The following is a 60948-nucleotide window of genomic DNA, read 5'->3' on the forward strand; positions in this document are numbered from 1 at the left end:
CTCTCGACTTGATGACTGCCTGCCAAAGAAAACAACTGACTGACAGACTACAACCCAGTGCGCTATGAGCTTGTAGATCTGCTATTTTTTATACAATCTTGAAAATGTGGCGTAAATCTTTGAATAATATATTCTTTCAGAGCGGACGTTTTAAACTCAAATCTTTGCTGCTGGGGGTCCCTGGAACATCATATTTTCAGATGGGGGTCTGTGGACAAAAACATATAATTTCTGGGGTCCTTGACATGAAATATTGAGCACCACTGATATACTGTATAGAAACATGAGTTTTTTTCAGAAAATTGTCATGATTTAGAAGACATTTTTTAGACATCAGGCCTAAATGGGTCAAGAAAAACTAAAGATGAGAGAATATATTACTACTCCAGTTTTAGCCTCTTTACATCGGCTCCCGGTTGTTTTTTCAAGGATCGATTTTACAATTATTTTACGTAGTGTGACCTGCTCCATGCGCCTAAAATGGCACAAATACAATGAAGCAGCTTTTTGCTTCTGCGGGCCGACAGCTTGGAATAAACTCCCGCTACGACTTAGCTTAGACATGTTCAAAGCACAGCTCAAGAGAAGACCTATTTCTACACTCTTGCTTTTAGTTTTAAATCTGCGTTGTTGTTGTTTTCCCTGCTGTTATTTTTTAACAGTTTTACTGTAATGTTCCATGATATTATAATGTTGCTTTATGTTTTGTTTTTTTTAACTGCAGCAGACTTGACTTTTGACCCCTACAAGGAACCCCAAAATGCAACATTACAGTCAAACACACACAGTTAAACACACACACACACACACACACACACACACACAGTCACACACACACAGCTTACCCGTCTATCCGAGGTCACCAGTCTGAATTCCTGGGACATTTTTCCAAACAGCGACCTGTGAGTCCTCCTGAACGGATGGATGGTTCCCTGGATGGATGCAACGACAACATTCAGAATTAGATCACATCCAAACATTCATAAAACAAACCAAGGCAATAGCACAGAACAGTGGTGTTCAACCAAGTCACCTTTATCCCATTCTGACCCGAGATCAGATTCATACGAGGTTTCCACTGGACACACACTGGTCCGATTGACCCATTCTGACCTGAGATCAGATTCTAAAAATGTCAGTCGCTCTTCGATTTTTCAAAAAATAGCAGACCTACAAGCTCGTAGCACGCCACTCGGTTGCGCGCTATGAGCTTGTAGATCTGCTATTTTTCAATAGCTAAAGCATAACATGATGCCAACACCAAAATGGGTTCCCGTTCAGAATGGGTTATTTATATAGGACATTTAAAAACAACAGAAGTTGACCCAAAGTGCTTTCCATATAAAGATTACATCATAAAAATACAAAATTAAAATAAACGTTTAGCAATACTTCATATAAGAAAAATACAATATTATATTACAACATTAAAAGAGCATGAAACAACAAAAAAGCCTGCCGATTACAAAAAGGTTTAAAACATTTACAGGACTTCAGGAGCTGAAGGCTCCAATGGAGAAAAGGTGAGTTTTTAGGGAGGATTTGAAACGGTCGATGGTTGGGGCTGGATTTGATGTGTAGTGGGGAGACTATTCCAGAGTTTGGGGGCAATTACTGAGAAGGCCCGGTCTCCTTAAGGGGACAGCAAGGGGCAATTGGGAGGTTGACCTAAGAACCCTGGTGGCTGGAGGTGCAGAAACCAGTGATCCTCGAGGGGCTTCCAGGTGGGCCCTATAGCTAAAAGATAGAGAGATGGTAACTAAAGGGACCCTTATTTAGATCTTTAACTCTTGAGCGTAAAATAAACCCAAATGGTCCCCGTACAGCCCGGGTCTATATTTGGTTTAATTTTTTACACTCTCAAGAGTTAAATTATTGTTTAATATGCGCATTACTTAATTCACAAGAAGTCTACACAATTTAGACAATGTAGAAGATTTGTTCTTTTTTTAACCCATTCTGACCGGGCACCCATTTTGGTGTTGGCATCATGTTATGCTTTAGCTATTGAAAAATAGCAGATCTACAAGCTCATATCGCGCCACCGAGTGGCGCGATACGAGCTTGTAGGTCTGCTATTTTTGAAAAATTCGAAGAACGACTGACATTTTTAGAATCTGATCTCAGGTCAGAATGGGCTAATCAGACCAGCGTGTGTCCAGTGGAAACCTCGTATCAATCTGATCTCAGGTCAGAATGGGTTAATCAAATGTTTGCCTGTTGTAATCTGCCCTAACGGTATAGCATATTATACAAAATCTTATCCAATGATAAACAAGTGTTGGGTCTGAGAGGCTGCATCTCATCAAATGGTGCTCCGTGGTTTAAATGCTGAATAAATAATAGACCTCCACATGAAAACACTCATATTATTTCTTTGTCCAAAGACCAAACCTTGAGTTGCTCCGCCATCTAGTGGTGTATTTCTGTATAACACTCACCTTTCAGACTCTCCCTACATCACAGTATGGAACGCAACGCTTTACTTTTTTAAAGAGGTGCAACCACTTCATTAAGTAGCTTTGTGTGTGTGTGTGCCTGCCTGGCTGGCTGGCTGGCTGGCTACCCGTCTATATTACAGACACCCCAGAGCCGAAGGAGGCGTCTACCTTTCTATGTCTATGGAGAGATAGACACCCCAGAGCCGAAGGAGTGCTCACACTCGTAAATAGACTTAACTTGTCTAACTTGAAAAATAATACAGCCCTCAGCTGTGTCTGTGCTCCGTCATGCCAACGAGGCTGAACTGCCTCCAGGCTACATACTGTACATTCATAGTTACAGTATACAGCAGCAGTTCACCTAAAGTCAGCTCAAAGGGCTGTGAAAGTTTGTTTTTGCGACACTTTTGGTCGAACCAGAATAATTTGCAATCACACAAATGTTGCCAATTATATTTTGAGTGACGTTGCCGATTATATGTTGGGGTTGTGTAAGATCGATGCAACTAAAATGGTCCGAATTGCAAGCCTCTACACTGTCTCCCTCTCAGCTGTCCTACAGTCTGTCTCTCCTACACTGTCTCCCTCTCAGCGTTCCTACTGTCTGTCTCTCCTACACTGTCTCCCTCTCAGCTTGCCTACAGTCTGTCTCTCCTACACTGTCTCCCTCTCAGCTTGCCTACAGTCTGTCTCTCCTACACTGTCTCCCTCTCAGCGTTCCTACTGTCTGTCTCTCCTACACTGTCTCCCTCTCAGCGTTCCTACTGTCTGTCTCTCCTACACTGTCTCCCTCTCAGCGTTCCTACAGTCTGTCTCTCCTACACCGCCTCCCTCTCAGCATTCCTACAGTGTCTCTCCTCCACTGTCTCCCTCTCAGCTGTCCTGCTGGCTGTCTCTCCTACACTGTCTCCCTCTCAGCGTTCCTACAGTGTCTCTCCTACACTGTCTCCCTCTCAGCTGTCCTGCAGTCTGTCTCTCCTACACCGTCTCCCTCTCAGCTGTCCTGCTGGCTGTCTCTCCTCCACTGTCTCCCTCTCAGCGTTCCTACAGTCTGTCTCTCCTACACTGTCTCCCTCTCAGCGTTCCTACAGTCTGTCTCTCCTACACCGTCTCCCTCTCAGCTGTCCTGCAGTCTGTCTCTCCTACACTGTCTCCCTCTCAGCGTTCCTACAGTCTGTCTCTCCTACACTGTCTCCCTCTCAGCGTTCCTACAGTCTGTCTCTCCTACACTGTCTCCCTCTCAGCGTTCCTACAGTCTGTCTCTCCTACACTGTCTCCCTCTCAGCGTTCCTACAGTCTGTCTCTCCTACACTGTCTCCCTCTCAGCGTTCCTACAGTCTGTCTCTCCTACACAACAAGCTGCTAAGTTATGTGAAACCCTTTACTTTGATCTCCCCCCTTCTTTAATTTCTTGTATTTCTTGGGATGGGAACTATGCACAAAAGCAAATTTCTTACTTACAACTCTTTATTACTTGTAAAACTGTGATGTGTCAATAAAGTTGTTTCTGATTGCCGACCTTATGACGAATATCAGCGATCTTGTTATATGTCGCATGTCCTGTCGCTGCGTTTAGATTCGACAGAGTGACAGACACGCAGAGACAGACAGACAGCACCAATACTTTAGTTTAGCTATACGGACCAGAACTGGAACGGAACCGGACCGGCATGAAATCCAAGTCTGTTTTCCGTCAGTCAGCTACTGAATATTCACAAACACTAGATTGTGAAATTCGCTACACTAGATCTGCCTCTTGGATCCATTGAGAATGTTTTCATACCTTGTCATGTGTGTGAGTTTGCGGTGGAACTAAACATGCTACACAGATGATTTATTATTAATGAACATTATTTAACGTCTTGTAAACCTCTATAATTGCAGGTGGAAAAGGCTGGCGGCACACTTATACCAGAACATAATGATGTGTTTAATTAAACTTACCAGAACATACGTGTCCTGTTCTTGTTTCTTCCTGTGCATGGGAACCTCTGTGGAAGAAAACACAAGAGACAACTATTAGTATCACTCATCATCATTCAACAACTACAACATCAGCACAACATTAACTAAACGGTGCATTTATATCGTGCTTTTATCCAAAGCGCTTTACATAGATTCACCCATTCACACACACACACACACATCATTAATACACCTTTACATAGATTGTGCATTACAATCACACACACACACACACCTTTATATAGACTGTGCATTACAATCACACACACACACACCTTTATATAGACTGTGCATTACAATCACACACACACCTTTACATAGATTGTGCATTACAATCACAGACACACACACACACACACCTTTATATAGACTGTGCATTACAATCACTCACACACACACACACACACATACACACACACCTTTATATAGACTGTGCATTACAATCACACACACACACACACACACACACACACCTTTATATAGACTGTGCATTTCACACACACACACACACACACACACACACACACACACACACACACACACACAGCACACGCCGGAGGAAACCATGCAAGGCACCAACCAGCACATCGGGAGCAATTAGGGGTTCAGAGTCTTGCTCAAGGACACTTCGACGCTAACTCTGGGGGAGCACCACAGGGTTCGAACTGGGAACCTTGCGGTTCCCATCCGGCCACTCTACCTCTGAGACACCGCCTCCCCATCAACAACTGACTCATACTTCTACAATGTGCAGGAAAGTAGTTACGTGCATCATTGCTGTCGGGCAGAAAACTGTGTTTTGGTGTCGTTTTTCATAAATGACTACTAGTACTTGCATCACACGAAATACTCCAAAGTAGCAGATCTACATACCAAGTCTATACATACCAGAAGAACACTCTATACTGCATTACTAACATCTCAGAGGCAAATATTGTACTTCTTATTCGTCTGCTACAACTGCCTGGCAGTGCTATTACTTGTGTTATTAATCATTTGCCAATTTAGATTATTGTCCATATACAGGACTTTTACTTGTAACAGGTTATTTCTACACTGTATGTTGATACCTTTACTATTAACAGTAATATGTTTTATTGAATAAAGTGAGAAATGACAGCACTTTCTTCCAACCACTGAATGACAATGACATCCATAGACGTTAACCATAGATATTAAAAAATAAATATGTTTCTGTTTATATGTCTAACCACTAACAACTAGCATGCTAAACATACTAACATTGAAACCTCCCTGTGGTCCCTGGGGCTAGCCTCCGTTAGCAGCATGCTAACACCCTAACGTTGAAAAGCCGGGTCCCTGGGGCTAGCCGCTAAAGCCTCCGTTAGCAGCATGCTAACACCCTAACATTGAAAAGCCGGGTCCCTGGGGCTAGCCGCTATAGCCTCCGTTAGCAGCATGCTAACACCAATAACATTGAAAAGCCGGGGTCCCTGGGGCTAGCCGCTATAGCCTGCGTTAGCAGCATGCTAACACATTAACATTGAAAAGCCGGGGTCCCTGGGGCTAGCCGTTATAGCCTCCGTTAGCAGCATGCTAACACATTAACATTGAAAAGCCGGGGTCCCTGGGGCTAGCCGCTATAGCCTCCGTTAGCAGCATGCTAACACCCATAACATTGAAAAGCCGGGGTCCCTGGGGCTAGCCGTTAGCAGCATGCTAACATAAACAAACAGACCCGAGTCGTGGTGGTGGTGGTGCTGCAGGTTGAGCACGTCCACAGACACCATGTCGGGCGTGTTTCCGTGGTGGTGGTGGTGGTGGTCCCCTTGGTGGTGGTGATGGTGGTGGTCCCCCAGCGGGCCCAGCTTCCTCTCCGTGACGCCGGACGGCACCACGTCGGGCTTGGGGCCCAGCTTCCTGGGGTAGTAGTCCCCAGCATCGCCGTGGTGCTGGTGCTGTGAGGACGTGGACATCAGTGACAGTCCGTCCATCGCCATCTCTCTCTCTCTCTCTCTCTCTCTCTCCACTTCCCTCTTCCTCTTCTCTGCTAGGTGGGAAAAAAATAACAAGCAAGCTACTTCCTCTCAGTGTTGCCAGGTTGTTTGGAGAGAAACAGGCAACCACGTCTATGAAAACAAGCCCACATTTTGATTGATTGAGTACTATTTATTAACTTTTTGCAGAATTACAGTACAGTTCAAGTACAACTCAACACAAAAACTGTCAACTGTGAGTGGACGACACCATAAAGTATTACACTTGTACAGCTTTTGTCCCCACACGTCTCATGTTTGCCATTTGAAAATGAAAGGAGAAATTGTCCTTTAAATATGACGTAGATTTGTGGCAACACAAACATTAAATGCCATTGACAATGAAGGGAAATATGTAGTCATATGTAGACGATCAAATTGACTAACCATGTAGGATGATGTATGATGATTGATAGCGCCCCTCACTTCTCACTTCACACGTTTGATTTTTTGTTACCGGTATATTTTGACAAAATCATCCTTTATACGATGATTTCCTGTTCTTTTATATAGAAGTGTATATATTTGTGGCGTTTTGCTTTAGTTTGAAATGTACCCAAGTCCCATTCTGCATAGTGCATACTGTTAATAAAAGTTGCAACCAAATTCAATCGATTGCTTTGGCAATGTATAATCGACAATCGTATGTTTTTGCATGCCAATAAATCTCCTTTGAATTTTATATTATTTTATATCGCCTATAACACGCAGACATGGCAACACTGGCTCTGAGACGTCAACATAAAACCACGTGCCAAAGAAGCCACGCCCCCTGGGTGGTGTCATAATAATGAAGGGTTTTTCCATTCATAATAAATCCCCTTTTTCAATGTTTAATAATGCAGTGGTTCTCAATGTGTGTTCTGGCCGGGCGGGGCCCCCCCAGGTCTTTGATTGATTGAAATATTTATTAACAGTTTGCAGAATTACAGTACATTTCAAGCACAAACTCAATACAAAGACTGTTAACTGTGAGTGGACGACCCAATTCATCATGTTCAATTCATCAAAACATTTAGAGACGTACAAATAGACACTTCTAGTTAAAGAACAGAACAGGAATTCATCATAAAGGAAGCAAAAAGGTAAAAGAAACATATACACCAAAATATTTAGGTGATGTATAAAACAAACGGATCCCTGGACTTCAGAGTTCAAAGTCTGGAAAAAAAGAAGACTATAGTAGAGAGAGTATAGCCTACAGTAACAGCACAGCTCAGCATGTGGACACGACGTCCAGATAGTGGAGCAATTCTGCTCTCGGTGGCAGCTGTCCGTGTGGTCAGCTGTCTGCGTTGGCTTTGCTGTTAGCAGCAGCAGAAAAAGGTAAGAAACACATTATAGACCTATGCATAGTTACACAGACACACACACACACACACACACACACGCACAAGTGAGCTTGTAGATCTGCTATTTAATTGCACCAAAGGGTATAGTTAACTTAAAACCAGCTTGTGAGAGAATGCACAAACTGCACCTTAGATTGAGCAAGAAAATGTCATTCCCACACCCCCACACTTCACAGTATAGCTGCTACTGCCACGACTTTAAGCACTATTTTCACCAACAGCTAATGACAACATGCCCAAAATTGGGATGCTTGATCAAAATGTGGGGGACTCGATTTAGTAGAAGTTTTGTCTTAAACCAAAGCCTTGTCTGTGGGTGCATTAAGCATTAGTATATGTTGCTGTGTGTAGTGTTACTGCTGTGTTTATTGTGTGTTTCTGTGTAGAATGGCCTGATGTGGAAACTAAAAAATAGGCTGGAACGATAAAGTCTAATCACATTCAATAATAAACTAATAAATAGGATGGGACGATAAAGTCTAATCTAATATAACATTCAATAAGAGATTAACGCGCAACTGTGTTTTCGTAAGAGGTATATTTATTAGCCGAGGCACGCATGAAGGGGGGGGCGGGGGCACACAGCTGTGATATTGTCAAGTGGAAAAACTGCATGTCTGTCCAAAAACCTTCATTTGTTTTGTACTTTTGTAGTTATCGTACAGTAGTAATAGCTATCATTTAGTCACAGGCTCTTTCTAATTCTTTTCTTTTATTTATATTTATAAAACACACAGGCACACTGACTGAATCACTTTCAATGTCCTATTTTGGGCATGTCATTATTGTTATTTGTGTTATTATTTACATTTACTTTGCCTGGTATAGCGTAATATAGATTAACTTGTAGATCTGATACTTTTGTTTGACTCTGTGGTATGATCAAGTAGGACGTTCATTTACCAAAAAGCACAAGTTCAAATATGGAGATAAGAGGATTCTGCGTGACAGCAATTCTCTCTCTCTCTCTCTCTCTCTCTCTCCCTCCCTCTCTCCCTCCCTCTCTCTCTGAGGGCGTGCAGGGTGCATCAGGTTTCAACTGGATCTTTGGCGTTGTGGGGAAGATGGCAGCTGCAGGCAGCTACAGGTGCTGATGCAATTCTTCCGACCAGAGCTCCTGAAAGTAAACCGTGTGTGTGTGTGTGTGTGTGTGTGTGTGTGTGCGTGTGCGTGCGCGCACGCACGTGCGACAGAATGCACAAACTGCACGTCAGACTGAGCCAGAAAACGGCTTTCCCCCTCACACCCTCACACATGCTGCATGCTGCCACCCTTACGGACATAGGATAGGCGCTACTGTACACGACTTTAAGCACAATATTTAATGTCACATCACGTTCAACAGCTAATGACATCATCACATGCCCAAAATAGGGATGCTTAATATGCCTTTATCAAATGTGGGGGACTCGATTTAGAAGTTGTGTGTTAAACCAAAGCCTTTGTTGCCATTAATGTTTGTTTGTGTGCTATGAAGTGTGGATGCATTAATGGAGATTATTGTCTATACCGGGCTGTATATGTTGCTGTGTAGTGTTTACTGCTGTGTTTATTGTGTGTTTCTGTGTAGTGTTACTGCTGTGTTTATTGTGTGTTTCTGTGTAGTGTTACTGCTGTGTTTATTGTGTGTTTCTGTGTAGAATATTGACAAAAGTCCAAGGGCCTTATGCTAAAAATGTCAATATTGTTTTGAAATGTTTACAAATTTATTTTTAGACTTCACGACTAGTCAAAAAATTAAGGAAACCCACAGTAAAAAGCCACATTTCCATCTATAAGGCGAAACCTCAATGAACAAAAAACATTGTGATTAATGCTGAAGTTACAAAATGAGTCTTCATTCACAACAATGTGAAGAGAACAGATTATCACTGATAAATATGAATAAATAAGAAAAGTGTTCAATACTCAATTCTCTTGGAACAAACTATTACAATACCTACAGTAGTGAGTATAGGGTGGAAGTAGATCATGGTGGGCCTTTATTAACAATTCTTATGTCTTTCTTTTGTAGCAGGATAAGGAAGGAAGGAGCAGTGCTACTCAACCCGCGGCCCGTGGGCCACATGCAGCCCCTGATTAATGTGATCAGCTGCCGGTTGTGGTGAGTTTAAAATGTGTCTTGACTGGTTTTCAGGTAAATTAAATGACACACACAAATTAAACGCACACGCACACACACGTGGAACAGTGGAAGAATATTAGTGGTATCAAATCTAGGTCATAGTGCCCAGTGGAAAGTCAGCTATACACGCTGACGGGACACTAAATAAAGTCAAGGACTACCTGAGAGTTCCAACGTGTGCTTTGATAAGATCCGACAGACAACACTGAACAGAGTGGCTGAGAATATGTTTAATGTGATCAGCTGTCGTTGCTATATAAAATAATACAGTTTTTTGTTTTTTATGGTGTGGCTTAAAGTGAGTTTAAAATGTGTCTTGAGGTTTTCAGGTAAATTAAATGATCACTTAACAATAATAGATCATTTCTTCAACAGACATAAAGCACAATGTTTTGTGTTCATGTACATCTTCTCTGTCTGAAGGTGTTTGTGTCGACAACAGTATTTATTCTGTCCACTGATTTTCTTTTTGAAATTAGTAAATATTGTTGAAAGATCTAATACATAAAAATCCCTAAATATAGATATTTGTATTTATTATTTAATAAATGTACAAATAGCAAAAGGTATACGAGTTGGTATGAGTATACTATATATCTATTTATGTATTTATAGATATGTCTATTTATTTAAACAAGTATCTACCTATACAGAGGTGAAGTGTAGTGTAGTTTGGCGGAGCCTGGTGGTGATAATATCACATTGCTACGCTGCCCAGGTATTGATATTGATTGCTAAATCAAAGTTGACATTTTTAAGGGACCAAGAAGACACGCAGTGACTTTGGTCACTTCTTGTATTTGTGTTTTTTTTTCTTCTCCTTCTTCTTCTTCTTCCGCCAAAAATAGCTGTTCTGACTGAACCGTGCAGTCGGTTTTTACGAAACTCGGTAATCTGGTAGAGGGCCATGCCAAACAGTGACCATGTGAAGCCCATGACCATTGGCCAAATGGTGGCGCTATAGCACTGAAAATGCAAACTTTTAACGTGCATATCTCATGAACCGTTTGACCGTTGGCAATGACACTTTGATACACATATTTGTCTCCTCATGGCGAACAACTTTCGTGTTCTGACTTTTGACCTTTGACCTTTAGATTACCCACCATTTTGAATTATATGAAAACCATTTAAAATCTATCTCCTCCCAGAATCTTTGATCAAAATGTACAAAAACGTCTACACTTGAACTTTGGACTTAAACGAACAAAAAATCGTAACAGATTTCTTTTAAGTGAAAAAATGAAGTTTTTATGAGCCAACGAAAATGCTGTTTTGTGAAACCTCTCATGCAACTAATACGTCTTCCAAATACGGTTGGCAGCTAATACCTATACTGCAAGTCTGCATGATGTTATTGTATAGAATGAGTCAACTGACAGTGTCTGCTTAGCTCAGTCGGTAGAGCTCTTACCTTTGGACCACAGGGTCACTGGTTCAAATCGGGGTAGCGGCTACTCAGCCTGTGATTCTTATTTGTGCATATCTATCTCTCTCTCTCTCTCTCTCTCTCTCTCTCTCTCTCTCTCTCTCTCTCTCTCTCTCTATCACTAGGACATGACATCACACTTATAGAGATAATAGTAACTGTAATAGAGTAATAAGTCTAATAGTGTAATAAGTGTATTTAGTGTAATAGTGTAATAGTAGTGTAATAGTGTAATATTGTAATAAGTATATTAGTGTAATAGTAGTGTAATAGTAGTGTAATAGTAGTGTAATAAGTGTAATAGTAGTGTAATAGTGTAATAAGTCTAATAGTTTAATAACCCCCTCTCTCTCTCTCTCGCCACCCCTCTCTCCACCCCCCGCTCTCTCTCTCTCTCAACCCCCCCCCCCTCTCTCTCTCTCTCTCTGTCTCTGTCTCTCTCTCTCCACCCCCCTCTCTCTGTCTCTCTCTCTCTCTCTCTCTCTCTCCACCCCCCTCTCTCTCTCTCTATCTCTCCACCCCTCTCTCTCTCTCTCTCTCTCTCCACCCCCCCTCTCTCTCTATCTCTCCACCCCTCTCTCTCTCTCTCTCTCTCTCCACCCCCTCTCTCTCTCTCCCTCTCCTTGGTCCCGCCTTATCGCTGCTCGCAGCTATATTGTTTATTGTTTTTGTGATATTTTATTTTGTATTCAAATGAGGGTAGGCAAAAATAATCTTTTAGCTTATTTTCTAAATGACCTTTTTCTTATGTACTGTAATGCATTGTTTTTGTAGGTTGACTATTTCTGACAATGAGAGTTTAGTGTTTAGAGAAAAAAGAAGCATATCAACTTACAATTTACAATTTAGGCATTTAGCAGACGCTCTTAATCCAGAGCGACTTACATTAAGCAAGAACAAAAAAGCATTTTATCAAGAAACATGTGTAAACTAAGAAAGTAACAGTGGAATATCTATATAATGAAGCTATACATATAAGCTATACATCTATACTACTATTTTACGTCCTGCATTGTGCAATTGATATTATACTGGATTTTTAGTATACTATTTAGTTTACTTCTTGTGATCATTTCATTGCTATTATATGGCTGTTCCTCTTGTTGGTGTGATGTCTAGGAACTGAAAATCCAATAATTCTACTCTTTATGCTCATAATATAATGGAATGTAACAATACACTCTCTCAGTAAACATAAAATGGAAAAATAAATGACTTTAAAAAGATGCACCTTTTACATTGTCTAACATTCAAGTGGACAGAATAAATACTGTTGTCGACACAAACACCTTCAGACAGAGAAGATGTACATGAACACAAAACATTGTGCTTTATGTCTGTCGAAGAAATGATCTATTATTGTTAAGTGATCATTTAATTTACCTGAAAACCTCAAGACACATTTTAAACTCACTTTAAGCCACACCATAAAAAACAACTGTATTATTATTATTTTTTTTATGTATTCTTTTATCCCACGATTTTGTAACCCATTTTTCACCCCTGTGTCAATCATCTAATGTGATCCTGGGCTCTACACACCCTCCACCAACCTAGTCCCCATATATGGGGGACAAGGGGAGAGCAACGGACTTGAACTCATGCTTCCTTCATGCCTGAGTGTCCAAGTTGCTCCTTTACACCTGACAGGGGGGGGGTTTCCATGGTTGTATTATTTAATTTTACGACAGCTGATCACATTAAACATATTCTCAGCCACTCTGTTCAGTGTTGTCTGTCGGATCTTATCAAAGCACACGTTGGAACTCTCAGGTAGTCCTTGACTTTATTTAGTGTCCAGTCAGCGTGTATAGCTGACTTTCCACTGGGCACTATGACCTAGATTTGATACCACTAATATTCTTCCACTGTTCCACGTGTGTGTGTGTGTGTGTGTGTGTGTGTGTGTGTGTGTGTGTGAGAGACAGCTATAGTTCCATTTGGTTCCATTTTGTAAATTCTCAGAGTTCAAATAAGGGTCCACCTTGTTCAATTCATCAAAACATTTAGAGACGTGCAAATATACACTTCTATTTAGCCAACAAACAGAACAGGAATTCATCATAAAGGAGGTAAAAAAACATATACAGTGAGGGGAAAAGGGGGAGGGTGGGATTCAGATTGTACTGCATGGGGAAAGTTTCAAATTGGGGTTAGTGGGACCAGTTAATGAGACCAGTCGAGACCAGTATTATTCTGTCCCCTGATCTGAGAACACAGAATGTCAGACAACATACAATAAAATGTGCATCTTTTCAAAGTTATTTATTTTTCCACGTCAGTCTGTCTTAGATCATTCCACGTCATTTTAAAATCTTCTTATTCAGTTTAAGTGTATTTATTGTGGTCAATGATTTGATTTGATTTACTATCCCTTCTCAGAGCAAAATAACCATTCAGTGTGTGTGCGTGCGCACGTGCGCGCGCGTGCGTGCGTGTAGCTAAGGGTCCATTTGGTTCGATTTTGTACGTTCTTCTCAGAGTTCAAATAGAATACATGGGACTTCACAGTAGCCTATAAACTGCAGGATCTTATGCATATCACACTGAGGGTCCTAGAAATGCATAGGGTTGAAAATGACTGCTGTAGGCCTGGGATTCTAACAGTGTGTGCAGTGACACCCTGTAGACCAGCTATAGGGCTTCTAACAGTGGCTGCAGTGACACCCTGTAGACCAGCTATAGGGCTTCTCACAGTGGGTGCTAGCCTGTGACACCCTGTAGACCAGCTATAGGGCTTCTAACAGTGGCTGCAGTGACACCCTGTAGACCAGCTATAGGGCTTCTAACAGTGGCTGCAGTGACACCCTGTAGACCAGCTATAGGGCTTCTAACAGTGGGTGCTGTGACACCCTGTAGACCAGCTATAGGGCTTCTCACAGTGTGTGCTAGCCTGTGACACCCTGTAGACCAGCTATAGGGCTTCTCACAGTGTGTGCTGTGACACCCTGTAGACCAGCTATAGGGCTTCTCACAGTGGGTGCTGTGACACCCTGTAGACCAGCTATAGGGCTTCTCACAGTGGGTGCTGTGACACCCTATAGACCAGCTATAGGGCTTCTCACAGTGTGTGCTGTGACACCCTGTAGACCAGCTATAGGGCTTCTCACAGTGTGTGCTGTGACACCCTGTAGACCAGCTATAGGGCTTCTAACAGTGTGTGCTGTGACACCCTGTAGACCAGCTATAGGGCTTCTAACAGTGTGTGCTGTGACACCCTGTAGGTCAGGGGTCGGCAACCTTTTTGACTTGAAGTGCCAAGTTTTCACTTCCATAGTCAGTGTGCCATATCAACATTACGTTTAATTATGACGGCACATTTTAACATTTCAGATTTTCAGTGTTGATAGGCTATTCATAACAACCTTTATTTTTTATTTGTAATATTTAATATGAAAACTTTGAAAAGAAGAACCCTCTCTCTCACACATGTGCCAGTGACCACCCTCCCCTGTGCCAGTGACCACCCTCCCCTGTGCCAGTGTGTCAGTGACCACCCTCCCCTGTGCCAGTGACCACCCTCCCCTGTGCCAGTGACCACCCTCCCCTGTGCCAGTGTGTCAGTGACCACCCTCCCCTGTGCCAGTGACCACCCTCCCCTGTGCCAGTGTGTCAGTGACCACCCTCCCCTGTGACAGTGACCACCCTCCCCTGTGCCAGTGTGTCAGTGACCACCCTCCCCTGTGACAGTGACCACCCTCCCCTGTGCCAGTGACCACCCTCCCCTGTGTCAGTGTGCCAGTGACCACCCTCCCCTGTGCCAGTGTGCCAGTGACCACCCTCCCCTGTGCCAGTGTGCCAGTGACCACCCCTCCCCTGTGCCAGTGTGCCAGTGACCACCCTCCCCTGTGCCAGTGTGTCAGTGACCACCCTCCCCTGTGACAGTGACCACCCTCCCCTGTGCCAGTGTGTCAGTGACCACCCTCCCCTGTGACAGTGACCACCCTCCCCTGTGCCAGTGACCACCCTCCCCTGTGTCAGTGTGCCAGTGACCACCCTCCCCTGTGCCAGTGTGCCAGTGACCACCCTCCCCTGTGCCAGTGTGCCAGTGACCACCCTCCCCTGTGCCAGTGTGCCAGTGACCACCCCCCCCCCCTGTGCCAGTGTGCCAGTGACCACCCTCCCCTGTGACAGTGACCACCCTCCCCTGTGCCAGTGTGTCAGTGACCACCCTCCCCTGTGACAGTGACCACCCTCCCCTGTGCCAGTGACCACCCTCCCCTGTGCCAGTGTGCCAGTGACCACCCTCCCCTGTGCCAGTGTGCCAGTGACCACCCCCCCCCCCCCTGTGCCAGTGTTGGCACCATGCCTAAGGTTGCCTACCCCTGCCTATAGGGCTCCGTGACGCAAGTCCAGGTCTGTCTCAGAATATTGTGATCATGTATTTGGAACGTATCAATGTCACTTCGGTTTAACCACTTTGTGCCTCAGGGCTACTCAACTTAAGATGGATCAGGGGCCACTCAGCAACATTCCTAAAGTCCAATTAAGGGCAGCAAGCTAAACATAGTGTTCAGAACCCTAAAACCCTAAACTTGTCTCGTCTTATAGTGGCTATCCATCATACTATTAAATGTTTTGCATTAATATATAAAATAACTTATACTGTTGCATTATATAATAACTTGTCTTAGTGGTATTTATCTATCAAACAACATTCCTCTTTCATCACTGATGACTGTCCTTCCTGAATAATTAATGGTTTTCAGTAAACTGACAATTATGACCGCACACACACACACACACACACACACACACACACACACACACACACACACACACACACACACAGAAGGGTTACTTTGCTCTGAGAAGGGATAGTAAATCATTGACCTGTAGATGTTTTGACATTTGAAGCACAATAAATACACTTGAACTGAATAAGAAGTGGAAAAATAAATAACTTAAAAAAAAAGATGCACATTTTGTGTTGTCTGACATTCTGTGTTCTCAGATCAGTGGACAGAATAAATACTGGCCTCGACACAAGCACCTTTAGACAGAGACAGAGACATTGTGCTTCATGTCTGACGGAGAAATAATCCTATTTTAATTGATCATTTCAGTTCTAGAATATCTCAAGGCACATTTTAAACTCATGGGGAACATCACACCGTGACACAGCGCTATTGCTCTTTAAAAATAACAACAGCTGATTAAAATTAAAGATTTTCACAGCCGCTCTCTTGCGGGTAAAATGAGGACATTAATTCATGTCTTATCAAAGCACATGTTGCAGTTCTCAGGTGGGTCCTTGACACCATTTATTTAGTGGCCCGTACACTAACTTTCCACTGGGCACGGTGACGTGTCTAGTGTTGTTGGACGAGCAGGGAGAGGATATAAGGAGCAGCTGCACGATATCATGACATACAGTGACTCGGCTGCAGGATGAAGGGTTGTGTGGCTTTGCTTGTTTTACTGTTCTGTCTGTCTGTGGCTGCCGGGGCTCCGGGGGAGAGCGGACCGGTCAGCGAGAGACAGAGAGACGATGCCGAACCAGGTTCCCTATTCACACATGACCTATGGGATGCCATGATAGAGTTGAGAGACAGGGTGGCAGCCAGCGAGGAAGAAGCCAAGGAACAGAAGATGTTGATGACAGGTTAGAATGGTCACAATGGAGCTGGAAGAGGTTGTAAAGGTATACAGGATGAAATGTGTTTAAGATGTTTCATAGTTTAACATAATGCTGTGTTTTTGCTCTGTGATGTTTTTCAGTAATGGCTGCCAAATTGAGTGCTAGCGAGAGCCTCGTGGAAGACCTCCAGGCCAGACTCGGCACCAGTGAGGTCCATGTTGCAGATCTCCAAACCAGACTCGGCACCAGTGAGGTCCATGTTGCAGACCTCCAAACCAGACTCGGCACCAGTGAGGTCCATGTTGCAGACTTGAAGGAAGAAAGCGAAGGTAATTTGATCCAGACGGTGTTCAGTGAATGTTCAGTATCGGCCCTACATGTGTAGTGTTGAAAAGGCACTTTGGGGGTTAATTAGTAGTTCACCCAAAAACTAACTTATTATCAGTTACACTCCCCACGAAGCCTTGAATTGACCACGACTCAGCCGGTCATCACATTATTATTATTGGAATGCGACAAAAACTTTAAAAAAAAAATCACACCCGTGTTATCATCATACATCCCATTCCGTGCTCAGCCAATCAAATCATCACAAATGTCATTCACTTTTGGCGTCTTCACTTTTCTGCCGGAAAACATTTTATCCTCAATATGTATACTTTGCTCGGCCAATCAAATCATCACTATGGGGTGATCAGCCAATCAAATCATCAAGTTGGGAAAAGGAGGGGCTAGGGCCCCTCAGAAATCTCCATGGGGTGTGTAATTAAGTCACATTTTGGGTGAACTACTCCTTTAATTACTATAATTGATCTCAGAGAATAGATTTTTTGATCATGTATCTTACTGTACAGGTGATCCATATAATCCATAATGGAAAGTTTACTCACTCAACAGTGAAAGTGCATGAGTATTTACTGTATGACTGACTTAATGCTCTTGTACTGATTTCAGCTCATCTTGCTCAGCTGACCACCATGGAAACCAGGCTGACTGCTGCTGAAAGTAAGTATGTTTTATGAATATAATATATACTAACATATTATTAAGTATACATGTATATCAAAAGTATAGGAATTGAGTACAAGGTACTCGTATTTCCACTTTTTTATTGACACACACTAATAAACGTTCATATACTATATCAATAAGTATGATATACTAATGTAAAATATGATAAGTATATGCTCAGTAAACATTATGTTCAGTCTTCATTATGTATGAAGGATTTACTGCACATTACTCCCCAAATACACATATAAAATTAAATTATCTATACTATTCTTTGGCACACATTTGGCTTTTTCTTTTGCAGATCTACAAGCTCATAACGTAATGTGACATGCTGTGAGCTTGTAGATCTGCTATATCTGTCAAAGAGATTTGGTGTAGAGGGCAGAGGTTCCCAAACCTGTTTGGCCATGCAGCCCCTGTTACCGCCCCCCCCCCCAGCTATATATTAGAGACATATTTCCACATATACAGTATGTACATATATGAACCTGAATATGGCATGTATGCAGCTGCAGCATAGGCTATATTCTGCATATACCTGCCATATATATAGTATGTTAAAATAGGCTATTTAAGGCCCAGGCGGTGGCGTAACCGTCTGGGCACCCGACTGGTGATCCAGTCGCAGTGTGCCGCGGGTTCGACTCCCGAGCCCGACACGGCCTTTACTGCATGTCTTCCCCCCCCCCCCCATCTCTCTCTCCCGTTTCCTGTCAGCCTACTGTCTGTCCCTTCAAAAATATCAAAAAATAAATAAATAGGCTATTTAAAATAAAACCATAGCACCACCATTAGCCTTTTCATGTCACGCACCCCCGCCTAGAAGACACTCGCCCATGGAACCATGGGAGAGGGAAATACTGTGCAAAAGGATGCTACGCACACCAATCCAAATAGAATAGTATAATGTAGTGTTGCCGATCCAAGGCAGAATAATCAGAAAGGTAGTCTTTGAAAGAGGAAAAAGTGGGCGCGCACACTGGTCTGGTATAGCACACACTGGTACTGTATAGCTAAAGAACACACACTGGTATAGCCAAAGTGCCAAGAATGTATTATAGGATGAAGAGAATTTGGTCAGATAACTGACACACTTCAGGGTATGTGTAAAAACATTTCAAATGACCATATAGACTCTATATGGTCATTTGAAATGATTGGTTGTAAGACTAGCACAGGCTCTATATTATAGAGCCTGTGCTAGTCTTACAACCAATCACATTCTGACCCATATAGAGCCTGGGCTAGTCTTACAACCAATCACATTCTGACCCATATAGAGCCTGGGCTAGTCTTACAACCAATCACATTCTGACCCATATAGAGCCTGGGCTAGTCTTACAACCAATCACATTCTGACCCATATAGAGCCTGGGCTAGTCTTACAACCAATCACATTCTTCTGACCCATATAGAGCCTGGGCTAGTCTTACAACCAATCACATTCTGACCCATAGAGCCTGGGCTAGTCTTACAACCAATCACATTCTGATGAGCGCTGAGAGCAATCAGAGTGAAATACTAGCAGCCCTACTATACAGCCCTGGGGGACCCCGTCAGGTTTAAGTGGATATTAATTAAATTATAAGCAATTATGTGTAAATATTGATGGTACTGTCACACTCACAACATGTTACAATTAACCAAAGTAATGACTTTACCGTCTTCCACTATTAAATGTCAGTGAGGATCTGACCATTAAGGTGAATGAAAGATTTAGGTTTACAGTTTTCTGGATCCCCAAGGACCCTGTTTTTGTTCTACACTATATATCTTTGCTGAAAATAGCAGATCTACAAGTGCACAACAGAACATGGCCCAGTTCAACACATTGCGAGAGATCTGCTATTTTTGCTCCAGAACAGAGTTACTATAGGGTTCAAGTAATTCATAATAAATGATAATAAATCCTGTCTCTGTATTTGACAGACAGTAATATTCCATGGAGTATTGTTAGTGACCGTTTAGTTTTAATAGCCTATACTTTGTCTTGTGGAGATTTACAACAAGATTGGTGTATTGGCTTAATATAATATTATAATTATTATAATATTTAAAGTGTTTGATAATGCTCCTCCTGTGTTGACAGACAAATCGAAGGTGGCCTTCTCTGTTGGTTTGGGTGATGATGGACAATTTGGACCGTATAGTTCTGCTTTCACCACTCTGATCTACAAGAGAGTCATCACTAACATCGGCAACGCCTACAATCCATCTACAGGTGATTAAACTACAATCCATCCATGTACACACATGTACTTAAAGTACTTAAAGTAAAAAGTAGAAATGTTCCATTTCATGTTTTCAAATGTATAAAAATCTTTTGAAAATCTCTCACAATGTGTCGATGTGACAGATTGTGAGCTTGTAGATCGGCTATTTTCAAATGGCTGAAATGCATTAAAGGCTGAAGTGGTTACTGTATGTTTTGTAGTAATAATCTAAATCTACAAAGTAACTATAACTAAAGTTGTCAAATAAATGTAGTGGAGAAAAGTACAGTATTTGGATCCGAGTAAAAGTAAAAGTATTGGAAATTGTTAATACTCAAGTAAACTACAAATACCAAAATGTTACTTAAGTATACAATAAGTAAATGTACTTAGTTACCTTCCTCCACTGTGTGTTTCACATTGAAAGTAACAGTCCAGAGGAGATGAGGAAAGTAACCTCTTAACTCACACAACTTATAGATCTGACTTTTTTAATTAAGGTTTTTATTTTTATAATTGTATTTTTTAATTTCTATTAATGTAATGTGTTCTCTCATCCTGTGTTCTCTTAGGGGTATTCTCTGCGCCAATCCGAGGACTCTATCACTTCACATATGCTGCAGTTAACTACTGGTCATCAGAGGACTTCTGTGTCGCCATGTATAAGAATGAGCAGAAACTCTTAACTAACTGTGGAACCAATAGTGGAGGTTGGGAACAGATATCTAGTGGAATGATGGTAGAGCTGGAGGAGGGAGACACTGTTGACATGCGTTTACTGTATGGGGACAGGATCTATGATAACTATTCCAACCGCTCTGTGTTCAATGGTGTTCTGCTCTATTCTATGTAACACTGTCTGGTACTGGTACCATTACTTTATACAGTGTTCTGGTCTATTCTATGTAACACTGTCTGCTACTGGTACCATTACTTTATACAGTGTTCTGGTCTATATCTGAGCTATAATTCCATCTGACAGCTTCAAGAGTCTCCTGTCTAGATTATAATGATTTGGTTTGTTAAGATTTCAATTCAGACAATAGATTTTTAATTTCAGATACATTAGTGAATAAAAATTCAAATTTGCATTATATTTTGTTCTGCATGATATCATTTTTAATAATTGATCCAGATAGATGACCGTTTGCAGGCATGTCATTTCTTATGGTATCAACTTTACTTATGAAATAATTGTCGAAATGATCAGAAATGATCAGAAATAATCAGGGGCTCGGTGATGAAGTGTTCACCTGATTCAATAAATGATGGTGTTGTGCTCATTTTATCTCTACCCGTGATTTGATTGAGAGAGAATACTCCAGCGTAATTACTATGATGTATAATTTCTACAATTCTAGATTGATAGTTTAGGCTTTTTTAATGTTCATTTAATGTGGTCACTTTGTTTCTTAAAGAGCGATGTGCTAGCCAGTCTGATCTACAGAAATTATTTTACCTTAATCTCTATCTTTCATCAAGCTTCTCAGCGTTGTCAGCTTTTCATCTACTATTTTCAATACGCTTTGAAAAATAATCTGAAATATTGTAACAATACACATCTTCTCTCATGGGGTCTATGCTGTCACAGACGGGGGTCCACAGACAAATAGATCATTTTGGGGTCTATGCTGTCACAGACGGGGGTCCACAGACAAATAGATCATTTTGGGGTCTATGCTGTCACAGACGGGGGTCCACAGACAAACAGATCATTTTGGGGTCTATGCTGTCACAGACGGGGGTCCACAGACAAATAGATCATTTTGGGGTCTATGCTGTCACAGACGGGGGTCCACAGACAAATAGATCATTTTGGGGTCTATGCTGTCACAGACGGGGGTCCACAGACAAATAGATCATTTTGGGCTCTATGCTGTCACAGACGGGGGTCCACAGACAAATAGATCATTTTGGGGTCTATGCTGTCACAGACGGGGGTCCACAGACAAATAGATCATTTTGGGGTCTATGCTGTCACAGACGGGGGTCCACAGACAAATAGATCATTTTGGGGTCTATGCTGTCACAGACGGGGGTCCACAGACAAATAGATCATTTTGGGGTCTATGCTGTCACAGACGGGGGTCCACAGACAAATAGATCATTTTGGGGTCTATGCTGTCACAGACGGGGGTCCACAGACAAATGGATCATTTTGGGGTCTATGCTGTCACAGACGGGGGTCCACAGACAAATGGATCATTTTGGGGTCTATGCTGTCACAGACGGGGGTCCACAGACAAATAGATCATTTTGGGGTCTATGCTGTCACAGACGGGGGTCCACAGACAAATAGATCATTTTGGGGTCTATGCTGTCACAGACGGGGGTCCACAGACAAATAGATCATTTTGGGGTCTATGCTGTCACAGACGGGGGTCCACAGACAAATAGATCATTTTGGGGTCCTTGACATGAACATATTTGAGAAGCATTAGGTTAAAGAGCCTCCATAATGTTCATATCCTTTTAGACCAAGTGTATATTGTACTGCAGGCTGTTTGCATTTCTGTCAAATAGTTTTCAATCAATCAAATAAATGAGAAAAGGGCATGTTGTGAGCTTTTATACTTTCTGCTACTTTAACTAATGTTGTTAATTCTGAGCATTTTCCCTCCACATAATGACATGCCATTGCTACACATACATACATACATACACGCACGTGTGTACACATACATGTACACATCCATACACAGCTCTGCATAGGAGTGGCCAGCACCACTCAACAATGTGAGAACTACTTCTATCACTTTGATTTGCTTGAACAGCACTGAACTGAACTGTGGGCCAATGCTGCCACCTGCTGGCTCGTAACAGAAGTAACAGTTCTACTGTAAAAGGGTTGACAGGGTCGTCAGCTACAATTTACAATGGAGTCATTTATCAGACGCTCTGAATCCAGAGAGACTTACAGTAAGGTTCAACACATGGTAATACATCAAATACATAAGAAATAGTCATCAATAGTCATAAGTAAGCTAAGAACCTAACATCTGTCTAACAGTAGAATATTAAACTATGGTACAGTAACACAAAAGAGTGCTATGTCTACATAAACATGCTATCTACTCTCTAACAGGGGTATAAAGCATGTAAACACACATCAGTGAATGTGTGAAACACAATGACTGAACCCACAGAAGCTACCGGAGCACATCCTTCACATAACTAATTAATTAGGTGCAAAGACAGTTTTATAAAATGTGAAATATTTGTCCAGTACTACTCAACTCCATCCCCAAAGGCAGTCTCCAAGTAAGGTCAATATAGTAGGCTAATAGTTAAACAAAAGGTGAAATAATTGTCCTACAGTACTAACTGCATCCCCAAAGGCAGTCTCTCACTTGGTCAATAGTAGGCTATAGGCCTAATAGTTACATTAGTCTCTCACTTGGTCAATAGTAGGCTATAGGCCTAATAGTTACATTTAACAAGACATTCTTGAACACAAACAAAAGTAGATAATGTGCACAAACTTGGGGAAACTCGACAACAATTGTTTCAGGAGGATATTATGAACACAAAAAGCAGTTAATGTGCAACCAATAAGCTGTATAATAACATCTATCTATAATATGTTGGTACTTTATACACCTTGATAAGGAATATGTCTCTTCAACCAAGCTGTATAATAACATCTATCTATAATATGTTGGTACTTTATACACCTTGATAAGGAATATGTCTCTTCAACCAAGCTGTATAATAACATATATCTATAATATGTTGGTACTTTATACACCTTGATAAGGAATATGTCTCTTCAACCAATAAGCTGTATAATAACATATATCTATAATATGTTGGTACTTTATACACCTTGATAAGGAATATGTCTCTTCAACCAATAAGCTGTATAATAACATCTATCTATAATATACTTAGTTTATACACCTTGATAAGGAATATGTCTCTTCCAGAGTCACTGCGGTTGAATGGCTGCACAACCCACTTCTACAATGGTCACTTCTCTAATATGTCATCAACAACAACATCTGGTGTAGGCCACACAGACACACACACACACACACACACACACACACACACACACACACACACACACACACACACACACACACACACACACACACACACACACAACTGTGTTGGATCGACTTACAGAACCTTGTATTCAAAATTAAAGAGTCCAATATGGGCTCAGAGGCGTTCAATGACACACGTTTTAACAGCACATTTCTGCACGGCGGGCAGAATTAATGAACAATAATGTATGTCTTACTCACCTGGGATAAAGTTCCTTCCCTTTCCCCATGAATTAATCCAACAGGGTAATAGTTTATAAAATTAGTTTGTAACGCGCTCTATAGCTACAGCTCAACATTTGAATACTTAGAGGTGCAACCTTCAATAGGTTCCTGTGTCACGCAGTACCTGTTACAAAGGTTCCTACTCCCTGAACTACAGAGTCAGACCCAAACGCCTTTTTCAACATCTAGTCTAGTCTTTGCGACTTTGGCTAATTTAGCTAATTCAGAGGATTTCTTCCCTCAGGTCCAAACATATTTTACAATATAAATTGGGGGTCCCAGAGATAGAAATGCCATTAAATGGGGGTCCGTAGACTAATGCATGTCAAACTGGGGGGTCTTTCAAATTAAAATGGTTGAGAGTCACTGCTGGAGACGTAAACATCTTCTCTTATGGGCAAATCTTTTCAAATGGGGGTCGGCGGGCTAATAAGTGTCAATTTGAGGGTCCTTGATGTGAAAAAGTTTCACAGCTACTGATTCATAGATCACATTTAAAACAACGGCATTGAACCAAAGTGCTGTACATTCAGTAAGAATACTAAAAATCACACTAGTGTGAAGTGAGGGGCGCCCGGCCATGTTGATATGTTCTCATGTCCGTGAAAAATGAAATACATTTATTACAGGTTGTATTTATATCAGTCAGATGACGTCTTACGTCACGGTACATTTACTGCCCTAAACAAACATTAAATGGTAAATGGTGCATTTATATAGCGCCTTTATCCAAGGCGCTTTACATATATTTGAGCATTATACATTCACCCATTCACACACACATACATTCACACACACATTCACACACCGATGGTGGTGCACACCATGCAAGCCACCAACCAGCACATCAGGAGCAATTAGGGCTTCTGAGTCTTGCTCAAGGACACTTAGACACTAACTCTGGGGGAGCCTACAAGCTCTGTGTCCATTTAATGTGTTGGCCATTCAAACACATCAGATCTACAAGCTCTGTGTCCATTTAATGCGCTGACCATTCAAACACATCAGATCTACAAGCTCTGTGTCCATTTAATGCGCTGGCCATTCAAACACATCAGATCTACAAGCTCTGTGTCCATTTAATGCGCTGACCATTCAAACACATCAGATCTACAAGCTCTGTGTCCATTTAATGCGCTGGCCATTCAAACACATCAGATCTACAAGCTCTGTGTCCATTTAATGCGCTGACCATTCAAACACATCAGATCTACAAGTTCTGTGTCCATTTAATGTGTTGGCCATTCAAACACAACAGATCTACAAGCTCTGTGTCCATTTAATGTGTTGGCCATTCAAACACAACAGATCTACAAGCTCAGTGTGTCATGTGGTGCCACGCTGCAAGCTTTACATATGATATTTTTGAACATTTTTGAAAAATGTCCCTAAACATAAAATGTCCCTTCACATAAACATGTCCCTTCACATAAACATGTCCCTTCACATAAACATGTCCCTTCACATAAACATGTCCCTTCACATAAACATGTCCCTTCACATAAACATGTCCCTACACATAAACATGTCCCTTCACATAAACATGTCCCTTCACATAAACATGTCCCTTCACATAAACATGTCCCTTCACATAAACATGTCCCTTCACATAAACATCACATAAACATGTCCCTACACATAAAATGTCCCTTCACATAAACATGTCCCTTCACATAAAAATGTCCCTTCACATAAACATGTCCCTTCACATAAAAATGTCCCTTCACATAAACATGTCCCTTCACATAAACATGTCCCTTCACATAAACATGTCCCTTCACATAAAATGTCCCTTCACATAAAATGTCCCTTCACATAAAAATGTCCCTTCACATAAACATGTCCCTTCACATAAAAATGTCCCTTCACATAAACATGTCCCTTCACATAAACATGTCTCTTCACATAAACATGTCCCTTCACATAAACATGTCCCTTCACATAAAAATGTCCCTTCACATAAACATGTCCCTTCACATAAACATGTCCCTTCACATAAACATGTCCCTACACATAAAATGTCCCTTCACATAAAATGTCCCTTCACATAAAATGTCACTTCACATAAAATGTCCATTCACATAAACATGTCCCTTCACATAAACATGTCCCTTCACATAAAATGTCCCTTCACATAAACATGTCCCTTCACATAAAAATGTCCCTTCACATAAAAATGTCCCTTCACATAAACATGTCCCTTCACATAAACATGTCCCTTCACATAAAATGTCCCTTCACATAAACATGTCCCTTCACATAAACATGTCCCTTCACATAAACATGTCCCTTCACATAAACATGTCCCTTCACATAAACATGTCCCTACACATAAACATGTCCCTTCACATAAAATGTCCCTTCACATAAACATGTCCCTTCACATAAACATGTCCCTTCACATAAACATGTCCCTACACATAAAATTTCCCTTCACATAAACATGTCCCTTCACATAAAATGTCCCTTCACATAAACATGTCCCTTCACATAAACATGTCCATTCACATAAACATGTCCCTACACATAAAATGTCCCTTCACATAACCTTCACATAAAATGTCCCTTCACATAAACATGTCCCTACACATAAAATGTCCCTTCACATAAACATGTCCCTTCACATAAAATGTCCCTTCACATAAAATGTCCCTTCACATAAAATGTCCCTTCACATAAAATGTCCCTTCACATAAAAATGTCCCTTCACATAAAATGTCCCTTCACATAAACATGTCCCTTCACATAAACATGTCCCTACACATAAAATGTCCCTTCACATAAAATGTCCCTTCACATAAACATGTCCCTTCACATAAACATGTCCTTTCACATAAACATGTCCCTTCACATAAAATGTCCCTTCACATAAAATGTCCCTTCACATAAACATGTCCCTTCACATAAACATGTCCCTTCACATAAAATGTCCCTTCACATAAAATGTCCCTTCACATAAACATGTCCCTTCACATAAAATGTCCCTTCACATAAAATGTCCCTTCACATAAAATGTCCCTTCACATAAACATGTCCCTTCACATAAACATGTCCCTTCACATAAAATGTCCCTTCACATAAAATGTCCCTTCACATAAACATGTCCCTTCACATAAAATGTCCCTTCACATAAAATGTCCCTTCACATAAAATGTCCCTTCACATAAACATGTCCCTTCACATAAAATGTCCCTTCACATAAAATGTCCCTTCACATAAAATGTCCCTTCACATAAAATGTCCCTTCACATAAACATGTCCCTTCACATAAACATGTCCCTTCACATAAAATGTCCCTTCACATAAAATGTCCCTTCACATAAACATGTCCCTTCACATAAAATGTCCCTTCACATAAAATGTCCCTTCACATAAAATGTCCCTTCACATAAACATGTCCCTTCACATAAAATGTCCCTTCACATAAAATGTCCCTTCACATAAAATGTCCCTTCACATAAACATGTCCCTTCACATAAACATGTCCCTTCACATAAAATGTCCCTTCACATAAAATGTCCCTTCACATAAACATGTCCCTTCACATAAAATGTCCCTTCACATAAAATGTCATAAACATGTCCCTTCACATAAAATGTCCCTTCACATAAAATGTCCCTTCACATAAAATGTCCCTTCACATAAACATGTCCCTTCACATAAAATGTCCCTTCACATAAAATGTCCCTTCACATAAAATGTCCCTTCACATAAAATGTCATAAACATGTCCCTTCACATAAACATGTCCCTTCACATAAAATGTCCCTACACATAAAATGTCCCTACACATAAACATGTCCCTTCACATAAAATGTCCCTTCACATAAAATGTCCCTTCACATAAAATGTCCCTTCACATAAAATGTCCCTTCACATAAAATGTCCCTTCACATAAAAATGTCCCTTCACATAAAATGTCCCTTCACATAAACATGTCCCTACACATAAAATGTCCCTTCACATAAAATGTCCCTTCACATAAACATGTCCCTTCACATAAACATGTCCCTTCACATAAACATGTCCTTTCACATAAACATGTCCCTTCACATAAAATGTCCCTTCACATAAAATGTCCCTTCACATAAACATGTCCCTTCACATAAACATGTCCCTTCACATAAACATGTCCCTTCACATAAAATGTCCCTTCACATAAAATGTCCCTTCACATAAACATGTCCCTTCACATAAAATGTCCCTTCACATAAAATGTCCCTTCACATAAAATGTCCCTTCACATAAACATGTCCCTTCACATAAAATGTCCCTTCACATAAAATGTCCCTTCACATAAACATGTCCCTTCACATAAAATGTCCCTTCACATAAAATGTCCCTTCACATAAAATGTCCCTTCACATAAAATGTCCCTTCACATAAAATGTCCCTTCACATAAAATGTCCCTTCACATAAAATGTCCCTTCACATAAAATGTCCCTTCACATAAACATGTCCCTTCACATAAACATGTCCCTTCACATAAAATGTCCCTTCACATAAAATGTCCCTTCACATAAACATGTCCCTTCACATAAAATGTCCCTTCACATAAAATGTCCCTTCACATAAAATGTCCCTTCACATAAACATGTCCCTTCACATAAAATGTCCCTTCACATAAAATGTCCCTTCACATAAAATGTCCCTTCACATAAACATGTCCCTTCACATAAACATGTCCCTTCACATAAAATGTCCCTTCACATAAAATGTCCCTTCACATAAAATGTCCCTTCACATAAACATGTCCCTTCACATAAAATGTCCCTTCACATAAAATGTCCCTTCACATAAAATGTCCCTTCACATAAAATGTCCCTTCACATAAACATGTCCCTTCACATAAAATGTCCCTTCACATAAAATGTCCCTTCACATAAAATGTCCCTTCACATAAAATGTCCCTTCACATAAACATGTCCCTTCACATAAAATGTCCCTTCACATAAAATGTCCCTTCACATAAACATGTCCCTTCACATAAACATGTCCCTTCACATAAAATGTCCCTTCACATAAAATGTCCCTTCACATAAAATGTCCCTTCACATAAAATGTCCCTTCACATAAACATGTCCCTTCACATAAACATGTCCCTTCACATAAAATGTCCCTTCACATAAAATGTCCCTTCACATAAAATGTCCCTTCACATAAACATGTCCCTTCACATAAAATGTCCCTTCACATAAACATGTCCCTTCACATAAAATGTCCCTTCACATAAAATGTCCCTTCACATAAACATGTCCCTTCACATAAACATGTCCCTTCACATAAAATGTCCCTTCACATAAAATGTCCCTTCACATAAACATGTCCCTTCACATAAAATGTCCCTTCACATAAAATGTCCCTTCACATAAAATGTCCCTTCACATAAACATGTCCCTTCACATAAAATGTCCCTTCACATAAAATGTCCCTTCACATAAAATGTCCCTTCACATAAACATGTCCCTTCACATAAACATGTCCCTTCACATAAAATGTCCCTTCACATAAAATGTCCCTTCACATAAAATGTCCCTTCACATAAACATGTCCCTTCACATAAAATGTCCCTTCACATAAAATGTCCCTTCACATAAAATGTCCCTTCACATAAAATGTCCCTTCACATAAACATGTCCCTTCACATAAAATGTCCCTTCACATAAAATGTCCCTTCACATAAAATGTCCCTTCACATAAAATGTCCCTTCACATAAACATGTCCCTTCACATAAACATGTCCCTTCACATAAAATGTCCCTTCACATAAAATGTCCCTTCACATAAACATGTCCCTTCACATAAAATGTCCCTTCACATAAAATGTCATAAACATGTCCCTTCACATAAACATGTCCCTTCACATAAAATGTCCCTTCACATAAAATGTCCCTTCACATAAACATGTCCCTTCACATAAAATGTCCCTTCACATAAAATGTCCCTTCACATAAAATGTCCCTTCACATAAAATGTCCCTTCACATAAACATGTCCCTTCACATAAACATGTCCCTTCACATAAAATGTCCCTTCACATAAAATGTCCCTTCACATAAACATGTCCCTTCACATAAAATGTCCCTTCACATAAACATGTCCCTTCACATAAACATGTCCCTTCACATAAACATGTCCCTTCACATAAAATGTCCCTTCACATAAACATGTCCCTTCACATAAACATGTCCCTTCACATAAAATGTCCCTTCACATAAAATGTCCCTTCACATAAAATGTCCCTTCACATAAAATGTCCCTTCACATAAAATGTCCCTTCACATAAAATGTCCCTTCACATAAAATGTCCCTTCACATAAACATGTCCCTTCACATAAAATGTCCCTTCACATAAAATGTCCCTTCACATAAAATGTCCCTTCACATAAACATGTCCCTTCACATAAACAGTCCCTTCACATAAAATGTCCCTTCACATAAACATGTCCCTTCACATAAAATGTCCCTTCACATAAAATGTCCCTTCACATAAAATGTCCCTTCACATAAACATGTCCCTTCACATAAAATGTCCCTTCACATAAAATGTCCCTTCACATAAAATGTCCCTTCACATAAACATGTCCCTTCACATAAACATGTCCCTTCACATAAAATGTCCCTTCACATAAAATGTCCCTTCACATAAAATGTCCCTTCACATAAAATGTCCCTTCACATAAAATGTCCCTTCACATAAAATGTCCCTTCACATAAACATGTCCCTTCACATAAAATGTCCCTTCACATAAAATGTCCCTTCACATAAACATGTCCCTTCACATAAACATGTCCCTTCACATAAAATGTCCCTTCACATAAAATGTCCCTTCACATAAACATGTCCCTTCACATAAAATGTCCCTTCACATAAAATGTCATAAACATGTCCCTTCACATAAACATGTCCCTTCACATAAAATGTCCCTTCACATAAAATGTCCCTTCACATAAACATGTCCCTTCACATAAAATGTCCCTTCACATAAAATGTCCCTTCACATAAAATGTCCCTTCACATAAAATGTCCCTTCACATAAACATGTCCCTTCACATAAACATGTCCCTTCACATAAAATGTCCCTTCACATAAAATGTCCCTTCACATAAACATGTCCCTTCACATAAAATGTCCCTTCACATAAACATGTCCCTTCACATAAACATGTCCCTTCACATAAACATGTCCCTTCACATAAAATGTCCCTTCACATAAACATGTCCCTTCACATAAACATGTCCCTTCACATAAAATGTCCCTTCACATAAAATGTCCCTTCACATAAAATGTCCCTTCACATAAACATGTCCCTTCACATAAAATGTCCCTTCACATAAAATGTCCCTTCACATAAAATGTCCCTTCACATAAACATGTCCCTTCACATAAAATGTCCCTTCACATAAAATGTCCCTTCACATAAAATGTCCCTTCACATAAACATGTCCCTTCACATAAAATGTCCCTTCACATAAAATGTCCCTTCACATAAACATGTCCCTTCACATAAACATGTCCCTTCACATAAACACATAAACACATAAACACATAAAAGCGGCCAAATACACATCAATGTGGGGGTCCTTGACATGAATATGTTTGAGAACCACTGCTAATAGTCCACAGCACATATTTAAGGTGTTTATATTTTAACGTTTTAAGGCATATTTGTCTTATTAGCCAGGGACCCTTTTAACTCAATGTCTGCCAAGGACTTAATTAACTGCTTTTTTATCAAGAGTGGTTGTGTGGTGTCTCTCTCTCTCCCTCTCTGTCTCTCTCTCTTGTGATCACCGTCACACACCGTTCAAAGAGCCAGAAGATTCCGCTAAGACTGTTGTTGATGGAACATACTGTAATAATCCATATAAATGTACAGCTTATTTGCAAAAGGTACAGCACAGTATAACACGCTGTACAGCAACACGCGTGCACACGATGCACACGCAAGCAGCCACGTGTCATGAGAGAATGGCAACAACGTGCAGCACACGGAGGTTACATTCCTTTGACGTGAGACTTTCAGAGGTCTTTTACCTCCAGTGTGTCGCCTCCCATTTCCATTCAATCTCCCTCACTGGTCGTCGTTGGTTGAGGGAGAGTTTCAAAGTGTCCAATAATGACAACAACAAATAGCCTAATAACACTCCACGATCATAAACCATGGCAACCCTCCATCCACAGCCTAGGACCTCCTACACAACCTAAAAGTTATCTCACCTCTGATCACAGTGACAGGTGCCTCTTATTAAACTATGGTGACACTTAAACTCCTCCATTAATCACTCATCATGTTTACCGGTATCTGTCTTTGTCTCAAGTGTTCCAGTAAAAAGTAACCCATCGGCATTTTATCCTCGATGTTTCCGTGAGAAGTATTCGCATCGAATCAAGTTTAGCCTGTAGTGTGAATGTGTGTGTGTGTGTGTGTGTGTGTGTGTGTGTGTGTGTGTGTGTGTGTCCTCCCCATTATCACGGTACATCTGCATGCCTTGGACTTTCTCATCAACAGAGCATACCTGATCAGTTTACAGCCACAAGCTACCTTGCCAAACCAAACAAGTGGTTAGCTGGTAGAATGTGTATTGATGAAAGTGTTCATCAGAGCTGTGATTACTACTCTAAAGCTGTCATATGCATGGAATGGAATTTGGAATGCAACACATATTTATGATTGACGAATGAGGAATGTGGATTATTTGGTTCTCTCTCTCTCTCTCTCTCTCTCTCTGAGAGCTGTGGAGGTGTGTGTGTGTGTGTGTGTGTGTGTGTGTGTGTGTGTGTGTGTGTGTGTGTGTGTGTGTGGGGGGGGGGGTCATACTGATGTCATTCAGTTCACCTCTCCACTCTCCCATATTGTTGAACACTTAATGCAAGTAGAAGCAGTCAGTCAGTCACACACTACATAATGCTACCAAATGAAGCACCGTCAGTGCTGCAGTGTAGTGGTGAGACAGAAGGTGAGAAATGTGTGATATATTTTGTTATATGTAGCCGTTAATACTTTATGAAAGGAGAAAGCTTGCCAAGAGCGTCAGTTTGATAATAACCGGCCCTGAACAACAGATTCATGGAGTGTATATATATATATATATATATATCTGTGGTGTGGTCAGACAGTGACAGTATTATTAAAGTCAACAGCATTCGAGGGACCTGCAGTGAAAACAACAGAATGCATGTTATCTGTTCAGAAAGGCTAACATGACCTCCTGACCTCCCGTTAGTCTGTCGTCCCACTAGTAAAGTACCATGAAGGCTGTCTACAGTCCCACTAGTAAAGTACCATGAAGGCTGTCTACAGTCCCACTAGTAAAGTACCATGAAGGCTGTCTACAGTCCCACTAGTAAAGTACCATGAAGGCTGTCTACAGTCCCACTAGTAAAGTACCATGAAGGCTGTCTACAGTCCCACTAGTAAAGTACCATGAAGGCTGTCTACAGTCCCACTAGTAAAGTACCATGAAGGCTGTCTACAGTCCCACTAGTAAAGTACCATGAAGGCTGTCTACAGTCCCACTAGTAAAGTACCATGAAGGCTGTCTACAGTGCCCACTAGTAAAGTACCATGAAGGCTGTCTACAGTCCCACTAGTAAAGTACCATGAAGGCTGTCTACAGTCCCACTAGTAAAGTACCATGAAGGCTGTCTACAGTCCCACTAGTAAAGTACCATGAAGGCTGTCTACAGTCCCACTAGTAAAGTACCATGAAGGCTGTCTACAGTCCCACTAGTAAAGTACCATGAAGGCCGTCTACAGTCCCACTAGTAAAGTACCATGAAGGCTGTCTACAGTCCCACTAGTAAAGTACCATGAAGGCTGTCTACAGTCCCACTAGTAAAGTACCATGAAGGCTGTCTACAGTCCCACTAGTAAAGTACCATGAAGGCTGTCTACAGTGCCTTCGGAAGGTATTCACACCCCTTCACTTTTACCACATTTTGTTTTGTTACAGCCTCATTTCAAAATGGATTAAATTCGTTTTTTTCCTCATCAATCTACACACAATACCCCATAATGATGAAGTGAAAAAGGTTTTTTCAAATATTCTGTTAATTTATAAAAAATAAGAAACTGGAAATGTACATAAGTATTCACACTCTTGACTTAGTACTTAGTAAGTTGAGGCACCTTTGGCAGCAATTACAGCCTTAATACTTTTTGGGAATGATCCTACAAGCTTGGCAACACTTGAATTTGGGGTATTTTCCCCCTTCTTCTCTGCAGATCCTCTCAAGCTCTGTCAGGTTAGACGGGGAGCGTCGCTGCACAGCTATTTTCAGGTCCTTCCAGAGATGCTCAATGGGGTTCAAGTCTGGGCTCTGGCTGGGCCACTCCAGGACTTTCACAGAGTTGTCCTTAAACCAATCCTTCGTTATCTTAGCCGTGTGCTTGGGGTCGTTGTCCTGTTGGAAGGTTAATCACTGACCAAGTCGGAGGTCCTGAGTGCTCTGGAGCAGGTTTTCATCCAGGATGTCTCTGTACACTGCTCCATTCATCTTTCCCTCTATCCTGACAAGTCTCCCAGTTCCTGCCGTTGAAAAATATCCCCACAGCATGATGCTGCCACCACCATGCTTCACCGTAGGGATGGTATTTGCCAGGTGATGAGCGGTGCCTGGTTTCCTCCAGACCGAAGCCTCTCCTCAATAAAAGGCACATGACAGCCGGGCATCACAGCGCGCATGGAGTTTGCCAAAAGGCACCTAAAGACCATTATTAACAAGATTCTTTGGTCACACAAAAGAAACAAAAATAGAGCTTTTTGGCCTGAATGCCAAGCCCATCACAAACTTGAAATACTTATCTGACGTGAAAGTGCATGAGTATTTACTGTATGACTGACTTAATGCTAATGTACTGATTTCAGCTCATCTTGCTCAGCTGACCACCATAGAAACCAGGCTGACTGCTGCTGAAAGTAAGTATGTTTTATAAATATAATATATACTAACATATTATTAAGTCAGGAGCTGTGATGACTGCTGTCAAGCTGTCATATGTAGGCGTGGAATGGAAAAGCATGCTTGCATGGAATGCAGAGCATGTTCTAAATGTCTGCCAGCCTTGCCAGGTAAAAAGAAAAAAAAAAAAAGGTTACGGGTAGGCGGTAGCCAGGTAGTGTACAGTATATAATATCCTGCTTGCCACAGCATGACACACATCTTCCAAATGGATACTGCTGCCATGTTCCTGCTGGTCCTCTTCTGCCTGTGTTCAGCCGACACTGACCTGCCGTTCCAGTTGAGCATCAACCACCTCGAGATCCAAGGATCGGCGGTGGAGGTGAACTTCAACCGCCACGACGACCGGCCCACAAACCACATCACAGGTATAAGGATGCTGTTACTGCAGTGTGCACGGCGCAGTCAGACCTGCATGCCTGAGAGGGAGGGTCAGCTATCTTTATACTAGTATAGCCTATCCCTATACTAATCTATTCTACACTACTTCATTAGGGTAACAAGACAACTCACCCTTTTTGGTGAGTTGTCCGGACAACTCACCCCGAACGTGAAGACATCTCACCAGGGGTGAGACGTCTTCACTTTCGGGGTGAGTTGTCTTCGCTTTCGGCCACTTTCGGGTCTGACTGAATATGTACCCTTTGAGCTCTTTTATATATACACTTCACCAGAATACTTTACTGAATACAACACAAGAGTCAAATGTACGGTCAAATGTAATGTATTTTATCACTTGTAATTTCTCACAGGGGTGGGAAACTGTGATGATGGAGAGGGCCACTATATTTCAGACTCACTCCAGAGGGCCACAATGCATAAAGTCAAAGGCAGCTGATCTACAAGCTCAAAACGTGTCACAGTGCAATGCATTTTGAGCTTGTAGATCTGCTTTTTTTTGCTATTTTTTTTAAATTGGAATCCGGAAAAGTAATCTTTTTTTAATTTAATTTAAAATACATTAACTTTATGATTATGAACTGAAATGCAAATATTGGACATAAAAAAAGTCACTAAGCTATTAACACATCAGACTGAAGTAATTAAAGCGGGTCATGTTCGCATGTTTGGAATTGCAGACGAGGACGTATTCTGTGTTACCCGGGCCTCGTCTGGACACCACATCCGTTTGTTTCTTTTCTCCGTTTGTTTGACCTGATGTGATTGTGTGTATTTATCAATTAATTAATTCATTAATTAACATTAATTCATTTTTTAGAAAAGGACAACAAATCTAATGAGGTGGAAGCCCCGGGAGGAAGTTATGCAGGTGAGATATAGGTTATAGATATTATATAACGTTATATTATTGCGACCATAGAAAACCTGCAAGTCAGTCCGTCCGTCACGCCTCGTGACACGCTCCATAAATGGCCAATACACAGAATTCATTCCATATGTTGATCTGCCGTCACCCAGGCAGATGCGAGAGACGTTGCAAAATGACTTACTGTTGCTAAAAGAACACAATAGCGTGACCAGCCAATCAAATCATCGCTATGGGGTGATCAGCCAATCAAATCATCATGTTTGTGTTCATACAGACAGACAAAGTTGGGCATAGGAGGGGCTAGCAATTAGGGTGTGTAATTAAGTCACATTTTGGGTGAACTACTCCTTTAATTACTATAATTGATCTCAGAGGATAACTTTTTTTGATCATGTATCTTACTGTACAGGTGATCCATATGATCCATAATGGAAAGCTTACTCACTCAACAGTGAAAGTGCATGAGTATTTACTGTATGACTGACTTAATGCTGATGTACTGATTTCAGCTCTTCTTGCTCAGCTGACCACCAGGCTGACTGCTGCTGAAAGCCAAGTGCAACAACTGTGGAGTAAGTAATATGTTTTATAAATATAATATATACTGACATATTATTAAGTATACATGTATAGAAGTAGGAATTTAAAAAATCCCAAAAGGTTCAATTAAATGGAGGACAAAGTACTCACATTTCCACTTTTTAATTGGCACACACTAATAAATAAACACTCCCCACACGTCTCAAGATTTGCCATTGACAATGAAAGGGGAATTCAGGTCAAATGTCTGTGATGTGTTTTTCAGAAATGGCTGCCAAATTGAGTGCTAGCGAGAGCAACGTGAAAGACCTCCAGGTCCATGTTGCAGATCTCCAAACCAGACTCGGCACCAGTGAGGTCCATGTTGTAGACCTCCAGGTCCATGTTGCAGACCTCCAAACCAGACTCAGTACCAGTGAGGTCCATGTTGCAGACCTCCAAACCAGACTCAGTACCAGTGAGGGCCAAGTTGAAGTTCTCCAGACCAGACTTAATGCTAGTGAGAGTCAAGGCTTTGAGACCAGACTCAACACCAGCAGTGAAGGTAATTTGATCCAGATGGTGTTCAGCGAATGCAAGTATAAATGTGTAGTGTTGAAAAGGGACTTACTTTGGGGTTAAATAGTTCGCACAAAAATCATTTATTTAAGCAATTTTACACGAGAGGGTGTGGGTTAATATTACACGAGAGGGTGTGGTTTAACGTAATTATTGCCACTTCAGTGATGCTTGCGGAACTCGACTTCGTCTCGTTCCTTACCGCATCACTGTTGTGGCAATAATCGCGTTAAAAAACACCCTCTTGTGTAATATTGCAAGTATACAACAGTTACCCTTAAAACTAAGAAAATCGCTAAAAAAAAAAAAAAATGAATGACAGATGTAGTCACTACGATCACAAATGTCCCAATAAACTAGGTAGCCTAGCCACCGAGTTGTTTTTATTTATTTTTTGTCTTTGTTTTTATTAGGTGGTGAATGGTGCTGGTTTAACCCACGGCTAGAAGGCCGTTTCAACCAATCAGATTGCTTCCTCGAAACGATCAGTTACACACCAAACAAAGCCTTGAATTGACCACGACTCAACCGGTCATCAAATTATTGGAATGTGACAAAAACTGGAAAAGAAATCACACCCGTGTGAAGTGAAGGGCGCTCTTATCATACATCACATTCCGTGCTCAGCCAATCAAATCATCATCACAAATGTAATTCTGGCCAATCACGTTTGGCGTCTTCACTTTTCTGCCATCACATTTTATCCTCGGCCAATCAAATCATCACTATGGGGTGATCAGCCAATCAAATCATCGTGTTTGTGTTCACAAACAGACAAAGCTGGGCATAGGAGGGGCTTTCATTGATCTCAAGAGAATAGATAACTTTTTTGATGATGTAATTTACTGTACAGGTGATCCATATAATCCATAATGGAAAGCTTACTCACTCAACAGTGAAAGTGCATGAGTATTTACTGTATGACTGACTTAATGCTGATGTACTGATTTCAGCTCTTCTTGCTCAGCTGACAAGCCAAGTGCACCAACTGTGGAGTAAGTATGTTTTATAAATATAATATATACCAACATATTATTAAGTATACATGTATATCAAAAGTAGGAATTGAAACAATCCCCAAAAGGTTCAATTAAATGGAGGACAAAGTACTCATATTTCCACTTGGCACACACTAATAAATAAACGCTTAGACGCTTAGTATGTTCATTCATATATTAATAATTATATATTAATTAAAGTATGATATACTAATATAAAATAAATAAATAAAATGTATGCTTAGTAAACATATTATGTTCAGTCTTCATTATGTATGAACTATGAAGACTGAACTATGCTGATCCATGACAGAATAATGTTAGAATATTATAATGTAGTGTTGCTGATCCATGACAGAACAATCAGAAAGGTAGTCTTTGAAAGAGAAAGAAGTGGCCGCACACACTGGTCTGGTATAGCCAAAGAACACACACTGGTATAGCCAAAGAACACACACTGGTATAGCCAAAGAACACACACTGGTATAGCCAAAGTGCCAAGAATGTATTGTAGGATGAAGAGAATACAGAATCCAACGTTTGGTCAGATAACTGACACACTTCAGGGTATGTGTAAAAACATTTCAAATGACCATATAGAGCCTGGGCTAGTCTAACAACCAATCACATTCTGACCCATATAGAGCCTGGGCTAGTCTTACAACCAATCACATTCTGACCCATATAGAGCCTGGGCTAGTCTTACAACCAATCACATTCTGACCCATATAGAGCCTGGGCTAGTCTTACAACCAATCACATTCTGATGACCATATAGAGCCTGGGCTAGTCTTACAACCAATCACATTCTGACCCATATAGAGCCTGGGCTAGTCTTACAACCAATCACATTCTGACCCATAGAGAGCCTGGGCTAGTCTTACAAGTTAACCAATCACATTCTGACCCATATAGAGCCTGTGCTAGTCTTACAACCAATCACATTCTGACCCATATAGAGCCTGGGCTAGTCTTACAACCAATCACATTCTGATGAGCGCTGAGAGCAATCAGAGTGAAATACTAGCAGCTCTACTATACAGCCCTGGGGGACCCCGTCAGGTTTAAGTGGATATTAATTAAATAATAAGCAATTATGTGTAAATATTGATGGTACTGTCACACTCACAACATGTTACAATTAACCAAAGTAATGACTTTACCGTCTTCCACTATTAAATGTCAGTGAGGATCTGACCATTAAGGTGAATGAAAGATTTATGTTTACAGTTTTCTGGATCCCCAAGGACCCTGTTTTTGTTCTACACTATATATATCTTTGCTGAGAATAGCAGATCTACAAGTGCACAACAGAACATGGCCCAGTTCAACACATTGCGAGAGATATGCTATTTGACAGACAGTAATATTCCATGGAGTATTGTTAGTGACCGTTTAGTTTTAATAGCCTATACTTTGTCTTGTTGGAGCTGATAAGCTGCTTTACAACAAGATTGGTGTATTTAATTTGGCTTAATATAATATTATGCTTTTATAATATTTAAAGTGTTTGATAATGCTCCTCCTGTGTTGACAGACAAACCGAAGGTGGCCTTCTCTGCTGGTTTGACTAATGATGGACAAGTTGGACCGTATAGTTCTCGCACCACTCTGATCTACAAGAACGTCATCACTAACATCGGCAACGCCTACAATCCTTCTACAGGTGATTAAACTACAATCCATCTATGTACACACATGTACTTAAAGTACTACAAGTAAAAAGCAGAAATGTTCCATTTCATGTTTTCAAATGTATAAAAATCTTTTTAAAATAGCTCACAATGTGTCGATGTGACAGATTGTGAGCTTGTAGATCGGCTATTTTCAAATGGCTGAAATGCATTAAAGGCTGAAGTGGTTACTGTATGTTTTGTAGTAATAATCTAAATCTACAAAGTAACTATAACTAAAGCTGTCAAATAAATGTAGTGGAGAAAAGTACAATATTTGGATCCGAGTAAAAGTAAAAGTATTGGAAATTGTTAATACTCAAGTAAACTACAAATACCAAAATGTTACTTAAGTATACAATAAGTAAATGTACTTAGTTACTTTCCAGCACTGTGTGTTTCACATTGAAAACAACAGTCCAGAGGAGATGAGGAAAGTAACCTCTTAACTCACACAACTTATAGATCTGACTTTTTAATTTAAGGTTTTTATTTTTATAATTGTTTTTATAATTCTATTAATGTAATGTGTTCTCTCATCCTGTGTTCTCTTAGGGGTATTCTCTGCACCGGTCCGAGGACTCTATTACTTCACATATACTGCATATAACAGCTGGTCATCAGAGCAGTTCTGTGTCTGGATGTTTAAGAATGAGCAGATACTCTTAATTAACTGTGGATACAATAGTGGAGGAATGGAACAGATATCTAGTGGAATGATGGTAGAGCTGGAGGAGGGAGACACTGTTGACATGCGTTTACTGTCAAGGGACAGGCTCTATGATAACTGGTACAACTACAATGTGTTCAATGGTGTTCTGCTCTATGCTATGTAACACTGTCTGCTACTGGTACCATTACTTTATACAGTGTTCTGGTCTATTCTATGTAACACTGTCTGCTACTGGTACCATTACTTTATACAGTGTTCTGGTCTATTCTATGTAACACTGTCTGCTACTGGTACCATTACTTTATACAGTGTTCTGGTCTATTCTATATAACACTGTCTGGTACTGGTACCATTACTTTAAACAGTGTTCTGGTCTATGCTATGTAACACAATTCAAATTAGAATAATTTGTCCTGCATGATATCATTTTTAATAATTCATTCAGATAGATGACTGATGTTTGCAGGCAGCATGCCATTTCTTATGGTATCAAATTGTCAAAATAATCAGCTAATTCTTGGGGCTCGGTGATGAAGTGTTCACCCGATTCAATAAATGATGGTGTTTTGCTCATTTTATCTCTACCCGTGATTTGATTGAGAGAGAATACTCCAGCGTTTTTTACCATGTATAATTTCTACAATTCTAGATTGATAGTTTAGGCTTTTTTCTGTTTATTTAATGTGGTCACTTTGTCTCTTAAAGAGCGATAAGCCAGCCAGTCCTCTGATCTACCTGAATCTACAGAAACTATTTTACCTTCATCTCTATCTTTCATCAAGCTTCTCAGCGTTGTCAGCTTTTAATCTACTATTTTCAATACGCTTTGAAAAATAATCTGAAATATTGTAACAATACACATCTTCTCTCATGGGGTCTATGCTGTCACAGACGGGGGTCCACAGACAAATGGATCATTTTGGGGTCTATGCTGTCACAGACGGGGGTCCACAGACAAATAGATCATTTTGGGGTCCTTGACATGAACAGGTGGAAGAGCGCATCACGGCATGCCTGGCTGACATCTCACAGTGGATGTCCTCCAACCACCTCAAGCTGAACCCAGACAAGACTGAGCTTCTCTTCTTCCCAGCTAAGTCCTGCCCTATGCGGGAGTTAACTATTTCCGTAGACAACGCCCTGGTAACGTCTGTCCCAACAGCCAGGAATCTTGGTGTTGTCCTGGACAGTCAGCTCTCGTTCAAAGCTCACATCACAGCTGTCACTCGATCCTGTAGGTTCACACTCTATAACATACGACGAATTAGACCGTTCCTCACCCAGGAATCAGCCCAGCTCCTAATCCAGTCCAGACAACAGTCTTGTCAAAACTTGACTATTGTAACTCCCTCCTTACTGGCCTACCAGCATGTGCACTTAAGCCTCTCCAGCTGATCCAAAATGCCGCAGCTCGCTTGGTCTTCAACCAGCCAAAATTCTCACATGTCTCCCCCCTGCTCCGCTCCCTCCACTGGCTCCCGGTCGCTGCCCGCACAGAATACAAAACTCTGATGCTGGCATTCAAAGCAACCAAAGGTATGGCTCCCCCATATCTTGCAAGTATGATTGAACCCTACAAACCCTCCCGCGCACTCAGATCAGCCAACGCAGGGAAGCTGGAAGTACCCTCACTAAAAACGCCGGGACAACGCTCCACACGTCCCAAACTCTTCTCCCTTCTGGCTCCAAAACTGTGGAATGCACTTCCCATGGCAGTCAGAACTGCAGCATCACTCCCAATCTTCCGCCGTAGTCTGAAAACCCACCTTTTCAGACTCCATCATGGCCCATAGCACTTACTCTACCCTAGATAGCACTTCTGTAGACTTAGATAGCATTTGAAACAGACTTATAGCATGTTATGTAGACAGCACTAGAATTGCATTGTATATAGTCATAGCACGCCATAGTACATATGTATAGCATAGTAGTATATATGTAAAGTTTATACGTATAAATTTCATTATATAGATATTCCACTGTTACTTTCTTAGCTTACGCATGTTTCATGATGAATGTTTTTATGTGATGTATTCCCATGCTTTTGACTTTTGTTCTTGCTTAATGTAAGTCGCTCTGGATTAAGAGCGTCTGCTAAATGCCTAAATTGTAAATTGTAACATGTTTGAGAAGCATTAGGTTAAAGAGCCTCCATAATGTTCATATCCTTTTAGACCAAGTGTATATTGTACTGCAGGCTGTTTGCATTTCTGTCAAATAGTTTTCAATCAATCAAATAAATGAGAAAAGGGCATGTTGTGAGCTTTTACTGTAGTTCTGCTACTTTGACTAATGTTGTTAATTCTGAGCATTTTCCCTCCAAATAATGACATGCCATTGCTACACATACATACATACATACATACATACATACGTACACACACGTGTGTACACATACATGTACACATACATACACAGCTCCGCATAGGAGTGGCCAGCACCACTCAACAATGTGAGAACTACTTCTTCTATCACTGGCACTCACTTTGATTTGCTTGAACATTGCTTGAACAGCACTGAACTGAACTGTGGGCCAATGCTGCCACCTGCTGGCTCATAACAGAAGTAACAGTTCTACTGTAAAAGGGTTGACAGGGTCAGCTACAATTTACAATGGAGTCATTTATCAGACGCTCTGAATCCAGAGAGACTTACAGTAAGGTTCAACACATGGTAATACATCAAATACATAAAGAATAGTCATCAATAATCATAAGTAAGCTAAGAACCTAACATCTGTCTAACAGAAGAATATTAAACTATGGTACAGTAACACAAAAGAGTGCTATTTCTATATAAACATGCCATCTACTCTCTAACAGGAGTATAAAGCATGTAAACACACATCAGTGAATGTGTGAAACACAATGACTGAACCCACAGAAGCTACCGGAGCACATCCTTCAGAGAATTAATTAATTAGGTGCATTCAGACAGTTTGTTATAATGACAAACATTTATAAAACGTGAAATAATTGTCCAGTACTACTCAACTCCATCCCCAAAGGCAGTCTCCAAGTAAGGTCAATATAGTAGGCTAATAGTTAAACAAAAGGTGAAATAATTGTCCTACAGTACTAACTGCATCCCCAAAGGCAGACTCTCACTTGGTCAATAGTAGGCTATAGGCCTAATAGTTACATTAGTCTCTTACTTGGTCAATAGTAGGCTATAGGCCTAATAGTTACATTAGTCTCTCACTTGGTCAATAGTAGGCTATAGGCCTAATAGTTACATTAGTCTCTCACTTGGTCAATAGTAGGCTATAGGCCTAATAGTTACATTAGTCTCTCACTTGGTCAATAGTAGGCTATAGGCCTAATAGTTACATTAGACTCTTACTTGGTCAATAGTAGGCTATAGGCCTAATAGTTACATTTAACAAGACATTCTTGAACACAGACAAAAGTAGATAATGTGCACAAACTTGGGGAAACTCGACAACAATTGTTTCAGGAGGATATTATGAACACAAAAAGCAGTTAATGTGCAACCAATAAGCTGTATAATAACATCTATCTATAATATGTTGGTACTTTATACACCTTGATAAGGAATATGTCTCTTCAACCAAGCTGTATAATAACATCTATCTATAATATGTTGGTACTTTATACACCTTGATAAGGAATATGTCTCTTCCAGAGTCACTGTGGTTGAATGGCTGCACAACCCACTTCTACAATGGTCACTTCTCTAAGTCATCAACAACAACATCTGATGTAGGCCACACACACACACACACACACACACACACACACACACACACACACACACACACACCTGTGTTGGATCGACTTACAGAACCTTGTATTCGAAATTAAAGAGTCCAATATGGGCTCAGACTCAGAGGCGGTCAATGACACACGTTTGAACAGCACATTTCTGCACGGCGGCAGAAGCAATGAACAATAATGTATGTCTTACTTACCTGGGATATAAAGTTCCTTCCCTTTCCCCATGAATTAATCCAACAGGGTAATAGTTTATTAAATTAGTTTGTAACGCGCTCTATAGCTACAGCTCAACATTTGAATACTTAGAGGTGCAACCTTCAATAGGTTCCTGTGTCACGCAGTACCTGTTACAAAGGTTCCTACTCCCTGAACTACAGAGTCAGACCCAAACGCCTTTTTCAACATCTAGTCTACCGACTACCGGTATGCAACTATATGCAGGTTCTAACCCATCAAAAAATAATATTCCTCCCCACCACCACCAGGTGGGGCTGCAGCGCCCTCAGCACCCCACACAGGTGTTTATTGATAGCCTATACTTCAGTGGTTCTAATCTTAAATTAAAGTGTTGTCCGGGGACCCCCGGGCCAGGGGTCCCTTGGGAGGTTACAGGGGGTCCCCGGGCCAGGGGTCCCTTGGGAGGTTACAGGGGGTCCCTGGGCCAGGGGTCCCTTGGGAGGTTACAGGGGGTCCCCGGGCCAGGGGTCCTTTGGGAGGTTACAGGGGGTCCCCGGGCCAGGGGTCCCTTGGGAGGTTACAGGGGGTCCCCGGGCCAGGGGTCCCTTGGGAGGTTACAGGGGGTCCCCGGGGCCAGGGGTCCCTTGGGAGGTTACAGGGGGTCCCCAGCAGAATGAGTTAATATAGCCTCACAATCAGTTCAACCACTTTATCCATAAAGTCACAGTGCAACACTTGTGCTCAGCTCACTGACATGACTCTGTCTTCCTGCCCAGAGTACAGCTCAGCTCACTGACATGACTCTGTCTTCCTGCCCAGAGTACAGCTCAGCTCACTGACATGACTCTGTCTTCATGCCCAGAGTACAGCACAGCATATAATGCTTATTTTACTATATATATTAAAGAAAATCATATATTGTTCATTTTCATCACACACACACACACACAAAAAAAAGAATCAATCAATGAATCAAATGGGAAAAGGGCATGTTGAGAGCTTCTACTGTAGATCTGCTACTTTGGCTAATTTAGCTAATTCAGAGGATTTCTTCCCTCAGGTCCAAACATATTTTACAATATAAATTGGTGGTCCCAGAGATAGAAATGCCATTAAATGGGGGGTCCGTAGACTAATGCATGTCAAACTGGGGGGTCTTTCAAATTAAAATGGTTGAGAGTCACTGCTAGAGACGTAAACATCTTCTCTTATGGGCAAATCTTTTCAAATGGGGGTCGGCGGGCTAATAGGTGTCAATTTGAGGGTCCTTGATGTGAAAACGTTTCACAGCTACTGATTCATAGATCAGATTTAAAACAACGGCATTGAACCAAAGTGCTGTACATTCAGTAAGAATACTACAATTAGACTAAAAATCACACTAGTGTGAAGTGAGGGGCGCCCGGCCATGTTGATATGTTCTCATGTCCGTGAAAAATGAAATACATTTATTACAGGTTGTATTTATATCAGTCAGATGACGTCTTACGTCACGGTACATTTACTGCCCTAAACAAACATTAAATGGTAAATGGTGCATTTATATAGCGCCTTTATCCAAGGCGCTTTACATAGATTTGAGCATTATACATTCACCCATTCACACACACACACATTCACACACACATTGACACACCGATGGTGGTGCACACCATGCAAGCCACCAACCAGCACATCGGGAGCAATTAGGGCTTCTGAGTCTTGCTCAAGGACACTTCGACACTAACTCTGGGGGAGCCCACAAGCTCTGTGTCCATTTAATGCGCTGGCCATTCAAACACAACAGATCTACAAGCTCTGTGTCCATTTAATGCGCTGGCCATTCAAACACAACAGATCTACAAGCTCTGTGTCCATTTAATGCGTTGGCCATTCAAACACATCAGATCTACAAGCTCTGTGTCCATTTAATGTGTTGGCCATTCAAACACAGCAGATCTACAAGCTCTGTGTCCATTTAATGCGCTGGCCATTCAAACACAACAGATCTACAAGCTCTGTGTCCATTTAATGTGTTGGCCATTCAAACACAACAGATCTACAAGCCCTGTGTCCATTTAATGTGTTGGCCATTCAAACACATCAGATCTACAAGCTCTGTGTCCATTTAATGTGCTGGCCATTCAAACACAACAGATCTACAAGCTCAGTGTGTCATGTCGTGCCACGCTGCAAGCTTTACATATGATATTTTTGAACATTTTTGAAAAATGCCCCTAAACATAAAATGTCCCTTCACATAAACATGTCCCTTCACATAAACATGTCCCTTCACATAAAATGTCCCTTCACATAAACATGGCCCTTCACATAAAATGTCCCTTCACATAAAATGTCCCTTCACATAAACATGTCCCTTCAAATAAACATGTCCCTACACATAAAATGTCCCTTCACATAAACATGTCCCTACACATAAAATGTCCCTTCACATAAAATGTCCCTTCATATAAAATGTCCCTTCACATAAACATGTCCCTACACATAAAATGTCCCTTCACATAAACATGTCCCTACACATAAAATGTCCCTTCACATAAACATGTCCCTACACATAAAATGTCCCTTCACATAAAATGTCCCTTCACATAAACATGTCCCTACACATAAAATGTCCCTTCACATAAACATGTCCCTACACATAAAATGTCCCTTCACATAAAATGTCCCTTCACATAAACATGTCCCTTCACATAAAATGTCCCTTCACATAAACATGTCCCTACACATAAAATGTCCCTTCACATAAACATGTCCCTACACATAAAATGTCCCTTCACATAAAAAGTCCCTTCACATAAACATGTCCCTTCACATAAACATGTCCCTTCACATAAAATGTCCCTTCACATAAACATGTCCCTTCACATAAAAAGTCCCTTCACATAAACATGTCCTTTCACATAAAAAGTCCCTTCACATAAAAAGTCCCTTCACATAAACATGTCCCTTCACATAAACATGTCCCTTCACATAAAAAGTCCCTTCACATAAAATGTCCCTTCACATAAACATGTCCCTACACATAAAATGTCCCTTCACATAAACATGTCCCTTCACATAAAAAGTCCCTTCACATAAAATGTCCCTTCACATAAACATGTCCCTACACATAAAATGTCCCTTCACATAAACATGTCCCTTCACATAAAAAGTCCCTTCACATAAAAAGTCCCTTCACATAAAATGTCCCTACACATAAAATGTCCCTTCACATAAAATGTCCCTTCACATAAACATGTCCCTACACATAAAATGTCCCTTCACATAAAATGTCCCTACACATAAAATGTCCCTTCACATAAACATGTCCCTTCACATAAAATGTCCCTTCACATAAAATGTCCCTTCACATAAAATGTCCCTTCACATAAACATGTCCCTACACATAAAATGTCCCTTCACATAAACATGTCCCTACACATAAAATGTCCCTACACATAAAATGTCCCTTCACATAAAAAGTCCCTTCACATAAAATGTCCCTTCACATAAACATGTCCCTTCACATAAACATGTCCCTTCACATAAACATGTCCCTTCACATAAAATGTCCCTTCACATAAACATGTCCCTTCACATAAACATGTCCCTTCACATAAAAAGTCCCTTCACATAAACATGTCCCTTCACATAAAAAGTCCCTTCACATAAAATGTCCCTTCACATAAACATGTCCCTTCACATAAACATGTCCCTTCACATAAAAAGTCCCTTCACATAAAATGTCCCTTCACATAAACATGTCCCTACACATAAAATGTCCCTTCACATAAACATGTCCCTTCACATAAAAAGTCCCTTCACATAAAATGTCCCTTCACATAAACATGTCCCTACACATAAAATGTCCCTTCACAAAAACATGTCCCTTCACATAAAAAGTCCCTTCACATAAAATGTCCCTTCACATAAACATGTCCCTACACATAAAATGTCCCTTCACATAAACATGTCCCTTCACATAAAAAGTCCCTTCACATAAAAAGTCCCTTCACATAAAATGTCCCTACACATAAAATGTCCCTTCACATAAAATGTCCCTTCACATAAAATGTCCCTTCACATAAACATGTCCCTACACATAAAATGTCCCTTCACATAAAATGTCCCTACACATAAAATGTCCCTTCACATAAACATGTCCCTTCACATAAAATGTCCCTTCACATAAAATGTCCCTTCACATAAAATGTCCCTTCACATAAACATGTCCCTACACATAAAATGTCCCTTCACATAAACATGTCCCTACACATAAAATGTCCCTACACATAAAATGTCCCTTCACATAAAAAGTCCCTTCACATAAAATGTCCCTTCACATAAACATGTCCCTTCACATAAACATGTCCCTTCACATAAACATGTCCCTTCACATAAAATGTCCCTTCACATAAACATGTCCCTTCACATAAACATGTCCCTTCACATAAAAAGTCCCTTCACATAAACATGTCCCTTCACATAAAAAGTCCCTTCACATAAAATGTCCCTTCACATAAACATGTCCCTTCACATAAACATGTCCCTTCACATAAAAAGTCCCTTCACATAAAATGTCCCTTCACATAAACATGTCCCTACACATAAAATGTCCCTTCACATAAACATGTCCCTTCACATAAAAAGTCCCTTCACATAAAATGTCCCTTCACATAAACATGTCCCTACACATAAAATGTCCCTTCACATAAACATTTCCCTTCACATAAAAAGTCCCTTCACATAAAATGTCCCTTCACATAAACATGTCCCTTCACATAAACATGTCCCTTCACATAAACATGTCCCTTCACATAAACATGTCCCTACACATAAAATGTCCCTTCACATAACCTTCACATAAAATGTCCCTTCACATAAAATGTCCCTTCACATAAACATGTCCCTTCACATAAAAAGTCCCTTCACATAAAATGTCCCTTCACATAAACATGTCCCTACACATAAAATGTCCCTTCACATAAACATGTCCCTTCACATAAAATGTCCCTTCACATAACCTTCACATAAAATGTCCCTTCACATAAAATGTCCCTTCACATAAACATGTCCCTTCACATAAAAAGTCCCTTCACATAAACATGTCCCTTCACATAAACATGTCCCTACACATAAAATGTCCCTTCACATAAACATGTCCCTTCACATAAAATGTCCCTTCACATAAACATGTCCCTTCACATAAAATGTCCCTTCACATAAACACATGAACACATAAACGCGGCCAAATACACATCAATGTGGGGGTCCTTGACATGAATATGTTTGAGAACCACTGCTAATAGTCCACAGCACATATTTAAGGTGTTTCTATTTTAACGTTTTAAGGCATATTTGTCTTATTAGCCATGAAGGGACCCTTTTAACTCAATGTCTGCCAAGGACTTAATTAACTGCTTTTTTTATCAAGAGTGGTTGTGTGGTCTCTCTCTCTCTCTCTCTCTCTCTCTCTCTCTCACCGTCACACACCGTTCAAAGAGCCAGAAGATTCCGCTAAGACTGTTGTTGATGGAACATACTGTAATAATCCATATAAATGTACAGCTTATTAGTTGCAAAAGGTACAGCACAGTATAACACGCTGTACAGCAACACGCGTGCACGCGATGCACACGCAAGCAGCCACGTGTCATGAGAGAATGGCAACAACGTGCAGCACACGGAGGTTACATTCCTTTGACGTGAGACTTTCAGAGGTCTTTTAGCTCCAGTGTGTCGCCTCCCATTTCCATTCAATCTCCCTCACTGGTCGTCGTTGGTTGAGGGAGAGTTTCAAAGTGTCCAATAATGACAACAACAACTAGCCTAATAACACTCCACGATCATAAACCATGGCAACCCTCCATCCACAGCCTAGGACCTCCTACACAACCTAAAAGTTATCTCACCTCTGATCACAGTGACAGGTGCCTCTTATTAAACTATGGTGACACTTAAACTCCTCCATTAATCACTCATCATGTTTATCTGTCTTTGTCTGAAGTGTTCCAGTAAAAAGTAACCCATCGGCATTTTATCCTCGATGTTTCCGTGAGAAGTATTCGCATCAAATCAAGTTTAGCCTGTAGTGTGTGTGACTGTGTGTGTGTGTGTGTGTGTGTGTGTGTGTGTGTGCGTGCCCTCCCCATTACCACGGTACATCTGCATGCCTTGGACTTTCTCATCAACAGAGCATACCTGATCAGTTTACAGCCACAAGCTACCTTGACAAACCAAACAAGTGGTTAGCTGGTAGAATGTGTTTTGATGAAAGTGTTCATCAGAGCTGTGATTACTACTCTAAAGCTGTCGTATGCATGCATGGAATTTGGAACGCAACACATATTTATGATTGACGAATGAGGAATGTGGATTATTTGGTTCTCTCTCTCTCTCTCTCAGAGCTGTGGAGGTGTGTGTGTGTGTGTGTGTGTGTGTGTGTGTGTGTGTGTGTGTGTGTGTGTGTGGGGGGGGGGGGGGGGGTCATACTGATGTCATTCAGTTCACCTCTCCACTCTCCCATAATTGAACACTTAATGCAAGTAGAAGCAGTCAGTCAGTCACACACTACATAATGCTACCAAATGAAGCACCGTCAGTGCTGCAGTGTAGTGGTGAGACAGAAGGTGAGAAATGTGTGATATATTTTGTTATATGTAGCCGTTAATACTTTATGAAAGGAGAAAGCTTGCCAAGAGCGTCAGTTTGATAATAACCGGCCCTGGACAACAGATTCATGGAGTGTATATATATATATATATATATATATATATATATATATATATATATGTGGTGTGGTCAGACAGTGACAGTATTATTAAAGTCAACAGCATGCGAGGGACCTGCAGTGAAAACAACAGAATGCATGTTATCTGTTCAGAAAGGCTAACATGACCTCCTGACCTCCCGTTAGTCAGTCGTCCCACTAGTAAAGTACCATGAAGGCTGTCTACAGTCCCACTAGTAAAGTACCATGAAGGCTGTCTACAGTCCCACTAGTAAAGTACCATGAAGGCTGTCTACAGTCCCACTAGTAAAGTACCATGAAGGCTGTCTACAGTCCCACTAGTAAAGTACCATGAAGGCTGTCTACAGTCCCACTAGTAAAGTACCATGAAGGCTGTCTACAGTCCCACTAGTAAAGTACCATGAAGGCTGTCTACAGTGCCTTCGGAAGGTATTCACACCCCTTCACTTTTACCACATTTTGTTTTGTTACAGCCTCATTTCAAAATGGATTAAATTCGTTTTTTTCCTCATCAATCTACACACAATACCCCATAATGATGAAGTGAAAAAGGTTTTTTCAAATATTCTGTTAATTTATAAAAAATAAGAAACTGGAAATGTACATAAGTATTCACACTCTTGACTTAGTACTAAGTTGAGGCACCTTTGGCAGCAATTACAGCCTTAAGCCTTTTTGGGAATGATCCTACAAGCTTGGCAACACTTGAATTTGGGGTATTTTCCCCCTTCTCTGCAGATCCTCTCAAGCTCTGTCAGGTTAGACGGGGAGCGTCGCTGCACAGCTATTTTCAGGTCCTTCCAGAGATGCTCAATGGGGTTCAAGTCTGGGCTCTGGCTGGGCCACTCCAGGACTTTCACAGAGTTGTCCTTAAACCAATCCTTCATTATCTTAGCTGTGTGCTTGGGGGGGTCGTTGTCCTGTTGGAAGGTTAATCGCTGACCAAGTCGGAGGTCCTGAGTGCTCTGGAGCAGGTTTTCATCCAGGATGTCTCTGTACACTGCTCCATTCATCTTTCCCTCTATCCTGACAAGTCTCCCAGTTCCTGCCGTTGAAAAATATCCACACAGCATGATGCTGCCACCACCATGCTTCACCGTAGGGATGGTATTTGCCAGGTGATGAGCGGTGCCTGGTTTCCTCCAGACCGAAGCCTCTCCTCAATAAAAGGCACATGACAGCCGGGCATCACAGCGCGCATGGAGTTTGCCAAAAGGCACCTAAAGACCATTATTAACAAGATTCTTTGGTCTGATAAAACAAAAATAGAGCTTTTTGGCCTGAATGCCAAGCCCATCACAAACTTGAAATACTTATCTGACGTGAAAGTGCATGAGTATTTACTGTATGACTGACTTAATGCTAATGTACTGATTTCAGCTCATCTTGCTCAGCTGACCACCACAGAAACCAGGCTGACTGCTGCTGAAAGTAAGTATGTTTTATAAATATAATATATACTAACATATTATTAAGTCAGGAGCTGTGATGACTGCTGTCAAGCTGTCATATGTAGGCGTGGAATGGAAAAGCATGCTTGCATGGAATGCAGAGCATGTTCTAAATGTCTGCCAGCCTTGCCAGGTAAAAAAAAAAAAAAAAAAAGGTTACGGGTAGGCGGTAGCCAGGTAGTGTATATAATATCCTGCTTGCCACAGCATGACACACATCTTCTAAGATGGATACTGCTGCCATGTTCCTGCTCGTCCTCTTCTGCCTGTGTTCAGCCGACACTGACCTGCCGTTCCAGTTGAGCATCAACCACCTCGAGATCCAAGGATCGGCGGTTGAGGTGAACTTCAACCGCCACGACGACCGGCCTACAAACCACATCACAGGTATAACTTAAGGATGCTGTTACTGCAGTGTGCACGGCGCAGTCAGACCTGCATGCCTGAGAGGGAGGGTCAGCTATCTTTATACTATAGCCCAGGGGTAGGCAATTATTTTTCCCAAGGGACCAAATGAGAAACAGAAAATATTTTGGAGGGCCGGGCCAAAAGGCTGAACTTAATTATGCATGATATCAATTTTATTTCTATATAAATATCAGTAAATGGCATTGTTTTGCAAAGCAATGGTAAACTAAATGTGAAACATTTGACTCAAATTATAGGCAGAGTGACTATTTTACATCATGATGATGTACAATAAGAGCACCCCTCACTTCACATGGGTGTGATTTTTTTACTTTCTACTTGCAGGCTTGAGACGTTTCCTTACTATGTTTTTGTTTAAGTTGTTTAAGTCCTGTAAATACTAGCATTTTCTTTTAACAATGAGAACATTAGAGTTAGCTCTCTTAATAGTTCCATTCGGAGGACACTGGAGGTGCCACTTTCACAACCCATGGTGCGCTGCTTACTATCGAGAGATGAGTGTTAAGTCACAACCATTAAACAACCACGTTCTGAAAACAATAATAAGCCAACCAAACCAGTGATGGTATTGTTGAGACTTGGCAGCCTGGCAGGCGCTGTATGTTGACGTGTGCACGTTCGTTCTGCCAGATTTACTTTGTGGTTTAACGGTACGCCGATCGACTCGTGTGCCAAAAACAGACGATCCACAAGCTCACGGCGCATCGCCCAAGCTTTCTGAACTTCAGAAGCATGCCACATTTTGGGCGCAACAACGCCATGATACGGCAGCATCTTAAAACATCTTAACTTTATTGGCGAGGCGGGTTAAATAAAGCAATGAAGCATATAATGGGATTTAACTTGTCCTCCTGCAAGGAAGTTTGGTAATCAAAGCATGCGCCTGCGCCTACCGTGTTGTGGAGCTGCATGCTTCATGGCTATTTGCATTCACCGACGTAGTCAACAATAAATCCAAAAAGCCGACATTTTCGTATATGAGGGGGGTGAAGGAAGAAAGACAGGTTCTCCATCACACGCAATTCACGTGCACAGTTGACGTGCAGATTGCGTGCACTGTGAGAATACATGGGCTTCAAAATAAAAGCAATGCGGTTTTAGTCCACCCATAAGGTAATTAGAAAGTATGTTTTATTTTCGGATTATCAAGTAATCTTTCACGGGCCGGTCAGTCAACCGGCGGGCCGTATTTGGCCCGCGGGCCGTACAATGCCCAGGTCTGTAGTATAGCCTATACTAATCTATTCTACACTACTTCATTAGGGTAACAAGACAACTCACCCTTTTTGGTGAGTTGTCCGGACAACTCACCCCGAACGTGAAGACAACTCACCAGGGGTGAGATGTCTTCACTTTCCGGGTGAGTTGTCTTCGCTTTCGGCCACTTTCGGGTCTGACTGAATATGTACCCTTTGAGCTCTTTTATATATATATATAAATATATATAATATATATGTATATATATATACTTTACTGAAAATTTCACCAGAATACTTTACTGAATACAACACAAGAGTCAAATGTACGGTCAAATGTAATGTATTTTATCACTTGTAATTTCTCACAGGGGTGGGAAACTTTGATGATGGAGAGGGCCACTATATGTCAAACTCACTCCAGAGGGCCACAATGCATATAGTCAAAGGCAGCTGATCTACAAGCTCAAAACGTGTCACAGTGCAATGCATTTTGAGTTTGTAGATCTTCTTTTTTTTGCTATTTTTTTAAATTGGAATCCGGAAAGTTATTTTTTTTATTTAATTTAAAATACATTAACTTTATGATTATGAACTGAAATGCAAATATTGGACATAAAAAAAGTCACTAAGCTATTAACACATTAGACTGAAGTAATTAAAGCGGGTCATGTTCGCATGTTTGGAATTGCAGACGAGGACGTATTCTGTGTTACCCGGGCCTCGTCTGGACACCACATCCGTTTGTGTCTTTTCTCCGTTTGTTTGACCTGATGTGATTGTGTGTATTTATCAATTAATTCATTAATTAACATTAATTAATTTTCAGAAAATGACAACAAATCTAATGAGGTGGAAGCCCCGGGAGGAAGTTCTGCAGGTGAGATATAGGTTATAGATATTATATAACGTTATATTATTGCGACCATAGAAAACCTGCAAGTCAGTCCGTCCGTCACGCCTCGTGACACGCTCCATAAATGGCCAATACAGAATTCATTCCATATGTTGATCTGCCCAGCAGTCTGCCGTCACCCAGGCAGATGCGAGAGACGTTGCAAAATGACTTACTGTTGCTAAAAGAACACAATAGCGTGACCAGCCAATCAAATCATCGCTATGGGGTGATCAGCCAATCAAATCATCATGTTTGTGTTCATACAGACAGACAAAGTTGGGCATAAGAGGGGCTAGCAATTAGGGTGTGTAATTAAGTCACATTTTGGGTGAACTACTCCTTTAATTACTATAATTGATCTCAGAGAATATAACTTTTTTTGATCATGTATCTTACTGTACAGGTGATCCATATAATCCATAATGGAAAGCTTACTCACTCAACAGTGAAAGTGCATAAGTATTTACTGTATGACTGACTTAATGCTAATGTACTGATTTCAGCTCATCTTGCTCAGCTGACAAGCCAAGTGAACCAACTGTGGAGTAAGTATGTTTTATAAATATAATATATACTAACATATTATTAAGTATACAGAATAATCGAAAAAAATCCCAAAAGGTTCAATTAAATGGAGGACAAAGTACTCACATTTCCACTTTTTAATTGGCACACACTAATAAATAAACGCTCCCCACACGTCTCAAGATTTGCCATTGACAATGAAAGGGGAATTCAGGTCAAATGTCTGTGATGTGTTTTTCAGAAATGGCTGCCAAATTGAGTGCTAGCGAGAGCAACGTGAAAGACCTCCAGGTCCATGTTGCAGACCTCCAGGTCCATGTTCCAGACCTCCAAACCAGACTCGGCACCAGTGAGGTCCATGTTGTAGACCTCCAGGTCCATGTTGCAGACCTCCAAACCAGACTCAGTACCAGTGAGGTCCATGTTGCAGACCTCCAAACCAGACTCAGTACCAGTGAGGGCCAAGTTGAAGTTCTCCAGACCAGACTTAATGCTAGTGAGAGTCAAGGCTTTGAGACCAGACTCAACACCAGCAGTGAAGGTAATTTGATCCAGATGGTGTTCAGCGAATGCAAGTATAAATGTGTAGTGTTGAAAAGGGACTTACTTTGGGGTTAAATAGTTCGCACAAAAATCATTTATTTAAGCAATATTACATGAGAGGGTGTGGGTTAATATTACACGAGAGGGTGTGGTTTAACGTAATTATTGCCACTTCAGTGATGCTTGCGGAACTCGACTTCGTCTCGTTCCTTACCGCATCACTGTTGTGGCAATAATCGCGTTAAAAAACACCCTCTTGTGTAATATTGCAAGTATACAACAGTTACCCTTAAAACTAAGAAAATCGCTGAAAAAAAAAAAAAGTTAATGACAGATGTAGTCACTACGATCACAAATGTCCCAATAAACTAGGTAGCCTAGCCACCGAGTTGTTTTTATTTATTTTTTGTCTTTGTTTTTATTAGGTGGTGAATGGTGCTGGTTTAACCCACGGCTAGAAGGCTGTTTCAACCAATCAGATTGCTTCCTCGAAACGATCAGTTACACACCAAACAAAGCCTTGAATTGACCACGACTCAACCGGTCATCAAATTATTGGAATGTGACAAAAACTGAAAAAAGAATCACACCCGTGTGAAGTGAAGGGCGCTCTTATCATACATCACATTCCGTGCTCAGCCAATCAAATCATCATCACAAATGTAATTCTGGCCAATCACGTTTGGCGTCTTCACTTTTCTGCCATCACATTTTATCCTCGGCCAATCAAATCATCACTATGGGGTGATCAGCCAATCAAATCATCGTGTTTGTGTTCACAAACAGACAAAGCTGGGCATAGGAGGGGCTTTCATTGATCTCAGAGAATAGATAACTTTTTTGATGATGTAATTTACTGTACAGGTGATCCATATAATCCAAAATGGAAAGCTTACTCACTCAACAGTGAAAGTGCATGAGTATTTACTGTATGACTGACTTAATGCTAATGTACTGATTTCAGCTCTTCTTGCTCAGCTGACAAGCCAAGTGCACCAACTGTGGAGTAAGTATGTTTTATAAATATAATATATACCAACATATTATTAAGTATACATGTATATCAAAAGTAGGAATTGAAACAATCGCCAAAAGGTTCAATTAAATGGAGGACAAAGTACTCATATTTCCACTTGGCACACACTAATAAACAAACGCTTAGACGCTTAGTATGTTCATTCATATATTAATAATTATATATTAATTAAAGTATGATATACTAATATAAAATACTACATGTATGCTTAGTAAACATATTATGTTCAGTCTTCATTATGTATGAACTATGAAGACTGAACTATGCTGATCCATGACAGAATAATGTTAGAATATTATAATGTAGTGTTGCTGATCCATGACAGAACAATCAGAAAGGTAGTCTTTGAAAGAGAAAGAAGTGGCTGCACACACTGGTCTGATATAGCCACAAACTGATTTGGTATAGCCAAAGAACACACACTGGTTTGATATAGCTAAAGAACACACACTGGTATAGCCAAAGAACACACACTGGTATAGCCAAAGAACACACACTGGTATAGCCAAAGTGCCAAGAATGTATTGTAGGATGAAGAGAATACAGAATCCAACGTTTGGTCAGATAACTGACACACTTCAGGGTATGTGGAAAAACATTTCAAATGACCATATAGAGCCTGGGCTAGTCTTACAACCAATCACATTCTGACCCATATAGAGCCTGGGCTAGTCTTACAACCAATCACATTCTGACCCATATAGAGCCTGGGCTAGTCTTACAACCAATCACATTCTGACCTATATAGAGCCTGGGCTAGTCTTACAACCAATCACATTCTGACCCATATAGAGCCTGGGCTAGTCTTACAACCAATCACATTCTGACCCATATAGAGCCTGGGCTAGTCTTACAACCAATCACATTTTGATGAGCGCTGAGAGCAATCAGAGGGAAATACTAGCAGCCCTACTATACAGCCCTGGGGGACCCCGGTCAGGTTTAAGTGGATATTAATGAGTAATGTATAAATGTGTAAATATTGTCACACTCACAACATGTTACAATTAACCAAAGTAATGACTTTACCGTCTTCCACTATTACCGTCTTCCACTATTAAATGTCAGTGAGGATCTGACCATTAAGGTGAATGAAAGATTTAGGTTTACAGTTTTCTGGATCCCCAAGGACCCTGTTTTTGTTCTACACTATATATCTTTGCTGAAAATAGCAGATCTACAAGTGCACAACAGAACATGGCCCAGTTCAACACATTGCGAGAGATCTGCTATTTCTGCTCCAGAACAGAGTTACTATAGGTATAGGGTTCAAGTAATTCATAATAAATGATAATAAATCCTGTCTCTGTATTTGACAGACAGTAATATTCCATGGAGTATTGTTATGTTAGTGACCGTTTAGTTTTAATAGCCTATACTTTGTCTTGTGGAGCTTTACAACAAGATTGGTGTATTGGCTTAATATAATATTATGCTTTTATAATATTTAAAGTGTTTGATAATGCTCCTCCTGTGTTGACAGACAAATCGAAGGTGGCCTTCTCTGTTGGTTTGGGTAATTTTGGACAAGTTGGACCGTATAGTTCTTACATGACCACTCTGATCTACAAGATAGTCATCACTAACATCGGCAACGCCTACAATAATTCTACAGGTGATTAAACTACAATCCATCTATGTACACACATGTACTTAAAGTACTACAAGTAAAAAGTAGAAATGTTCCATTTCATGTTTTCAAATGTATAAAAATCTTTTTTAAATAGCTCACAATGCGTCGATGTGACGGATTGTGAGCTTGTAGATCTGCTATTTTCAAATGGCTGAAATGCATTAAAGGCTGAAGTGGTTACTGTATGTGTTGTAGTAATAATCTAAATCTACAAAGTAACTATAACTAAAGTTGTCAAATAAATGTAGTGGAGAAAAGTACAATATTTGGATCCGAGTAAAAGTAAAAGTATTGGAAATTGTTAATACTCAAGTAAACTACAAATACCAAAATGTTACTTAAGTATACAAAAAGTAAATGTACTTAGTTACCTTCCTCCACTGTGTGTTTCACATTGAAAGCAACAGTCCAGAGGAGATGAGGAAAGTAACCTCTTAACTCACACAACTTATAGATCTGACTTTTTTAATTAAGGTTTTTATTTTTATAATTGTATTTTTTAATTTCTATTAATGTAATGTGTTCTCTCATCCTGTGTTATCTCAGGGGTATTCTCTGCGCCGGTCCGAGGACTCTATCACTTCACATATGCTGCAGTTAACTGGTGGTCATCAGAGCAGTTCTGTGTCGCCATGTATAAGAATGAGCAGAGCCTCTTAATTAACTGTGGATACAATAGTGGAGGTCATGAACAGATATCTAGTGGAATGATGGTAGAGCTGGAGGAGGGAGACACTGTTGACATGCGTTTAAATGCAGGGTCCAGGCTCAATGATAACTCATACAACCACAATGTGTTCAATGGTGTTCTGCTCTATTCTATGTAACACTGTCTGCTACTGGTACCATTACTTTATACAGTGTTCTGGTCTATTCTATGTAACACTGTCTGCTACTGGTACCATTACTTTATACAGTGTTCTGGTCTATTCTATGTAACACTGTCTGGTACTGGTACCATTACTTTATACAGTGTTCTGGTCTATTCTATGTAACACTGTCTGGTACTGGTACCATTACTTTATACAGTGTTCTGGTCTATTCTATGTAACACTGTCTGGTACTGGTACCATTACTTTATACAGTGTTCTGGTCTATTCTATGTAACACTGTCTGGTACTGGTACCATTACTTTATACAGTGTTCTGGTCTATTATATGTAACACTGTCTGCTACTGGTACCATTACTTTATACAGTGTTCTGGTCTATTCTATGTAACACTGTCTGGTACTGGTACCATTACTTTATACAGTGTTCTGGTCTATGCTCTGTAACACTGTCTGGTACTGGTACCATTACTTTATACAGTGTTCTGGTCTATGCTCTGTAACACTGTCTGGTACTGGTACCATTACTTTATACAGTGTTCTGGTCTATTCTATGTAACACTGTCTGCTACTGGTACCATTACTTTATACAGTGTTCTGGTCTATTCTATGTAACACTGTCTGGTACTGGTACCATTACTTTATACAGTGTTCTGGTCTATTCTATGTAACACTGTCTGGTACTGGTACCATT

The 60948-nt window shown here is 40.7% G+C and overlaps 2 protein-coding genes across 3 annotated transcripts in view; one reads left to right on the top strand and one right to left on the bottom strand.

The window, feature by feature from the left end:
* Positions 1-6396, bottom strand: part of slc30a6 (solute carrier family 30 member 6) — a 64132-nt gene extending 57736 nt beyond the window's left edge. For both annotated transcript variants that reach the window (XM_080782421.1, XM_080782420.1), the window contains exons 1-3: positions 6106-6396; positions 4386-4432; positions 846-932 (exon numbers count right to left, since the gene is read on the bottom strand). In XM_080782421.1, the coding sequence (XP_080638547.1) occupies positions 846-932; positions 4386-4432; positions 6106-6367 (396 nt within the window). In that variant the 5' untranslated portion in view covers positions 6368-6396. The remainder of the gene's footprint in view (positions 1-845; positions 933-4385; positions 4433-6105) is intronic.
* A 29150-nt stretch (positions 6397-35546) lies between these two features.
* On the top strand, positions 35547-60363 carry LOC308328339 (uncharacterized protein; the record flags this gene model as incomplete). Its single annotated transcript, XM_080782115.1, has 8 exons — positions 35547-35724; positions 36576-36626; positions 37136-37198; positions 37432-37523; positions 37587-37710; positions 38678-38719; positions 40260-40388; positions 59973-60363. 8 exons carry the CDS (start codon positions 35547-35549, stop codon positions 60251-60253), a joined length of 960 nt encoding a protein of 319 aa, XP_080638241.1. The 3' UTR covers positions 60254-60363.
* Between the last annotated feature and the right edge of the window lie 585 nt (positions 60364-60948).

Source organism: Protomyctophum bolini (genome assembly GCF_963924005.1).
Source record: "Protomyctophum bolini genome assembly, chromosome: 14".
In the NCBI taxonomy this organism is placed as follows: Eukaryota; Metazoa; Chordata; class Actinopteri; order Myctophiformes; family Myctophidae; genus Protomyctophum; species Protomyctophum bolini.